The sequence below is a fragment of the Juglans microcarpa x Juglans regia genome, chromosome 1D (assembly GCF_004785595.1).
Source record: "Juglans microcarpa x Juglans regia isolate MS1-56 chromosome 1D, Jm3101_v1.0, whole genome shotgun sequence".
Classification (NCBI taxonomy): domain Eukaryota; kingdom Viridiplantae; phylum Streptophyta; class Magnoliopsida; order Fagales; family Juglandaceae; genus Juglans; species Juglans microcarpa x Juglans regia.
In genome coordinates, this window is record NC_054594.1 from 26,857,296 (window position 1) to 26,927,262 (window position 69,967).

The 69,967-nt window shown below is 37.6% G+C and overlaps 1 protein-coding gene across 1 annotated transcript; it reads right to left on the minus strand.

Annotated features, from left to right (window-relative positions):
- Positions 1-20,732: 20,732 nt before the first annotated feature.
- Positions 20,733-21,781, minus strand: LOC121245972. Its single transcript, XM_041143916.1, has 2 exons — positions 21,438-21,781; positions 20,733-20,909 (listed from the first exon to the last, which is right to left on the minus strand). Exons 1-2 carry the CDS (start codon positions 21,779-21,781, stop codon positions 20,852-20,854), a joined length of 402 nt encoding a protein of 133 aa, XP_040999850.1. The 3' UTR covers positions 20,733-20,851.
- Between the last annotated feature and the right edge of the window lie 48,186 nt (positions 21,782-69,967).

Consider the following 69,967-nt stretch of genomic DNA (forward strand, 5'->3'; position numbering starts at 1 on the left):
GATTTTTTCAAAGAACTTTAACAAAATGATTACCTTCGAGCGTACAACTTGCTCTTTGCGATCTACGACTTTGATTGGAGTTTCCTCATAGAACAAATCTCCTCAAAGTTGCAATGGTTCATAATCTAATATGTGAGAGGGCTCGGATATGTATATCCTAAGCATTGAAATATGAAAGACGTTATGTATCCTGGACAAGGCGAGTGGTAGTGCAAGTCGATATGCAAGTGGACCAACTCTTTCCAAAATCTCAAATGGTCCTACATAATGGGTACTCAATTTTTCCTTTTTACCGAATCTCATAACACCTTTTATTGGTGCAATTCGCAAAAATACTTTATCTCCAATCTCAAACTCCAAAATTTTTCTCCAGTTAACCGCATAGCTCTTTTGTCTGCTTTGAACTGTTTGTAATCTCATTCGAATTAATTCAATTTTTTTGCAGGTTCTTTCTACAATTTTAGGTCCCAAAATTTCTCTCTCTCCAACTTCATCCCAACATAGTGGAGATCTATACCTTCTCTCATATAAAGCCTCATAAGGTGTCATCTTAATGCTTGCCTGATAGCTATTATTATAAGTAAATTTCACTAAAGGTAACTGATCAATCCAACTACCTTTAAAATTCATGACACAAGCTCTCAACATATCTTCAAAGGTTTGGATGGTTATTTCAGATTGTCCGTCAATGGGGGATGGAATGTGTTGCTAAAATTCAATTTTGTACCTAAAACCCTTTGTAATTTACCCCAAAATTGGGAGGTAAATCAAGAATCTCTATTTGAAATGATAGTAACTAGTACACCATGTAACCTCACAATTTCTTGTATATAGAGATGGGCAAACTTATCTAAGGGAATAATTCATTTTAATTGGAAGAAAGTGTTCTGACTTTGTCAATCTATCAACCTTTACCTAAATTGCATCTTGACTGTTTATTGACCTTGGTAGCCCTGATACAAAATCCATAGATATATGATCCTACTTCCATTCTGGAATAGGAAGTGGTTGTAACAATCCTGAAAGACGTTGGTGTTCCGCCTTAACCTGTTAACAAGTCAAACATTGCTACACAAATTTGGCAATTTCTCATTTCATGTTGTTCCACCAATAGGTTTCTCGAATATCTCGGTACATTTTTATACTCCCAGGGTGTACCGTGTAATGAGAGTTATGGGCTTCTTCCAAAACTTGTTATTTCTACGTCATTTGGCACACAAAGTCGGCCTTTAAACCTCAAAACTCCATCTTTTGACATTCTAAAATCTAATTTATCCCCTTTACATACTTCTTCCAAAATTCTTAATAAGTTCACATCATTACCTTGATCCACTTTTATTCTTTCAATCAAAGAGGGTTGTTGTGACACCCCCAGATTCCGCTTGAGACTAGACAGACATCTGAAACGTCAAGATATGCAACATAAGGTTACTTGCCCCATTCATGACAGATAAAAATGTAATATTCCTAACATGCATTTAGCAATATACAATATTCGCAGCGGATAGTTTTTTTTAGTAATACTATGCACCAAACTAATAATATTTCAAATACTTAAAACATGCTCCGTACATACTGAAAGGATAAACATCCATAATTACAGTACGGATCTCAAAAGACCTTAATATCAAAAGCATGGGAGACCGAGCTCCATAATTACAAGCAGAAACCAAAGTATCTACTAAGCTAATCCATTGAGTAGTTTGGACAATTCAATCAAGGATGCCATATTACTATCTATAAATCGAAACATCGAAATGATGAGCTCCGCATCATGTTGTCACTATTTAATCGACTGTCTCCAGTCGATCATTTTCTAAAGCGCCTTCTAATCCTGGCATACAAACTACCATTTCGGGAGAAATAGTAGTTGAGACTACCATATTGAGATTTGTAGATTTGGTTACAAATCTCAGCAAGTTAACATATAGTTTACAAATGCAGACATGACAGTAAAGGTATGAATGCATAAGCATAATCATATATAAGCATGAGTTGTCTTGACATATAACAAGGCATGAATTGAGATTACTTAAACAGTGCATGAACTGAACTTGAAACGAGACATGACATGAGAAGAACTGAACTGACGTGAATTTAAACATGACATAAAGTTGAACGTGAAATGAAACATGAATTGAACTTTTATTGAACATGAATTGACTGAAATTGAACATAAACTGGATTGAAAGTTAAATAACATGAGTATGAACGTGAAATACATGAACTTGTAGTGTTGTTTAATAAATAAACGTGGCTAATAAAAGTGAAATGTGGGTGCTACACAAGTCTCATTGAGCTATGTGTCCCTACCGATTATTGCATCACAATACAGGTATTTGCACCAGCTGTGAGTGCGTTAAGATACGTACCAGTTCACAAGTATCTGCACTTGTTGTGGACACGTATTGTACGTGCCAGTTCACAGGTATGTTCACCCGCACAAGTATGTACAAAAATGAAATTTAAATGTATGGGGCACCATCAACGTTAGTGCTCTTTTTCGCTCTGGTGATCAGTTAATTAGACCCCATTCGAAACCCGTTGACCTTACTTTGTCAACCCAGGAAATCTCATACTAGTTTAGACAGTCCAGCATGAACAAGAAAGTTTCATGAGGATATTATCTCATTCTAGCATTTAGGATCGTGATAAACGTAAACAGACTTCATTGACTTGCAAATAATAGTTTTGAGATACACAAACTGTACTTGAGACACAATGTGACATAACATGAAAATGACAAATGACCTGACATAATGTAATGTGACATATACATGAGATGCATGACTTGTCATAACATGAAACATACAAATAGTACGTAACATAGCATAACATGTAATAGAAAAAAATTATGTGACATGACATAATATGTAACAGATAACATTACGTGACATGGAATAATGTGTAACAGAATAAATTACGTGACAATAAATAGTGTGACATATACATATGTCGTGAAAAAATATAACATGCATATTAGACATACAAGATGTAACATGGCATAACATGGCATATAGAATAACATAAGTACATAAACAACAATTTCCTTACCCATTACACATACATAGTATTCTGACAGTAAGCTAGAAGCTAACTTACAGTGATCGTCGAGTTTTACAAGGAAAAGTATGAAGCACGAGAAATTGTAAGTAGAAGTTCTAAATGTTAGAAAATTAATCACTAACAATTAGAAACATGAAGAAATACTAACTTAGAGTAAAATTACCATTTTACCCTCTACATGTAGAAAAATTATCATTATATCCATAAATTAAAGATTTCACATCGTAACTCTAAAAATTACCAAAATTTACATTCCTCATGTAAATTTTGTCCTAAATTCAAATATAAACTTAGGAAAACTTAAAATCAAACACAAGCATGAGAAACATGCTAGGACCGAAACTTTCAAAGGCCATTTCTCTTTGATTTTTGTTGCAAGTTTGTCTAATTCCAAAACTCATGATCAAACCGAAATGTTACAACAAATATCCTCATATCCTAAGTCTAAAAACATGATTAAAACATCGAATAAAATTATACTTCAAATAATCACAAAACTCTTTAGTAAAAAAATCGAAACTTTTTAACTAAAATACAACTCTTGAATCTCAAGGTTTGACCTATTTCAAAACATCTCCAAGAACTCCAAAAATCCAAAACTTTCTTCTAACATGTTCATAACACAAACTTAAGAACTAACATGCTTTGAATCTACCCATAAAAGTCGCCAAAAATCACAAAATAGCACATGAAGCACTCGGCTCCTACCCTTAGCCAAAAACATAATTTCTTTCCAAACTAGCCTTGTTCAAACACTCGATCGAAGGAATTCTATGGTGAGATCTTCAAACCAAAACGTCATATGATTTAGAAATATGTCCTAAAGTAGATCCAAGCATTAAACTTAAAATCACACGGCTAAAAATAACTCAAAACATGGATCTAACTAAGAGCATCAAACTTTTGACCCAACCGTATAATCTCTTGCATAAAAATTCACATCTTTGAAACCAACGTAAAAAATCTTCAAACTAACATCCTAACATGTATATAAAAGGCTTAAAATCATCAAATAAAATATATAGAAGCCATTGGAGTAATATTAAACCACAAAAGACTCAAACTTTCTTAAAACTGAAACTGTTTTGTCTCTTTCTATTTCTAAGTTTCTAGATCTGAGAAAATCTTTCACAAAACGTTTTAATCATGCAATTAATTTCCAAAAAAAATTCATATAAACATGTGGAAAATACTTCATAAAACTTTCGGACTAATATTTATCCATTAGCTTGGTCAAAATCTCTAAAATATAATACACTATCTAGTTTATTGCTCAGAATGACTTTTCCATGGTTATTGCTCAGAATGACTTTTCCATGGTTATAGACTAAAAGACCATCAAATCAAACAAATAAGATACCTATGGAAACTAGACTAAAAAAAGAACAACTTTATTGAAGGAAGTATTATGAGATGATGCTTCCAAATATTCCAAAATATGGCATGCAAAAAGCCACTGGAGTCTCCCTGTGAGCGCTTTTAAGGGTTTCTTTCCAAGAATATGAGTGAAAAATGATGAAGTGAAGGAAGTGGTGACCTGAACTCCTCAAGTACTTTTGAAAAGGGAGTTATGGTCTTGTATGATATCTTGAGGTATGGTGGTTATGTCACAAAAAGGCAAGAATAGTAGAGGGGAGTGGGCTGCTGCTGCTGTAGTGTAGAAATGGGGTGATGAGGTGGATTTCCTTCTCATATTATGAGACTATTTGGGGCTGTCATGGGCAGAGGTTGGTCTGCCATAGGTGGGGGAAAAATTCCTCAACAAGCTTTGCCAAGGTGGCCAGAATTCGTGGGCTTTAATGAGCATTAAACAAGTGGGTTTCATTTGGGGTTTAAAGAGGGTTTAGTTAGGGTTTGAGATGCTATCAAGTCTAAATTTAATTTTTCTTGGCCCAATCAAATTTTCAAGATTTAAAGAGTTGGATAATGATGTCATAACTTGAATTTGAGGAACTAATAGCATGTGAAAGTGATTTAATCAAGTGATTAAGCACAATACTAGAAATTGGATCAAATAGGATTTGGAGACCAACTTTAGGGTTTGGGGAAACTATCTAGGGTTTCGGTTTCAACCAATATTTTGGAGTTTCATTTGAATTGCAACCATTTAGGGTTTCACTAGGGTTGAAACCTTCTTTGGTTTGACACAATTTGTTTTGCTTAGGTGGCAGGATCTCACATCTTGATTCCCCTTACAATCCATCTTATGGTTCCTTTTGGTGCCAAGTATCCAATACTATTCACTAAATGTGGCTAAGATCATGCCAAATGTCAAAATAAAACTTTTCTAACCAAATTTGGACATTCCACGCTATGATTTTGAAAACATTGCACTAGGTGCTACTATTGAGGTTACTATTCACTTTGGGAAAGTGAAAAATAAACTTTATATTGAAAAATCCTAAACATACATATTAAACTAACTGTGCAATTTGTTTATCGAAATTCAATCTCGAAGTGTCTCGAAATAAATAAAACGCGTTTCCGAACAAACGTTTCGTCTGTAAATTGAAAATGAGATTATTGCGCTATAAAATCCTAAATAATCAATTGAGTCTAATGACACAGACTATATCATATTTTGACACTTCTAACTATCTCAAATAAATAAAATCGAGCTTCTAGCCCAACTGTGAGTGGCAACACTGACTATGCTAACAGATTAAAGTCTACACGATTGGTCAATTCGTGACAACTTACGAGATTTTTTTGAGGTTTGTAAAGCCTATAGAAATTCCACTATTGAATTTCTAGCGGGCTGTTATAGTTGTACGCTCAACCCATGTACATAAGATCTAGAACCTTCCACTACGACCTCAATATTGTATTTTTCCATGTCTAATATAATTTGTTTGTCACTAAAGCAGCCATTGGCCCAAAAGATTTTCTACTAAGTGCATGTGCCACTACGTTTACCTTACAAGGGTGATAGTTGATTATACAATCATAATTCTTAATTACCTCCAACTAGCTTCATTGCCTCATATTTACTTCTTTTTGTGTGAAGAAGTACTTAAGACTTTTGTGATTAGTATAAATTGCACATTTCTCACTATATAAATAGTGCCTCCAAATTTTTAGTGCAAAAATCAAGGTAACTAGTTCTAAATCATGAGTTGGATAATTTAGCTCATAGTTCTTCACTTGGTGGGAGGTACAAGTGATTGTCCTTCCATGTTGCATCAACACACAATCCAATCCTTTTTGTGAATCATCACTATAAATAATGAAGCCACCAAAATATGAAGGTATCGTTAGCATTAGAGCTGTAAAAATAAACTAGAAAACTGGAAAACTGGCCCAAACCGGTTGGTTTGGTCCAATTTTGGACCGATTCCTCCATTTTAAAAACAAGTCATAACCGGTCTGGTCTCGGTTATATGTTTTCTAGGACTGGACCGGACCAGTTCTCAATTTTATATATTTTTAATTAATTTTTAATATTATATATAATTTTTATAAATTATAATTATACATGAAATAATGTTAGATTATAATTTATAACATAAAATTTTAATCTTAAATATGAACATTTATTTGATATATGTTCTAAATATAAAATATATATTAATTACATTTTATGGCTTAATAAATTCTCAACATATTCTTTTTGATAAATATATTAGTAATTACTATACTATCACTAACATATAGTAACAGTACTATACCAATAGTACTACTATATACTAATAATATTAGTGTATTACTAATATTTATATATATTAATATATATATATATATATATATAAGTATATGAGATTAGATATCTAATATATATTAAAAATCGAAAAACTGGACCGAACTGAGAAAATTGAAAGTATCGGTTTAGGAGGGTAACAGGTGCTGCATCGGTTCTTGAAAATGTAAAACTGGTGTATACCGGTTTACTCTCAAAATTTATCCAAAACCGGACCAAACTAGATTGGTTACACCCCTAGTTAGCATTGGTGCGGTAACTAACCTTTGTTTAAGCTCTTGGAAACTGCTCACATTCATTAGTCTATTCGAATTTGGTATTTTTCTTAGTTAGCTGAGTCAAGGGTATTGCTGTACAAGAAAATCCCTCTACAAACCTCCTATAATACCCAACAAGGCCAAAGAAACTCCTAACCTCACTCACATTAGTAGGCCTAACCCAAGTAGTCACAACTTTAATTTTACTAGGGTCTACCATAATTCTATCTTTGGATACAACATTGTAACGCCCGTCCTCGTAGTGAGACTTTTTATAAAATGATTTTAGAAAGGACGACGAGAATTATCGTTCGATTTAAAACTTTTTACTTCCATACCCAGGGTGCAAGACTCTACATTTATAAAATAAAATGTGCTTTGATAATAAAAGAGGTTACAGCGGAAAACATAAATTTTAACAATAAAAAGGCTATCGTACAATTAACACTCATGCCTAGACTTCCGTGCTCTTCCCCATGGGTCGTATCCGTCCTGACCATTCAGTTCCTGTGGGGGGAGGGACATGCATAAAAACTAAAATGAGTCGATGACTCGTAAGTATTACTTCTTACAGTTAAAATATAACAACATAGGTTTTCATTCATGCATTCATCATTCATACATACTATACGTACATGCGTGCATGCATACGTGCGTTCATTTGAAAACATCACTGGACGGAGTTTTCTTTTAAAAGGGACTTTCTTTTCATAGAACGTGTCCCCCGTCAGTGCTTTCATTTCTTAAAAGTTCGTGCGTTCATACGTTCATGCCTTCATACATTCATTCTTATCACTTTCATAGGCCAGTACACACTGTTACGCACTGTGTGTTGGGATTAGCGGTCTTCCTTTGGACCTGGACTACGCCCGTGGCCACAGGTTGAGAATCCCTTTTCAGTCAGGGGCAGGACGGGTACACTTCCAGTACTACTTACTCGGCATTGCAATCTGCCCATTCATTGGTATCCTTTTCATTCATTCATGTGACCGTTACGTATCTTCATACATTAAACGTTCATTTCATTTCAGTCATTTCTTACAGTTCAGTCCTTTTCATTTAACAGTTCAGTTCATGGAAAAACATCGTTTAAAACATGGGCCTAAACTTTCAGTTCATTTCAGCTCCATCTTTCATTTAACAATTCATTCATGGAAAACGTCATTGATTTTCTTTGGAAAATACATACAATAGATACAGCATATAGTCATCCATTCACATGCGTACAATTAATACTTTTGTTGCGTAAAATGGGGATGCCAAGGAGGGCCGTATATACGTATACCTTTGAACACTTATCATTTTCTTTCATAAAACGTCTTTCGTGTCTTTTCGTAAAGCATCGTAAAGAAAAAGCGTTTCATTTTCGTTTCTTTATATTTTAAAAAACTCTAGAAGAGTATGAACGCAATACTTACCTGGACTCCATGCTACTTGCATATCATGCAGTCCATTCATGTGCATGTCAGATGGCAACCTACATGCTTACACATCCTTAACGTTATTTTCTATCTAATGCATAAGCAACTTAAACTAGAAATAGAGCTATACATCACTTGGAACACTCTCCTTCTATCCCGTGCTCTTATGTGTACTTTACTATGCTAACCTTCGAGGACCACTTACGGTCACCATATCTTCCAACTCAAGGTCTTGCCTTGAGTGCTCATCCACTAAAGTGAGCCCATGATTCACCTTAGGATTAAGATACTAAGACCTTCGTCTTACTCTTCTTACTAACCACATTCGATGCATGATTTCGACCGATGGAATCACGCATCCCAATCCTAGATAATACACCCATCACTACCTCCATGCACCTTGGCTCACACTAAATCCTCATTCCCATCCATACAAGCCACATGGCTCTAAGCCAACTCTGAGGCTTAAGTATCGTGTAACTGTGCTAAGGACAGATTACCCATTACATATGGTGAATCCATTCGGCACATGTGTCTAACCAGATTAAACATGTACCTTACCCCTTTATCACTTGAGACCAACATATAACATGTTGATCACCTGCTCGTAGGGACAAGGGCCATACTCCGATACCAACCTTCTCTTAACCTGGCTAGCATGACTTTTCATACTACCCGTCCCTTTTGATAGTTCATCCCATCACTTAACACGACAAGACTCCGTTCACAACCACGCCTTATGTCACGTTATATACTCCCAAGCTACACTGTGACTTTGTCACATCACGTGACATCCCACTATGCCATTCTTACGCCAACTTTTAACTCATCACGAGTACGGTTCCTCACGTACTCCTATCACATCGTGACATCTCGTCATGATCCCGCTGCGCCATTCTTACGCTAACTCCTCACCTGTCATAAGCATGACTGCTGGTAGCCATGTCACTTCGTGACATTCCCCAGTCATACTTCCGCTGCGTACTCTTACACTTGTTCTGCTACTTTACCCATACTTCTAGCCATAAGTCAATTACGGTGACACCCGTCACCTTAGACTACAGGCTAAGCCATAACTACTTCGGGACACTGTTCCACAGTTCTTGATACTATTTACCATACTCTATGCCCATCAACCACACAATCATCCTTATTTCTGTGACACGCCACACGGTGTGTTGCTGCACCTCTTGGAGTACACTCCACGTATACTCCATTTTCACACGCTACGACCCATCACCATTACGGCATACGTGCCACATGGTGCATTGCTCCACTACATGGAGTACACTCCTCGTGCACTCCCTTCATACACACTACGCCACATCACTATTATGGCATACCCGCCATATGATGCATTGCTCCACTACATAGAGTACACTCCTCGTGTACTCCCTTCACATAAAGTGGTGGTTTGGACCTAGGGTTTGGCTAAGGGAGGTCAAAGGAGGCTGCTGGTGGAGCCGTGGTGGTGCCACTGTGGCCTACGACGGCGAATTGAGCTTGGGAAGGAGGGAGAGTCTGTGAGAGAGTGAGAGAGAGTGGGCATGCATGATGGGTAGATTAGGGCCATGGGTGGTTAGGGTAGGTCGATGGTGGCCTGAGGAGGCTCATGACGGTGGTTGGGCACAGTGGTTGGCGGCGTACGGCGGTGGATGGGGAGAAACCCGTGCGTGAGGGAGGGAGAGAACCCGTGCGGTGGAGGGAGGCTGTGGGCCTCGGGTCAGGTGGAGGAGGAAGGAGGAGACCAGGAAGAGCTCTTGGTGGTGTTCGGTGGCAGAGGTGGCCCCGCACGGCGGCGCTAGGGACGTGCACAGTGAACCCGTGCATGGAGGGGGCCGAGCTCGCTGGAACGTGATGGCCGATGGGAGGAGGAGCTACTGTGGAATTGGTGGCACTGGAGGACGGTGCACGGCGGCGTAGCAATGTGAAGCCCATTTGGGCTGTGCATTGCCGAGGGAAAGGAAGAGAGAGCATGAGAAAGGGAGACTGGTGTGGGGGGACTCACTGAAGTGAGGTGGTGCCGGTGGAAGGGGTTGTGAGGCTCACTGGCGCACGGCGGCGCTGGGTTGGGCAGAGGAAGAATCGGCTTGGAGAGGGGCAGCGTACCGCGTACGAGTGAGCTGAGGGAGGAGAGAGAGAGAGGGGAGGAAAAAGTGAGGGAGAAGGAAGAGGGGTCTGGGTATTTAACCCACTTCCTTCGTCTTGGGATCTACGCAATGATCTAACGACGGATCTCAAACACTGATTTAAAATGCGTAAACATTAATTTAATTAAAAGCACTAAGAGGAATTAAGGTAAAATATTATTTAAACTAACTTTAGTTTATAAAATAATATTCCTTCATCATTAATAAAATGATGAAGTCTTATTTAATATCTTTAAAGAATAAAACATTTAATTTACTTAGAGTTTTAAACATAATTTAAATCCCATAATATTTTAAATAACTGGAATACTTTATATAAAATGATTCCCCACAATTATAATATTTTTAGAACTCTTCAAAGATATTATAATTGAGTTATTTAAAATATTACTTAGTTAAATAACGATGAGAATATTCCATTTAAATACTCAAAACTTTAAAACACAAAACTAGCTTTAGAAATCACATAGTATCTTTAAAACACACCATCGAGGTTCGGCCCGTATAACAAGGCTCACAGTCGCTAGGGGAAGGACAGACTGTTGCATAATCCCATCTTTGAAATTTGCTTACATCAGAAAGAAGGAATACGTCAGAAAGAAGAAGCGTACGTAAGAAAGAAGGAGCGGGGTGTTACAAACTTGTCTTAGAAAACCAATTTGATCAAGCCAAAATTCGCATTTCTTCAATTTGGCATATAATTGTTTTTCCTTCAAAATTTGTAATATAGATTTTAAATGTCCCTCATATTCCTCCTGACGTCTAGAGTAAACCAAAATGTCATAAATAAACACAATCACAAATTGATCTAGGTACTCCCGAAAAACCCTATTCATTAAATCCATGAAGGCGATCGGGGTACTGGTTAACCCAAAAGGCATAATCAAAAACTCATAATGCCCATATCTAGTTCTAAAAGCCGTTTTTGGTACATTTTCATTTCTCACCCTTAGCCGATGATATCATGAACATAGGTCAATCTTATAAAATACTTGTGCTCATTTTAATTGGTTAAACAAGTCATCAAGGTAGGGAAAAGGGGTACTTATTCCGTATAATAATCCTATTCAACTCACGATAATCAATGCATAGTCTCATACTCCCATCCTTTTTCCTTACAAATAACATAGGGGCTCTCCAAGGAGATACGTTTGGTCATATAAATCCTTTATCTAAAAATTATTGTAATTTCTCATTTAATTCCATTGGTGCCATTCTATAAGGCGCCCTAGAAATAAGATTAGTATTAGGGACAAGATCAATGAAAAACTCTATCTCTCGATTTGGGGGCAGTCCGAGCAACTCATCAAGAAACACTTATGGGAAATCTCTAACTATGGGTATATCCTCAAGTTTCAATTCTTTCTTTCGAACATCTACTATGCTAGCCAAGAACCCATAACCTCCCTTCCTAAGTAACCGATTGGCTTTTAAAGCTGACACTATGCGTAATGGGGACTTGATAGATGAACCTTTAAATTTAAAATCTGTCTCTCCTAGAGGCTTAAACACTACTTCCTTTTCAAAGCACTGAATGCAAGCATGATAAGTGGCTAACCAATTCATTCCTAAAATTATATCAAAGTCATGAATGTCCAACAATATCAAGTTTGCTAAAAGTTCCCTACTCTCAATGTTAAGCTCACATGACCTAAGTACAAGATTGGTCACCATAGTATCTCCCATAGGAGTTGAGATTGATAACTCATGGTCAAACTGTTCAGGCTTTCTATTACAATTTTTGGCAAATTTGCAAGAAATAAAAGAGTGTGTTGATCCTAAATAAAAAAGTACTCTAGCATACATTGAGAACAAAGGGAGCATACCTGTTACCACCTCATCTGTAGCCTAAGCATCCTCAGTTGTAATAGCATACGCTCATCCTTGCACTCTTTTTCCTAAATTATTCTCTCGAGATGGTTGGTTGTTCGTGCTCCTATAGTTTGAGTATTCACACGTGAAATGTTTGGGTTGCTTTCATGAGTAACATATAATGGCCTCAAAGCTGCAAGGTTGTCCCATGTGCCTTTTTCCACAACGTTGACATGGCCTCCCATTAGTAGGTTGAGAGGATTATACTTGTTGCTCACCCTTGTTAATAAATTTTTCTTGAAATGTTGTCCATGGTCCTTCCCAAGTTGGCCACTAGATTGCCATCGTCTTTTCTTGTTTTAATTAGAAGCATCACGATGCCTGAAGTCTTCCTCAAGTGCCATTGCCCTCTTCACTAACTGGCTAGACGTGTTAACTCCTGCAGTCAATATGAGATGGCGAATCTTGTCACTGAGGCCCCTCTGAAATTTGCAAGCTCTCTTTCCTTCATCTAGAATTAGGTGAGGTGCAAAATGAGAGAGCTCCACAAATTTCGTAGCATATTGTTCAATTGTCATTGACCCTTGGACTCACTACAAGAAATTAACCTATTTCCGGAGACGGAAGTCGCCGCAAATACTAACGTGTCTTGCCGCAAATATGTTATTCCTGCTAAATATGTTTGCCCCAATGTCACCACTTTTGAAGAGCCAAGTAAGACATTTTGTGCTGATTTTCGAAGATGGACATAAATGCTATACATTTTCGACAATTATACATCGCCGGAAATGTCATACATATCACCAATAAAGGCATTTCAGAATAGATTAATTACTAGTTGCTAAAGTCTATTTCCGGCGAAGTTAATTCACCGAAAAAGCTGCCATCATTGGAGATAATTGAGGTACAGTCAATTATTTGCGCGATTATATAGTCGCTGCAAATAATGTCTCCGTGACTCATCACACGGGTCATGTAATTCATTTTCGGTGATGGTTTTTTATAAAAACAAAAGTAAGTCATTTTTGGCGAGTTATGTTCGTCGAAAATGGTTTTTTTTTTTTTTCAAAACCTACTCGTTTTGCTTGTATTTTGTCATGGTGTTATTTTCCATGATATTTGTGATTTCATAACAGATAATTACTTGCTAATAAATTATACTAGATTTGGATAAATTTATATCTGATTGCATATATTCTATATTATATGTCAACATCATTCGAATAACCTCGACGTACATATTTAAAATTCACCTGGATTTAAGAGTACGTTTTACAGAATACCATCCAACATATCACAATGGAATATAAATTTACATGTATTTTTTGTTCAAACTATAAATGTCTAACAGCAAGTTGCCTTCATGAATGCACCAGCATATTCCAACGAGTATGGGAAGAACTGAATTTGGTTCACCGTTTTTCTTCAAGTGCTTCAACACAGCTGTAAAGAAATGCAATATATTTCTGCAAAAACATAATATTCAAGGCCTAAGTTACAAGGCATTCAATTCATAATCAGCTATATATAAACAATGGGCTCAAAACTCGGGCATTATTTTTCCTTCCATAGTGTTCAAAATGGAAGGATAAAACAGTATTCATGTTCAGAATGTACATAATGTAGATCTACATTATACAGAATAAGACAGTATTATCATCATGAGAGATTGATCACCTAGCTTCATGATCAAATCGATCCTAGCGCGCATACATGTATTTTCTCACTTCATTGCGCATTAATTATGTTCACATTCTTCGTGGTCTTCATGGATAGAAATGAAACCTACTGATCAAAGCCTGATATATAAGTACTCTATAATATTACAAGCATTAATTAAACAAAATATACTTTACTTTATAACTACGGCTCCCAATTAAAAAGGTCTAGACTAATGCTAACTTGCATAATTAGACTAATAACGCTAGCTTGCAAAGACCATATACATTATATAGTACTAGAACGTACACATACACGAAGATATCCTAGATCAATTAGAAAGAAACAGAAGCCCACATGAACTGATCATCAATTCATATTATAAGTATTCACGTCAGTACAACTAGTAGTACTACTTAAGCTCTTATTGCCTTGCTTACGTTAATACTAGTTATAACCTCTGTAGAGCGGAAAAACACTTAATTTTCAAGTTTTCTTTACGGCTTGGATCCACAATTCAAGTAGCATGCATGCAGTCTCCAATTTCTTCCATGCATTTCACGAACATATATATATATATATATGTACATACATATATATCGACTAATTAATAAGCTCGCTAGCTCATGATTGATATACTTCACTGAAGATAATTAGTAATAGTTACTAGATCGAGTGACCTTAACTGCATGGAGTACTTATAATAGAGCTCAATATATTCTAGAGTTTTAAACAGGAGATCAGGAGTACTACTTCATTCAAAGAAAACAGTACAGAATCAGACGTTGGACAAATTAAAATTTCATTGAAAACATACAGTACTACTATATATATATATAGCTAGATATATATATATATATATATAGAAACTTATAAAAGAGTATGCGTGGAAAAGCATATGAAAGCATGATTACTGTGTCATGAAATGGGAGTTTTTGCATGCAACTTGCCTTACCAACGTGTGCTAGCTAGCTAGCCTTGGCCAGCTAGCGCCACAAATTCTCGAATCACAGTCATCACCTAGCAAGCTAATTTCCCAGCTTCTCATTGCATATATACTTCATTCCTTTGAGAAATCATATTCACTTATTTATCAAAAGAATATCTAAACCTAGGTCGATCATGGGCTATATTGAGAGCTTTCTGCGTTCAAATGGAGTATGTATATAATAATGTATCATGTAGATATTCTGACGAAATGGCCGAAAACATGTATAGACAAGTACTAGCTACATTGATCATAGAAAAAATGAATGGTACATATCATGTGTGTACGCGCAACAGAGTGCCAGTTCTAATCTACTAATCACTTATAATCTGTTGTTACCACTACAAGAAATAGGATGGAATCCCAATTTTACTAATTGTCCTCATCTATGGCGGAGAAAATGCATTTAGCACTTATATTTCTTGTAACGATTATGATAAAAAAGATGATAAATAAAATTTCTCATAAATAAATCTCTGTTTGTAACGCCCCAAACCCAGGTGGTTTGAAGAATTACTACCTGTCACTTATAAAAATGTTTCCCAACACAACTAAAATAAACTTCCAAAACTTTATTAGCAAAACTCAATCTCATGTCTTCTAAATAAAGACCTTGAAAACTCCACAAAGTCATTACCACAATAAAAATAAACTAAGGAGTCCACAATCTCCCGGTAGTCATAACAAACCAAACTGATAGTTTCATAAGTCTTACTAAACTCAAGATAAAATTAAATCCAAGAGTCATTAAAACTAAAGGATATCAGAATTCTTTCATTTAACATCATCTCCTCAGCTTAATCAAAGCTCACCAATCTAATCCAGGTCCTCAGTTGGACTCTCCACTTCATCTGAAAACATTATGAAGATAGGGGGTGAGTTATCAACAACTCAGTAAGTAGAGGACATATGCTAGCGTGCAAACATGAGCATTTACAAAGAATAACATGCAGAATAAAAATATTTTCCAGAGTTATCATACAGAACAAAACATGTTTTTCAAAAGTAACAGAGCGATGATTTTAAGACAAGTAAAACCCAGAGTACTTTGGCATAACATAACCTGAGCATCATCATCACATCAAAATAGAGCATCTTACAGAGCAGAGACCATGTTTCACCCCTGTGGTAGGGTTGTGCTATCCCCGGTGGCCAAACCGGGCAGAGACAGAGGTGAAATCTTTCCCTTATTCTTCTCGGAGCCCTGAGTGTGCACACAGGAAAGACCACAACAAAACCACTTTGTTTCCAAAGTGGGTGCACTCAGAGACAGAGAAGTTGGTACCAACCCAAACAGAGTAGAGCATAACAGAGCATAACAGAGCAAAGCAGAGATAAAGTCAGATACAAAAACCAGTACACCATGCCAAAGGTTTTCAGATGTTATATCAAAATAATACAGGGTATCAAAACAAAATCAGACAGTTTACACACACTGAAAAACAAAAGCCAGAACATCTTTCTAAATAAATGCACAGTTTTTCAGATTCTCAATATCGCTAATTTTTCAGATTTCAGAAACTATATAACAAAAATTAGCTCATGTCTACACAATGCATGTCAGAAAGTATTTTTCCTTTTTCACATAGATTTCATGAATAATGCAATTAAGCGACCGAGGTTGATCTTTGTTTTCCCAAGCTCCCATTACATCACAAAAATATGCAAGTTTTCAGAAAGTCAACCCCAGTCTTATTAACTTGTATAAAACCTAGCATAGGAACCCCGCTTACCTGACTCCTGCAGCGTATAATCTATGCCTTGAAAACAATCTCTATCAATCTCCTCACCTATGCAAAAAAGTAATACATTTAAACTAAGTGTTAAAAAAAAACCAACAACACAACTTTGATCTAAAATTTAGGACCCAAATTCCAGACCATACTTCAGCAAATTTAATCCAACTCAAACAGTCAAATAACAATCTGGACAGCCTACACTTCAACCCAAAATACTCTATACCAATCTCAGTATTGTCCAATATAACCATAAAAACCAATGTCAACTCAAATCATCCATAAATCACACTTATTTCAGCAGCTCATAATCCCAAGCAATCACCAACAATTTAACCAAAACAACACTACATATTGCACGTTTCTCTCCGTTCAACCTCAACAACAGAAAAATCCCAACACTTCTAGATGTTAATCGGCACCTAACAAAAACTCCATTCTATTTATTTCTAAAACACCAAACCAACAAACCAAAATTATAAAGTACTCAACGAAGTGAAAAAATTACGGTGAAGGCTCAACGTTTATACGAAACCGGGTAGAATTTTGAACTCACTGCACTACAACACACAAGCGCACAGAACGAAAACCCCCAGTTCACGGGCTGCACTAGAATGAAAAAAATTTATTTTCAATAACCATTTCAAGTAAGAGTAAGAAATATGTGAACTCTTAAAGAGGAAGAGAGAAGAGAAACGAAATTACCCACTAGAGAAGCTCTCGGCAACCAAGGCTGGAAATAACGTTTCTTGATCAACACAGCAGTTACTGAGCAATAGAGGAGAACGCGAGAGAGAGAGACGCACCGAACCGCAGCAATAGAGGGACGCGAGAAAGAGAAGCACAGTGGTCTGCAGTAATGGGGGAATGCGATAGAGTGAGAAATCGATTTTGAGGGAAAAATCGAAAGTGAGGAAAAAGAAAATGGAGAAAATGCTAGGGTATTACATTCGGATTCACGAATAGACCCAACGAAAAGGAAGAGATGAAATCGGGAAGGAAAGTGGGTAACGTGTGAGAGAGAGATACGGGGAAAACCAGAAAACCGAAAGAGTAAGAGAGGGAGAAGGAATCGGGAGGCAGCTGAGGAAGGCAATACTTACCCAAAATGGCGTCGTTTCGCACTCCTCCAAGGAAAGGGGCCGGGCCCTCGTGCACGATCCGGGCCTCACCAAAACACTGGGCCTTACACTGTTGCTCTCCAACTGGTAGATAAAAAATGTTCTTCTCTCATTGCATATAAAATTTCTTTGCAAGCCTTTGGGTGATCATGGATAGATGTTTTAATTGGTGTAGATCGATTTATAGTATACTTAATTATGTTTTATATTGCAAATGAAATGGTTAAAAATATATCTTATATTTAAATTAAATGGATTTTGTCCATTTCATTTGAATCATGGAGAGGTGGATCATTATCCCTTTCGAAAATCTGAAATTGAATAGATAGCATGTTAGGGGAGCTTAATGATCATACTAATTTTTGTATTTTATGGCTTTTGAATCTAGTAATCCCTAATTAATATATTTTCATTGTTTGACATAAGACAATATCGAAAAGAAGATCGCGATCTTCCTTTAACTCGCCTCTTAAAGTAGAAAAATCGCCGCAAATAGATATTTCTGGCTCATTACTCATCGCCGGAACGACGTAGCAATTATTGAGTGAGAAAAGGAAATTCGCAGCGCAAAATCAAAGCTTCGAGAGGATACATTTTTTGCAGCAACACAAATATAAATTAAACACACCGCAAATGTATGTTATGCCAGAGCAATATTGCATATTGGGAAACATATTTGCGGCGACCGTTTGTCCCCGAAATTGCGATTTTGTAACTTCAACTTTTAGCGACGCCTTAAAAAAAGCTGAATTGGAGCTATTGCTGCGAGATAGTGTCGCCGGAAAAAAGTATTTCTCATTAAATATTATTGTCGATACTTAGTAATTTCTCGCCGAGAATGAATGTTTTCTACTATAATATTTTAGCTTTAACTCGCCGGAATGAAATGAAATTTTTTCTGTATACAATTTAGCCTGCTTTCACCATCAGTTTAATCCATTAACCATCTGATCAATTATATTTCCTAATAAGCATACAATATCATGAATTGATCATCATTGAAATATATATATATATATATATATATATAGATGGTTTAAACATCCCCAACATCATACATTAATGAAAATTGCTCAAATTGAAATTGATGATAGTTTAGTCTAAGTACTACTTAACACCCCACAATATATCAATATTGTTTTACAGGTGTCCTCCTCTCTTCAATATAGGGTAATTAGAGTTTCCTAAGAAAGCCTTGATCATCCCTTGGAAGCTGCTGGCCTTCGTCATGATCTCAAAATTGCTTTCATCTCAGAACTGCCTTCTTCAATTCTTCTTCTCAAAACTTGATGCATTCTTCATTGATGCCAACTGCTACAAACATATACATTTTTCTTTAGTTCTCAAAGTCAACCACAATGTACATTCATCATTTTCTTTATTTTCATGTACATTCATCATTTTCACAATGTACATTCACTTTATTAATGCTATAATGGCTGCATTAAATAAAGGCAGCTAGCAAGCTGATTACATTAAGTGAAACAACATTAAATATATGATTGCATTAAATATATATGATTCTTAAGCAAATAAAATTAATACAACATTTTTTTTTATGTAAAATGCATAAAGGAAAACATTAAGTGAAACAAATTTTGAACTAATGTTGTGAGATCTTGAGTTTTCAATTAACTTGTCTACTGGGTTTTTTTTCATTTCTTCTATCTATAATGTGTAAGCATAGGTGCATGTATACACGAATTTTTTTAATATAACCACCTATAATGCAGTTAATTGGGTAACTCATCTAATCACCAAAAGAATGGGTAACACATCCTGTCTCAGCCTCTAGGTGCAGGTATTAGATAGAAATAACCAGGTTAAAGCAATTAAGTTAAAACAATTCATGTCTAGCAATTGCATCAAAGTCATCACAAATATAGAACATATGCAAATTAGCAATATGGATTAGTTAAGTTTACCTTCAGCTTAGAGAGATTATATTGCACAATCCTTATGAGAATAATGACCATCAGGGAACCAAGAGATTTCTAATGAAGGAGGTGTTATTTCTACCATGGAACACCAGGCAATATATGTTCACATCATCTATGTTAATACAATCCCTTTGTAAAGCATAAATGGCAAATAAATATAATCCATTTATGCATTTTTCTGACCTTAACACCATACCAAGCATTTTGAGGCAGAAGAAAGAACACAATGGGAAGTGTTTGTTAAGGCATTCCAAATCAAAATCCTTGACACCACATAAACTTAACATGACAAAAGTGAAAGCAACAGGTGAAGGCTGTCTTGTGAGCAACTCCAAATCAATGCAAACTCTTCAAAACATATGTACTACCCTACAAAAAACGTGTTTCCCAATATATATATATATATATATATATATTTATAGATGTAGTGTACTACCTCTTTAGTTCTTTTCTACAAGGACAAGAAGATATAATTTGGAGCCATTGATCTATGCACTTGAGGTGGAAGACATGGGAACATGGCAACCTCCTCAATTCTTCCCTATCCTTGTAATTGGTTATGCAAATGCAGCATTCTTATCATTCACACTACAAACACAAAAAAAACACAACAATCTCATCAGCACTTCAACTTTCAACACGCCAATATATTCTTTTGACATATAATATACTAAATTTGTTCTGTCCTATGAAAGATATTAGCTTATCTGTAAGTGTAAGTTGAAATGAGACTTATTGGATCATCATTTGCAAGGTCGGATGCTGGGAAGCTGAAAAATTTGATTGTCGGATGCTCCTCTATCAGTTGACCCGGCATTCATGTTGTATCCGATGAGGCTGCTAATCATTGGCATGCAATAGCATAGCAACAAAAATAGCAGGAATGGAAATGAGTAGCAGATTGCATTCCAAGCCAGCAGGGAGATGCAGAGCACGTGCAGTTTTGGGGCTCGATGAAAGGACCCAAATCGAGAGTCGAATACCCAAACATTACCCATCACAAACTACATTGCAAAGAACAATTCTAGTGAAGTTTGGCATTTGTTCATTAGATGTGAGATCCTGTATCCATTGCAGCAATCAATTAAAAGGCTTCAAAAAGCTCTTGAGTTGTCAAAAACTCTTTGTACCACTTCCACTAAATTTATGGAAACTTGCTTGTGTATGAAAAAAATTAAAAGTAGGCAATTAATGAGTTTTTATCTTGTTTTTCATCATTTAAATATAGCTGCCAATACGATTAAAACTCTAAGGTGGCCTAGTACAAACTATAGTGACCACCAACCATTATCGAATTGATTTGAAGTTATTTGTTATAACTTGAGGCTTTTAATCATATCACTAAGGGTTCATCACTACTAAGTAGTTTACATAATTCCTCAATAATTCCACCTGAAGAACAAAATCAAAGACTTATCCTCAATAACAGTTGCATGATGTTTTATAACTAGCTCACAAATCTTTGTAATGATCCCAACAGATGAGTTGTCACTATTAGTACAGTGCATCGAAACCAATAATTTTGTTTAAGAGAAAAATATAAATGAATCATAGAAGTGAAGGGGCGAATTGTATGTAAAGCTAGCATACCTAGATTCTTCGTTGCTCCTCTGTTGTTCTACATCAGAAAGGCCGAAACCATCTCCATGATTGAGATGATGCCGGTAGCGGCCGTAGAGTAGTAGCAGACTAAGAACACAACCAATATTATAACCAACAATCCATATTCTCATTGGCCAAACAAGCTTCTCCTTGGAAATGGCTATAGTAAATGTTGTGATGCTTATTTGAATCACCAAAGCTTTAAACTCCATCAGCATCCAAGTGCTTGAATTGAAAGGATTGGAGCTAAGATCAGATCTTGATCCATTCTGGTATTGGAATACTCTTCTTAAGAAAGAGAACCACCTTGCTCTGGAGATTCTCATCGCCATCCTTACCAAAGACAAGAAAGGTAGAGCACGAGTAGGCCTATGTCGGGTATTCATTTTGGATGATTTTTGTTGGACTAAAAACCAACTTCCAAACAATAAACTACCGTTAACCCTCTGCCCACTATATCATCGCAAACAATCGAAATATATAGAATACTAGCGTTAGGAAACTTCAAAATCACAAAAATGATATTGTTGAATCACGAAAAAAGTGGCTTTTTGGATAATTCATAGTGTCATGCAATTCATGAGATTTCACAATAAAAAGGTTTAACTAGAAGCTTTTGGCAAAGATTCTAGTTTATTTCATTATGATAATCTTGATTAATGTGAAAAAAGGTTTATTCTGTACTTTTTCTTCAAAAATTAAAAGGAACCAAAAGGATTAACCCAACTAATGAAAGTCATGTACTTTTAATTGTCCATGAAGTTGGTAATTATTAACATATATAAAAGTTGTGGGACTTTTAGCTATCCATTATTAATGATCATGGTTGTAACTACTGATCAACTCATCTTTTTACTGGTGCAATTAGATCTAAGCTGCTCATGATGTATTGGAGAGGAATGGATCATTAACATTTAAATGACTAATTATTAAATATGTATGTATGTATGTATGTAGTAAAGTTGGTAACTCCAATCATATATATATATATATAAGTCATATATATATATATGATTTTGTTTCTAGCACTGCAGATATATATCCATTCTTCCATTGTAATGCTACTTATAAATCTTCTTCTTCTTCTTCCTCTTATCTTTTTAATTAACTTCAATGCCTTTTTAATTTCCCCCTATTATTCTTCCATGTGCAGTTGAATTAGAAACAGTTTTTTTGGCAAGATGTTTTGTTCTCAACCACATTATAATCTAGCTACTTCAATAGCATTTTCTTTGTATATATGCAGAAATTAAACTGGCAATTCATGCAGAACATCCTCAGCTACCTGGTGAAAGACAAGAAATGCATGCGTTGACTCAATTTTTTATTCTCATGCATGCATGTGTACCCACAATTCTAGATCACTGATATAATCAACATATATATGTTTCAACATCAACATCAAAGACATTAATTTCTGTAGCTAACTCCAGCAATTTAGATATATATGACTGAATAATCAATAATTAACAAATGGAAAGAAAAATAGGTCATTAATTCATGATGAGCCTCAAACCCACCCAAAAAAAATAGTTTTATCTAATTACTAGGTAGGTTATATAGCATATATATATATATATATGTTTTTTCAATTAATTTTCGTCCTTTAATGCTTATGAGAATTAAGGTACGTACGTAGGTCTGGTTTCAAAATTAAAATAACTAATAAATTAAGAAGACTGGTATGATATATATCATTTCCATGAAATTATAAATTAGCATAAAGCTGAAGTTCACTATAAAAACGAGTACGTATTGGAATATTATTGCAAAAACTAAAATGGTCAATTAGAGAAAAATTAATAGTGAAGTAAAGAACAAACCTTACTTAATATTAAGAAGAAGAAGAAGAAGAGAGGAAGTAAATGCATGGAGAGGGAAATTATCTAATAATTCATTTATTCATACTAATTGTTAATATAAATATTAATTTTACTGCATGCATGTCGATTCAGCTTTGAAATTATCTAATAATTCATTTATGCGTGTGTGCGCGCGTGTTTGAATTGTAACATGGAGGATTGATACGGGTATGAACTTTGAGTTGCAAGCTAGCCTTAGTCATGCTAATTAGTAGGATATATATATATATATATATATATATATATATATGAACAGAGTCTCACCTGCATATATATATATATATATATATATATATATATCTAGAGTACTAGTCCTTCCAGGTAAATATTATAGAAGATATTTTCATGGTGGGGGCAAGCATGCACTGCATTAAAAATGGCTGATCATGATCATCTTATATATATATATGTATATGCATATATATGTACATGTATATATATATAAATGGGTGGGATACATAGATCAGAGGTGTGTTTGATAATTTGGGCCAACTTCTACCATCACAGAAATAATGCAATTTGGTTGAGAAAGCATTAGGTACGCGGAAGATAATCTCCAACTGCAATATTAATAAACTTGCAGTAAACTTTTGTCAATGTGAACACCAAAACGTCTGGACTTTTTGGAGAAATTGTGATGAACTCTCTGATCTAAGTCTGGTAGTGGTTGAGCTTGCAGATGACAAATATCGTAGCAGTTTCAATGTCAAACAAAGGCTCATGTGCTGAAAATAAAAGCCACACAATGATAAAGATTTTAATGACTTTTCTTTTCTCTCTTTTTTGGGGCTCAAGTACAGAGATGAGAACTTCATATACATGGACTCCATATGAAATGCAATCATTCGGTTCTATGGAATCAAGGGTAAGTACTTCAAGATAAAATGCAGTCATTCGGTTCTATGAAAATGATATTATATGCAGGAAATCGAGAGACAGTTAGAAAGAGAAAGAGAGATCGGTGGAGCCTAAAATAGTGAAAGAGAAACTCACTGGCGTTGGCGAGGCGGCGAGACAGAAACCGGAAACAACCGTGCGAAGCCTCGAGCCAGAGAGAGAGAGAGAGAGAGGCAAAAACTCCTAGGGGGAAATAATAGGGAAATTAGGCGTAGATGGGTAAATTTAGGTTTTCGTTACTGTGTAGGACTTATTAAGGTGACATCTAGGTTGCCTTAATAAGCAAGATAGATAGGAATTTCAGTTTTTGCCACAATATTATTCTTGGCGATATAAAATTGCCGGAAATAATAATTTGTAGCGGCGATTTTTTTTAAAGAAAACGGCTGAATTGCTATAAACAAGTGTATTTGCGACAACCTTATTAGCGGCAACATTAAATCGTCGGAAATAATCATTTATTCTGGCAATTCTACTGGTCGATAAAGAATTTACCGTAACAGTAAAATAGGCTATTAGCGGCGATATATACATCACCGAAAATAAACATAGCCGAAAATGCCACTTTTTCTTGTAGTGACTAACTTTGTAAATTCTCTTTCCTTTCTATCTTTTTCTACTTCTGGGTTGTAGATCTTATTGAAGACTTCCTTAAATTTCTCCCATGAAATAGGAGTATTGTCCCCAAGTTACTCCTTAGTAGTATCTCTGTTCATCCACCACGTTTTCGCTGCATCTTCCAAGGTAAAGCTGGCAAATTTGACTTTCTGAGTGTCAGTGCAACCCAATACCTTTAATAACTTCTCCATCCTTGTGAACTATTTCTCCGCAGCAATCGGGTCAATTTCACCAGTAAAAGTAGGTGGATTATGGCTCTTGAATTCTCCAAATGTACAACCTTCTCGTTTCTCCTGTCTATTGGCAGCTTGAGTAATTCTGGAGTATCACTTATCTACTGCTTGGTCAATTTAATTGTTTCTAAAACTAATTTGATGATTCTTCCCTTGGGACAACCTTCTTATTTTGCTTTGGCGGCATCTTCAACCTATTTTAATTCAATAGAAGACAAGTAGGCCACCATTTACTCTCACCAATTAATAAATAATTATTATTTATATTTTGTAAACATGCCTTTGTCAAGCTTTAATATAACGAAAATTTCATTTATTAGAACTTAGTGACCAAATACAATTTAAGACCGTATCTTTAAAAAAAAATACTCATCTAAAAAAATAAGGTTTCAATTCGAGAGATTTTGATAAGGAGTTGGAAAAGAGGAAAAAAAAAAAAAAGATGAGAGAGAAGATCTGTGTGTGAAACATGCGTGAGGTGAAGAAGAGAAAAAAATGGGGAGAGAGGGAGAGAAATCAGAAAAGTGGGGAAAGTGGGAGTTACGGTTGCACCCTCTTTTTTTTTGTGTTACATTTCCAAAGAAGTCTCATTTTCACTGTTAAATCAAGATTAGTATAAATTACTACCGGACTAGTTTGAATACAAAAATTATCTCATTCTATCTCATTTCATCCATCTCATCATTACAATTTTTTCAAATTCTCACACAAAATATAATAAACAATTCAACTTTTTTAAGTCTTAAAATAATAATAATATTAAAAAATAATATTTTATTCAATTTATCTAAAATCATCTCATCTTACTATCCAAACGAGCTCCTTTTGATAGCAAGTCTTATATTAATTGTAAATTCCATTGACAAACATGTTTTGTGTATAATTAGAAATAAACCGATTATGCAATCCTTTTTGGTCTCCTCAACTGCTAAAGCCTTATCTGGTTTTGTTTGTTGCTCATACTTTTTGACGATGGTAATGCAAGGCTACTTGCAAAACACCACAGGCTCCGAATCGCATTAATAAGAAAATTACAAACACAAAACAACTTAAATACAAGCACGATTTTGGTTCTACAACAACATTAGTTATAGTTTGCTATGTGATCTTGGCTTCTACATATGTGTATTAGATATAGAAATCAAGCATATTTTTTTCCCTTGGGCCATAGTTTCTTCAGTTGGATGCCACATATGAGTTATAACTTGTTTTACTCTAATTTGTTTAAGGATGGACTTGCAAATTGTTGAAAATCCCTTCTTCACTCTCTCTAACAAGATGGTGAACAATGCACCTGCAATACATTTATAAGGACCTCTCCACATGAGAATATTGATTCGATCGTTGTTCTAGGCATTGCTTTGGCTTTTCCATCAACCATATTCACATTTCACGAAGAAGAACGAAAAAGGAGAAGCTATCAATTTGGTTCAAGAGGGATAAGAATCCATTAGTGAATGAACAAGTTAAAGAAAATTTGGAACTTCTTTTTGACCGACGATATCTACTTTTGAGGAAGAGGAACTTGTGAAAGGAGACTTTTCATCATATTAGAGTTGCACATAGATCTCAAATATCCATTTCCTTTAAGTTCTCTAATATTGAGTAGAACTTAAAGAAATAAGACTTGCTTGAACTTGACTAGATTACACTCTTAATTATGTAGACTTTCTTAAAGTTGAGAGTTTTCTATCAATCCTTACTGAGGAAAGTATAGGTGGAGCAACTAGTCCAACTTCTTGAGCAGGAGAGATATTGAACAACGAACATTTAATTGAATTCCTTGCCTTGCCCTGAGATGAGAGGGAAGCACCTCTTATTCCACGATAATCCAAGCAACAATTGCATGAGTTTGCTTGGAACCAGCATTTCCCATATGTAATTCTTTGTATAGACGTTGGGGCGGATGGACACTAAGACGGAATAGACCTGCTAATATGTCTAATATACCTACTGCAATATGATGAGAGGCTATTCCTCTCAGAACAAAATGATCAAAACCTTCCATACCCCACACTAGATTAACAGATTGTACCCTTCCAGTTAGTCCATAAGGATCAAACACCCATATTCCAAGACCATAAAACTCCGTTACATGAAATGCGTCAAACCTAAAACAAGCCAGTCCCGAAAGAAATAAATGAATTCCTAAAATCTTAGGTAAATTTAAAGAAGGTATTCCTATGCGTTCATCACAAAATATTTCTAGATCCCAATACTCCCAATGCCAAATAGCTGCCAAAAAGTACAAGCCAGAAAACACAATATGTGCACCAACCACACCTTTGTAACTACAAATAATCGGATTCGTTATAGTCCCTCTCGTGATACTCCAAATGCCTCATGAATTGGTTATTCCTAAATGAGTCATGGAGGGTATAATAAACATACTTTGTCTCCACATTAGATATAGAACAGGGTTAAAGGGATAAAAAAACTGCTAACTCGTTTAGAGTCATTGAACCAGCCCAACCAAGAACTAGAGTTGTATGCATCATATGGACAGAAAGCAAATGACCCGGATCATTCAATATGACGGTATGAATATGATACCAAGGCAAACCTAGGGAAATACCCCTTTTTCAACAAAAAAAGTTTGGAGTTGATGGATGAATTTTCGTTCTTGGGGAAAAAAGGGAGAATTAATTTATCTTAAGTTGTTGAGAAAAGCAACATAGTTGAACCTATGTTCCTATTAAAAAAAAATGGCTGGAAAGAAATCCAAGGAGTCAAGGTAAAGAAGTGTAGAAATCAAGAATGAGTGCTCTCGAACCTTGGAAGAATGATGTAGATTGAAATCAAAGATCAAATACTACATTGAAAATCCAAGATACCGTTGAAACTCATGTGAATATATAGGGAGTCTTCGTGATGCAGCTACATGAAATAGGCTGGGAGATGTAAATTGCTTACAAATTCCATAGCTCTATGCCTATATGGTTTTGAGGTAGGTTGATATCAATTGTGTATTAATTTGAGAAAAGGAAGTCTTTCAGTGGAGTTATGATATTATAGAAATAGTAGTTCATCATGAATAGAAGATCGATTACATCTGCATATAGAAGTTTATATATGTTGAGCTCTTGACATCGTTGAGTTGAGCCTATGGGATATTTGAAGTCCAAAAGGCAAAAAGTAATTTTGAATTGTGTAGCAATATTGTTCAATTGAATTAGAAGACTTTGAAAAATATTGATATATATACATGGGATAGCACTTGAAGATACAAGTTGACAAGAAAGAAAGCAGAAACTTCTAGCTTGGTTTAAAAGAATGTAAGTTATTATGAATCTTATGCTCTTATTCACGTCTGAGATTGCTAGAGAGGATGATATGAGCATTTATGATTTTTGTTTTTTAGGAGTCTTATTTACCTATATACGCTGGTTCTAGTTGAATAGGACTTCCATGTTTCATTATAACTATTGTTTTGAGTTTTGGTAGGATTTTCCTATAGATCAAATTGTTATTGATATTATTGTTATTTCTATGAAAATTATGAAAATGCTCTATGATTGGATCTTCATCTTAAAGGAAGAGTAGCACATTGTGAGGAATAGTATAATTTATGTAACACAAATCAACTGGAAATTTATTAGTTATTTCTCAAGTCCTGAGAGAGAAAAGAGAATATATAAATATTTAAGTTATAACCAAGGCTTCATTTTCTTATCGAAGATGCCAGATCCATAAGTTGAAATGAACATATCAACTAGGAGGCGGAACTGCATCAATACAAATAGGGCAACAGGAATACTAGCGAAACATATGACAGGAATAACCATGCTTGATTCTTCATCTAAAATAAGTAAAAGACCAGAACAGAAGGCTATCGTCATAGCTGCAATGGAGAAAAAAGAGTAGAAAGGCCGATAATCATCTTTGTGGGCAAGTATATGAGGAAATCTTCTTCTGCGTAGCGGGATGTGAGGATTCCCAAGAACATCAAAACTGAAGTTACAGAAGAAAAGAGTGATAACGAATCAGATATTATAAAGAGCATAAACAATCTTTTATTGAAGAATACTGGCAACCAGTGTCTTGGCTGTTGCCTCCTGGAACGGAAAATGCTGCAGCAAACATAACGGTAAGAATTAGAGCTGCTACTACTGTGCAAGAAGTTGCTGTATCCTTCATCCATTTCTCATCCTCTTTCAACAAGTCTTTGTGTTTCTCTATAAATAATTCTCGGGGAGTCTTATTATCTTTATTTAAAACATCCCTGTCCCTTGGAGGGATAATGCTCTGCACCTCCTGGAGTTACACAAATTATAAGACGGTTATAAAAATAAATATAGAATTACATATCAGTAATGAAAAGAAGCAAGTAATACATGAAAATGAATATAAACTTTATAGTTTTACTGCTAGAATTTTAGTAGTTAGCTCATATTAAAAATCAAGACTATGAAATAGATAATGTAACGCCCCAAATCCGGGTGACTTGGAGAATTCCTACTTGTCACTCATAAACATATCTCCCAACACATCCAAAGAATAAACTCAAAAAAAAACTTCATAAATGAAACAATCTCAACTCTTCTCAATAATCTCATTACACACTCCACACAATCTTTAATGCAATAATAATAAATCAAAGGGGTCCATAATCTCCCGATAGTCATAACAAACCAACTAAATCTTTCATAAATCTTACTAAACTCGAGACATAAAATAAAACTCAAAGATATTAAAACTAAGAACACCAGAAGTCCTTCTTCTACCAACATCTCCTCAGCTTAGACACAAACAGCATTCTAATCCAGGTCCTCATTCGGACTCACCACATCATCTGAAAAATATTATAATGATAGGGGGTGAGTTATCAATAACTCAGTAAGCAGAAATCATATGCTAGCGTGCAAACATGAGCATTTATCAAGGAAAGTATGCAGAACAAAATATTTTTTCCAGAGTTATCATGCAGAACAGAACATATTTTCAAAATAACAGAGCGATGGTTTTAAAACAAGTAAAATCCATGGTACTTTGGCATAACATAAACTGAGTATCATCATCAAATCAAAACAGAGCATCAAACAGAGCAGAGACCATGTTTCACCCCCGTGGTAGGGTTGTGCTAACCCCGGTGGCCAAACCAGGCAGAGACAGAGGTGAAATCTTTCCTTTATTCTTCTCGGAGCCCCGAGTGTGCACACAGGAAAGACCACAATAAAACCACTTTGTTTCCAAAGTGGGTGCACTCAGAGACAGAGAAGTTGGTACCAACCCAAACAGAGCAGAGCATAACAGAGCAGAGCAGAGCAAAGCAGAGACAGAATCAGATACGAAAACCAGTACACCATGCCAAAGGTTTTCAGATGTTATAACAAAATAATTCAGAGTACCAAAATAGAATCAGACGGTTACACACGCTGAACACAAAAGCCAGAACCTCTTTCTAAAAAAATGCACAACTTTTCATATCCTCAATATCGCTCTTTTCCAGATTTCAGAAACCACATGACAGAATTTAGCTCATGTCTACACAATGCATGCCAAGACATATTTTTTTTTTCCTTTTTCACACAGATTTCATGAATAATGCAGATGAGTGACCGAGGTTGATCTTTATTTTCACAAGTTCCCAACATAACACAAAATATGCAAGTTTTTCATAAAATCAGCCTCAGTCTTATTAACTTGTATAAAACCTAGCATAGGAACCCCACTTACCTGACTCCTGCAGTGTATTATCTATGACTTGGATACGGTCTCTACCCGTCTCGCCACCTATTCATAAGATAATATAAACTAAATATTAAAATCCAACAATACACAATTGGTCTTAAACAACTCAAGACTCAAACTCTAGACCATAATTCAACGAGTTTAATCAAACTTAACTAGCCAAATAACAATCCGGACAGCCCACCCTTCGACCCAAAATATTCTATACTAAACTCAGTATGTTGGTTATAAGTGGAGACTGATTTGGAACTAAAAAAAATGTTTGCTGAAAGTTGGCTTGACAGTTGGCTCGAGCCAAGTTCGCTCGACAGACCGCTCGAGCGAAGGCAAGTCAGAGAGGTTCGCTCGAGTCTCGCTCGACACTCCGCTCGAGCTAATGCAAGACAGAGAGGTTCGCTCGAGTCTCGCTCGACACTCCGCTCGAGTGAATGCAAGTCAGAGAGGTTCGCTCGAGTCTCGCTCGACACTCCGCTCAAGCCAATGCTCATTTGGGTATTCGCTCGAATCGCGCTCGACAGTCTGCTCGAGCGAAGTACGCAGATTTTGCCAACAAAACCAGTTTACACTACACAAAGCACTCTTCTTTCCATTCCCAACTCCATAACATAAAGTATAAACTAACACTTCCAAATATTTTCTCCACCACCAGTCCAACAATTCCACTACAATGAAACTTCAAATAATCCAAACCTAGGACAAAACACCAACCCGAAATACTCACCACGCAACAACCAGAAAAACTCACAAAAACTACTCAAACTCACAACCAAAACAGATATTGCATCAAAAAGAAGATAAACCAAACCCAAAACTAAGAAGCAGAAATCGCACGGTTACAGAAGGAGAAACCGATACTTGGATGAGAAAGAAACCCTTACCAATCGAAAATGGAGGGGATGCGAATTGATGCCCGTGAGTTGCAGACGGAAACCAAAATCCAAAAATGGAGGAAAAACAGAGTATAGCAGACGACAACACTCGGGAAACCAGAAGCAACGCAGCAACAGAAATCCACGTGAGGAGGTCTAGGGCATGGGATTCGGAAACTCAATCTAATGCCAACAACAAGAAATAAAGATGAAACCGAAAAGAAAAGAGAGACGTGCGCGAGAGAGATGCGGGAGAAACTGGAACTGAAACAGAGAAATGCGGAAAGAAACGGAAGTTGAAGGAGAAAACACTCACCTCAAAAACGACGTCGTTCAGGATTCTCACTAAACACGAAAATGGCTGGGCCATTTTCACGCACTGATCCGGGCCACTTTGATGAAGAGGCAGGGCCTTACATTCTCCTCCCCTTACAAGAATTCCGTCCTCGGAATTCGTTACAAGCTATAATAATTTATTTCGAACAAGTGAGGATACTTTACTCGCATCTCTTCCTCGAATTCCCAAGATGCTTCATTGATAGCATGATTATTCCACAATACTTTAACCAAAGAAATAGTTCGATTCTGCAACACTTGCTCTTTCCTGTCCAGAATCCGTAATGGTTCCTCGGTGTAGGTCATGTCCTCTTGAATCTGCAAGGGTTCATGATCTATGATGTGAGTGGGGTCATGGATATACTTTCTCAACATGGACACATGGAACACATTATGCACTCCCGAGAACGCCGGTGGTAGAGCCACCCTGTACGCCACCGGTCCAAACCGATCAAGAATCTCAAACTGCCCAATGTATCTAGGACTCAACTTACCTTTCTTTCCGAATCTCATAACTCCTTTCATTGGTGAAATTCTCAAGAAAACCTTATCTCCCATTGCAAATTCTAACTGACGGCGGCGTTTATCTGCATAGCTCTTCTGTCGACTTTGAGCTGCTTTCATTCTAGCCCGAATGATATCTATCTTTTCGGTGGTCTGCTGAATAATCTCTGGCCCTAGAAGTTTCCTTTCACCTACTTCATCCCAATACAATGGAGACCTACATCTCCTGCCATACAAAACCTCGTAAGGTGCCATCCCAATGCTAGCCTGGAAGCTATTAGTATATGCAAACTCAACCAATGGTAAATGTTGCATCCAAGATCCCTTGAAATCCATCAAGCATGCCCTCAACATGTCTTCTAAAATCTGAATAGTTCTTTCTGACTGTCCATCTGTCTGAGGATGAAAAGCGGTACTGAAACTTAGCTGAGTACCCATTGCCTCCTGTAAGCTTTGCCAGAACTTCGAGGTAAAACGAGGATCTCTATTCGACACAATGGATACCGGTACTCCATGCAACCTCACTATCTCCCGCACATAAGTTCAACTAGTTTCTCTAGTTTATAAGAAACTTTAATGGGCACAAAACGGGCGGTCTTCGATAAGCGATCCACGATCACCCATATAGCATCTTGCCCGCTTACGGTCCTTGGTAGACCTGTCACAAAATCCATGGAGATATGTTCCCATTTCCACTCTGGAATCTGAAGTGGCTGTAATAATCCTGCAGGTCTCTGATGTTCCGCCTTCACTTGTTGGCAAGTCAGGCATTGTTCTACGAATTTAGCAATTTCCCTTTTCATGCCATTCCACCAAAAGGACTCTCTCAAATCCCGATACATCTTGGTACTCCCTGGGTGAACAGTATACAAAGAACGGTGTGCCTCTTCAAGAATTAACCTTTTTAGTTCATCATCAGCAGGTATGCATACTCTACTCCTAAACCTCAAAACTCCATCCTTGGAAATACAAAAATCAGGTTTGTCTCCGTTTCCGATCTCTTCCCTTAGCTTCACCAACTCTGAGTCCACTTTCTGAGCATCTTTGATTCTATCTATCAAAGCAGGTTGAACTACTAAACTGGCCATGACAGCACTTGTATCACTAGAAAAGACTTCAATACCGACTCTTTCTAAATCCATCAGCAACCTATGCTGAGTGGTAATAGCTGCAATTGTCGGTCCCACTGACTTCCTACTTAAAGCGTCGGCTACAACATTAGCTTTGCCTGGGTGATAATTAATGGTGCAATCATAATCCTTGATCAACTCAAGCCACCTCCTTTGTCTCATGTTTAATTCTTTTTGGGTAAAGAAATACTTCAAACTCTTGTGATCCGTAAAAATTTCGCACTTTTCTCCATACAAGTAATGTCTCCAAAGCTTAAGTGCAAAAATGACTGCCGCGAGTTCCAGGTCATGGGTGGGATAATTTTGCTCATACACTTTCAGTTGGCGTGAGGCATAAGCTATAACCTTCCCATGTTGCATCAGTACACACCCCAAATCAAGCCTAGAAGCATCGCTATAGACAACAAATCCGCCTCTAGCTGTGGGAACTGTTAACACCGGGGCTGACACTAATCTCTGTTTCAACTCTTGGAAGCTTTCTTCACACTTTGCTGTCCATTCAAACCTATTATTTTTCCTGGTGAGTGCAGTGAGAGGAACTGCTATCTCGGAAACCCATCAATGAATCGACAGTAATACCCCGCCAATCCCAAAAAACTTCTAACCTCATGAACATTCCTCGGTGCCGACCAATTAACCACGGCTTCCACTTTTCCTGGGTCCACTGAAATACCATCCTTCGAAACTACATGCCCCAGAAACGTGATTGAATCAAGCCAAAATTCACACTTCTTCAACTTAGCAAATAGCTGCTTGTCTCTGAGTGTCCCAAGTACCAACTTCAAATGTTCTTCATGCTCGGTCTCGCTTTTGGAGTATATCAATATATCATCAATAAAGACAACCACAAACTTATCCAAAAACTCATGGAACACCCTGTTCATCAAGTCCATAAATATGGCTGGGGCGTTAGTCAGGCCAAAAGGCATGACCAAAAACTCATAATGGCCATAACGGGTTCTGAACGCCGTCTTAGCCACGTCTTCAGCTCTGATCTTCAACTGGTGGTAACCTGATCGAAGATCAATCTTCGAAAATACTTGAGCGCCCTGAAGCTGATCAAACAAATCCTCTATACGGGGTAGCGGGTACTTATTCTTTATGGTCACCTGATTAAGTTCCCTATAATCGATACACATTCTCATCGATCCATCCTTCTTCTTCACAAAAAGAATTGGAGCTCCCCAAGGTGAAACACTGGGCCTGATGAAACCCTTATCTAACAAATCTTGCAACTGCTCTTTGAGTTCCGCTAATTCAGATGGCTCCATGCGATAAGGTGCTTTCGAAAGGGGTGCCGTGCCTGGAACTAACTCAATAGCAAACTCTACCTCCCGCTCGGGTGGAAGTCCCGATAAATCTTCAGGGAAGACCTCTGGATAATCTCTCACAACAGGTATTTGTTCCAACATCACTTCCCCCTTTGGCGCTTCTACCACACAGGCTAGGAATCCCTGACAACCTTCATGCAACAGTTTTCCAACCTGAATGGCAGAAATGATGGGTGGAGTCAACCTCACTTTTGACCCTGTGAACCGAAATTCACCTTCATTAGGGGGTCTGAATACCACTTCCTTTTTAGCACAATCAATATTGGCGTGATAGGAAGCCAGCCAATCCATACCCAAAATTACATCAAACCCAACCATGTGGAAAACTATTAAATCTGCTGGCATCAGTCTTCCCTCTATAGAAAGAGGGCATCCAGGTAAAATCTCACTACAGACTATAGAATTTCCTGTTGGGGTCGCAACCACTAACTTGTTCCTCAACCTTTCAGTATCTAAAGTGCAAAATCTAGAGTACGCCGTGGAAACAAAAGAATGTGTCGCTCCCGAGTCAAATAACACAAAAGCATTATTAGAAAACAGAGAAAGAGTACCTGTGATCACATTCAAACTCATCCATGAACCAAGAATATTCAAAGTCTTAACCCGAATCAATCAAAGAAAAGAAAATAATAGAAACTATAAATCCTTGAAGTAAAACCAAAGAGTCATACCTGTGATCACGTCATTCCTACCCTCAACTTCTCCAGGTGTTAGTGCAAAGACTCGAGCAGGCGCAGTAGGACGTTGATTGCTGCCCCAGGCCGATACTTCATTCCTCTGAGGTGGCGGTATGAATGTCTGGTTGTTCCTATTTTGCATTGGCAATCCCTGATGTAGTGACCTGTTTTGCCACAACGAAAACACAATCCCGCCCCTTTTCTGCACTCTCCGGAGTGCACTTGATTGCATGTCCTACACTGGTAGGGCTGTTGATTACTCTGAACCAGCCTTTTCCCTGAACTACTACCCTCATTCCTCTTTTTCCATGGTCCCTGATCCATGCCAGACTGGTACCCAGTAGGAGTAGTCCTTTTTCTCTGTTCATGCATCGCAGCGCTTCTTTGAAGGGTTCTTTAAAAAACTGTTGCTTTATCCACCAATTCTGAGAAGTTCCGAATCTGGAAACCCACCACACGCACGTACAGTTTCTCATTCAGTCCTTGCCCAAATTTGTGTGCTTTCTTTTCCTCATCGGGAATCAAATAAGTAGCAAAACGGGATAACTCAGTAAACCTAGCAGCATACTGATGTACCGTCATGGTTCCCTGAACCAAGGTGGCAAATTCCATAGCCTTGTCCTCACGGAAAGAGCTAGGGAAGAAGCGCTCAAGAAAGATCTGCTTGAAGTGCAGCCAACTGACTATCTCGGTCCCCTCAGCTTCCCTGATAGATCTTTCAGAGATCCACCATCTCTTCGCTTCCCCAGTAAGCTTGAATGTGGCGTACGCCACTTTTTGCTCCTCAGTACAAGTTAGGACTCACAAAATCTCCTCAATGTCCTGACCCCAATCCTCCGCCAAAGTTGGATCGCCTCTCCCATCAAATAAAGGAGGGTGCATACGATTGAATTGCTCAACAGTACAACCCCCTTCATTGAAATTACGCTGGCGACCCGTGGGATTTTGCACAAGGTCATCAATTAACTGATGTGCAGCTGCTCGTAACACGTCGGAAGCACTCGGGTTTGCTTCCCTTTCGTTCTCGATCGCATTCAGATCTGACATGCTTCGTTCTCTACGACGAGGTGGCATCCTGACAAAATAACTAGAATTTTTTTAAAATCGCTTCGAAAATAGAATTTATAAGAACATAGAAAATTAGTGGTATTTGTAAAAACAAAACGTATATATATATTAGAATTCAAAAATATAAGAATATCTATAACAGAGACAAAAGAGGAACGCACAACGGTAGTAATAGTCAATCTCTCCCAAAAATTTAACATCTTACTCCATCTGAGTATTTAAGAAGGCTCCGCCACTAAACTAAACCTTAATCAACATGAATTTAGTTCATAGACCTATGAAATACCACACTTCATAGTTATTCGCAAAGTCTGCGAATTTTAAGACTTCCCACTTCAACAATATTCAATCCTATGCACCCACAGAAATCTAAACCTCCTAGGTTTATAGTATGCAGAATTCTAACCTGGCTCTGATACCAAATGTAACGCCCCAAATCCGGGTGACTTGGAGAATTCCTACTTGTCACTCATAAACATATCTCCCAACACATCCAAAGAATAAACTCAAAAAAAAAACTTCATAAATGGAACAATCTCAACTCTTCTCAATAATCTCATTACACACTCCACACAATCTTTAATGCAATAATAATAAATCAAAGGGGTCCATAATCTCCCGATAGTCATAACAAACCAACTAAATCTTTCATAAATCTTACTAAACTCAAGACATAAAATAAAACTCAAAGATATTAAAACTAAGAACACCAGAAGTCCTTCTTCTACCAACATCTCCTCGGCTTAGACACAAACAACATTCTAATCCAGGTCCTCATTCGGACTCACCACATCATCTGAAAAATATTATAATGATAGGGGGTGAGTTATCAATAACTCAGTAAGCAGAAATCATATGCTAGCGTGCAAACATGAGCATTTATCAAGGAGAGTATGCAGAACAAAATATTTTTTCCAGAGTTATCATGCAGAACAGAACATATTTTCAAAATAACAGAGCGATGGTTTTAAAACAAGTAAAACCCATGGTACTTTGGCATAACATAAACTGAGTATCGTCATCAAATCAAAACAGAGCATCAAACAGAGAAGAGACCATGTTTCACCCCCATGGTAGGGTTGTGCTAACCCCGGTGGCCAAACCAGGCAGAGACAGAGGTGAAATCTTTCCTTTATTCTTCTCGGAGCCCCGAGTGTGCACACAGGAAAGACCACAATAAAACCACTTTGTTTCCAAAGTGGGTGCACTCAGAGACAGAGAAGTTGGTACCAACCCAAACAGAGCAGAGCATAACAGAGCAGAGCAGAGCAAAGCAGAGACAGAATCAGATACGAAAACCAGTACACCATGCCAAAGGTTTTCAGATGTTATAACAAAATAATTCAGAGTATCAAAACAGAATCAGACGGTTACACACGCTGAACACAAAAGCCAGAACCTCTTTCTAAAAAAATGCACAACTTTTCATATTCTCAATATCGCTCTTTTCCAGATTTCAGAAACCACATGACAGAATTTAGCTCATGTCTACACAATGCATGCCAAGACATATTTTTTTTTTCCTTTTTCACACAGATTTCATGAATAATGCAGATGAGTGACCGAGGTTGATCTTTATTTTCACAAGTTCCCAACATAACACAAAATATGCAAGTTTTTCATAAAATCAGCCTCAGTCTTATTAACTTGTATAAAACCTAGCATAGGAACCCCACTTACCTGACTCCTGCAGTGTATTATCTATGACTTGGATACGGTCTCTACCCGTCTCGCCACCTATTCATAAGATAATATAAACTAAATATTAAAATCCAACAATACACAATTGGTCTTAAACAACTCAAGACTCAAACTCTAGACCATAATTCAACGAGTTTAATCAAACTTAACTAGCCAAATAACAATCCGGACAGCCCACCCTTCGACCCAAAATATTCTATACTAAACTCAGTATGTTGGTTATAAGTGGAGACTGATTTGGAACTAAAAAAAATGTTTGCTGAAAGTTGGCTTGACAGTTGGCTCGAGCCAAGTTCGCTCGACAGACCGCTCGAGCGAAGGCAAGTCAGAGAGGTTCGCTCGAGTCTCGCTCGACACTCCGCTTGAGCTAATGCAAGACAGAGAGGTTCGCTCGAGTCTCGCTCGACACTCCGCTCAAGCCAATGCTCATTTGGCTGTTCGCTCAAATCGCGCTCGACAGTCTGCTCGAGCGAAGTACGCAGATTTTGCCAACAAAACCAGTTTACACTACACAAAGCACTCTTCTTTCCATTCCCAACTCCATAACATAAAGTATAAACTAACACTTCCAAATATTTTCTCCACCACCAGTCCAACAATTCCACTACAATGAAACTTCAAATAATCCAAACCTAGGACAAAACACCAACCCGAAATACTCACCACGCAACAACCAGAAAAACTCACAAAAACTACTCAAACTCACAGCCAAAACAGATATTGCATCAAAAAGAAGATAAACCAAACCCAAAACTAAGAAGCAGAAATCGCACGGTTACAGAAGGAGAAACCGATACTTGGATGAGAAAGAAACCCTTACCAATCGAAAATGGAGGGGATGCGAATTTATGCCCGTGAGTTGCAGACGGAAACCAAAATGCAAAAATGGTGGAAAAACAGAGTATAGCAGACGGCAACACTCGGGAAACCAGAAGCAACGCAGCAACAGAAATCCACGTGAGGAGGTCTAGGGCATGGGATTCGGAAACTCAAACTAATGCCAACAACAGGAAATAAAGATGAAACCGAAAAGAAAAGAGAGACGTGCGCGAGAGAGATGCGGGAGAAACTGGAACTGAAACAGAGAAATGCGGAAAGAAACGGAAGTTGAAGGAGAAAACACTCACCTCAAAAACGACGTCGTTCAGGATTCTCACTAAACACGAAAATGGCTGGGCCATTTTCACGCACTGATCCGGGCCACTTTGATGAAGAGGCAGGGCCTTACAGATAATGCAAGAAATTACTAGTATATATGATTTTATAGCCTTTGTTTGTATGTGTTTGCACAATTATTTTGCTAAATTAACAATTCATTCTCCCCAGCTTGCAGTAATTGAGGAGAGTATAACCAATAAATTAATATAGAAATTAGTGGTCTGCAGAGAGATAACCTTAAACCATTGTACTTCTCTTTGCATTTGTAAAGCTGCACCTTGGATGCGATCAAGCCCGGCGGAAGATGGTGGCATCCCTGCCAAATGTAATATCTTATTTCTGAAGATTTTAGCTTGACGGCATTGAACAGCAAACATATATACGTTTCTTTTATTTTCATCGCGGAGAAGCATAAGATCTGGATTTGCTTTGAGTACGTCACGAACAAACTCAAAAATCCCTTCCTTGATAGCACAGTGAACGGCTCTATAAACTTCACCATTATGCATTTCATCCTGATATGAATTTGATACCTCTTTGCACATATATAAGACGTAGAAGTTCGTGGGATTGCTCATGGACCAACTTCATTTCATATAAATGCTCCATATCTTTGTCAACAATCATTCACATTAATTGACAATTTAACCAGGCCGGTGAAATAGCACATGATGGAAAAGGAAATTAACGATAAAAAGGTTCAAGAAATGAGATCAATAAGGTGCTAAAACACACACGTACCGATGAGGCTAATGAGTTTTGAAACTGGTCGGCACAATAGGTCTCGAACTGCAAAGAAAAAAGATGAAATCTGATAATTTTCACACCGAATTAAGAAGATATATTGTGTGAAAAAAGAAATCCTTTTAGAATCTGCTAAACCTACAACCATGTCAAGATTATATTAATCTACAATATGGTTATGTTCATGACGTAGGAAGCATATATAATTGAAATTCACATGGCTTTCTCTAGCTAGCTTTTGTCCATTAAAAAGTATGAATCTTTACTTCTTCGTAATATATATATATATATAAAATAGAAAAAAAGCTATATAATTGTCTTTACATGCAGTAAGAATTAGGAATGCTTTCTTTAAAGGATAACTAATTCTTAATTTTGATTTTCCCACTCCATTTGTTTTATTTATTTTATCAGTTCTCTAAAATTATTATGAACTGTATTTAGATTTTATGCTAAACTCATAGTTAATTAGGACTTGTAGTCTATATATATATATATATATATATAAAGGCATATATTTGTTACATTTAAATTTAGGAAAATTTAGTCATTAACCCCTTTTGCTCTACTCCGATCGATAAGCCTATGTTTTATGTGAGACCCAACCTGCTACCAGGCCCAGGCCCGTAGAAAACTCTTCCAGAATTCACGTCGCACGGGTTCACGCCATCTTTCCTCTTTCATGCACGACCATCCCTTCCTCTTCTTTAAGTTTTATCTGTTTTCCGTTTATAGCTCATATATATGTTAAGCTTTTCTCAACTCTAGATTTATTGTCTCTGTTTTTCTCTTCACGCCTCAGCCATCCAAGTTGTTTTGTCATCCACTCTCCATTGTGAATCTTTGGCCAAACCTCACCACCATGCTCAGCCACATGAAGCTGCCGCCCAGCGCCGCCGTAGCCTCTATTTTCAAGCCTCGAAATCCCCGATTTTTGTTATCCAACACAGAGCATCATTCAGCTGCTGCTATCACCCTCCACCGAAAGCTCATCTGCGTGGTGACCCCCACAGAAACTGCCGGCGAGGACTTCCCATCACCCCAGTCCACCGCACGCCGCCTCAAGTCCCCCAGTAAGCTCACGCCACTTTCGGTTGGTTGTTCTTCTCTCTCGGCCTCTCTCTCATTCTCTCACTGTGTGTCTCTCTGGCTCGTCGCTCCCTCTTTCTCTCTCAACCAGTGACCAGGCACCACCCCCCATCCACCGTAACCAACTGCCAGCTTCACGCCGTCGTGCTCCCACGGTGCCACTACCTCGATTTTTTTTTCTTTCTATGGGTATGTCCTTGCCGTCACTCACGTTTTCCTCTATTGGTTTTTATTTTTTTTGTTGATAATAGTTACTTAAAAAGGAAACTGTGTGTGTCTTGGGTAACTTGTAGATGAAGGGTGTTATTACCCTTTTGCCCTTTTTGTTTAGAACATCTACTGATTTTGTATTTTTGCAATTGTAATGTGGGCTACATGCGATTTTTATTTGTTTATTTTTTTGACTTAGGCACATGTAGGTTTATTTTGTTAAGTTGGTATTTTTAAGAGACTGATATTTTTATTTGAATGGTTATTAAGTAAATACTGATGAATTTTTAGAATAATCAGTAAGTGCAAAATCTTATTTTAAATCTTTTTAAAAGAATATTTTTTATTTATTTAAACAAAAGTATGATTTTCTACTTATAATGATTTCGATATAGTTATGTTATTTAGTACTATAAATTATAGTAAGATCTTAATCGTAAATAAGTTAGAATTTAATGTTTTAGTCGGAGTTACTAAGTTGAATATTGATGAGTTTAGACGGTGATGTTAGTATTTTAAGAATGGTGAAAATTTTAGGTTTCAAGGAATTAAAAATAAGTTATTTTAGAAGTTTAGGCTTGAATATCGAAATACGAGATTGATTGGACATTTATGAAAAATTTACGTGATTATCTTATAGGTGACGATTAATTTTTGTTTGGCATTGTTAAGGAAGTTTTCAGAAAGCTCAGAAGTCCAGGTAAGCGGGGTTCCTATACTAGATTTGCATAAAAAGAAATGAACTGAGGTTGGTTTGTAAAATTGTGCATGTTATTTAAAAAAAAAGGCGAAAAACAACCTCAGTATATGTCTTGCATTTACTCATGAAATATGTATGAAAGATTAAAAAAATGTTTTTGACATGAAAAGTGTAGACATGAGTAATATTTGACATGTTTATGAAATGTGCAAAAGAGCGAATATGAAAATTGAGATTTTTATACATGTGATATGAAATATTTTGGATCTATTATTGATCATCTGAAAATGATATGAATGTGTTCAGCACGTGGTTTGATATGATGTGGATATGAAAACGTTTGGCATACTTATCTATTTTGATTCTGATTTTGAATATGGTTCTGATATGTTGATATTGGTTCACGTGATATAGTTGGTACCAACATGATATGATATGATATGAGTGCACCCACTTTGGAAACAAAGTGGTCTTTTATGTGTTCTTTCATGTGTACATATTCGAGGCTTTGAGATTGAAAAATGGGAAGTTTCACAACATGATACTGCCTGGTTTGGCCATCGGGATAGCAAAACCCTACCATGAGGGTTAAAGATGATATATGACATGATACGATACGATATGACATAATAAGATGAAGATGTGCAGTAATGTTATGCCAAATCGATTTTTGAATATGAAAATGGTTTATGAATATGAAAAGATTGAAAAGTCACTCTAATTTTTCTAATAACACGTTTCGAGATGTACATATGAAAATGAAATTTTTTATCTTTGCATACCAAACTTTCTAAAAATGGCTCATGTTTACATACTAGTATATGTTCTCTGCTTACTGAGTTGTGGATAACTCACCCCTTATCTTCATATATTTTCAGATGACATTGATTACCAAGCTAGGGTCAAGAATAGAAATTGGAGCTTGGCTAGATATGGATGGAAGGTTGAATACCTAAGAGTACCATTGTTAGTAGAAGGACTTAACTTGAGTATTTGAAGTACTTTATGTTGTTTGGACCTATTAAGACCTAATGATGTATCGTTTTATTTTGTTGAGATTATTGGGAGATTGTGGACCCCCTTTTGGTTTATGTTATTTTGTAATGATGACTTATGGAGTTTGTATTATGGTCATTTGGAAAATATGAGATTGTGTACTATTTATGAAGTCCTTAGAGTTTTAGATGCTTGAAGAGACAGGTTTGTAAGTGACAGGTAGTAATTCTCCGACCTTTCCGGGTACGGGGTGTTACATTCTACGTAATACTTTGGATTGAGTACTCCATTTGTCACATTTTGTATCCAATAACTAACAGACTGTTGAGCTAGTGTGGCATATGTGGATCTTTACACGCCATGCTGCTAGTGAGACTTGGATAAAATAGGTAGAACTTCAATGAATATGCCGACCTTATTCAAACACTGATCACTTACATCGGCCATGAGCCCTTTAATATTTTGGAATTTTAAATCACCCCTTCTTCTCCCCACATCCATGCCCTTAGTTATTAGGACGTTCATTGCCACCCTATCATTGAACTCTCTTTGTTTTGTAGGATAGTGTAACATCGATGATAGAAAATGCACAAAAGTGTAAGAGTGCTTCTCAACATCGTATGAGAAAGAAGGAAGCATTGTAGGCTTCATTACAAATCGAAGGACATGAATTTTGGGGTTTAACCTCCTACTTAAGTTAGAAAAAAACATTATGTGGGCTAGTCTCTTCTAATTTGTTATCAAGTTCGTTCATCAATTCGTATAAATAGTTCATAGCAAGCATCTCATTCCCATCAATCTTGAGGCCCTCAATTTGAATGATCTCCCAATTTTGTGATGCAATGACATGCATGATTCTCAAAAGAATCATTAAACCGCTAGCAAGCAATGACCACTCTCTTCAATATTTGTCTATATTGGACAAAATCTAGGTTCGGGAAGCTTTATGTATGTAATGTAGAGCTTGGGAGGTCTATCGGGTCTTTAAGAGAGCTTTTGTGTTAGAATGTGCCGTTGGGAAATATTGGATGATATAGCAAAGAAAGAATGCTTTCTTTACTATATTATAAAACATTTGGGGAGAAGAATGGAGAATTTTCAAATTATCTAAGGGCTCACGAGATGTAGTTTAGTGTTTAACAAATAATGGGTTTGATATTTTACTTGTTTTGTCCAAGTGCCACTAGCCATGAGGCTTGTAAAGATCCACTTGTATCGTGCTAGCTTAGTAATTTACTAGTTATTTGACGGAGAAACCCAATCCAAAGTATTGTGAAGCACAAGTGGTTTTTACTAAATACAATGCATAGGGGCGAATCTGAATCTGAGTCGAAGAAAGTAAACCCTGGGATAAACAACCTGGCTTAGTTATAACATGCAAGGAGAAGATCACAACATACTAGTAGCAGAGTTATGCACTAGAGAGAGGAACTGGTCAAATTCCTTGGCAATTCAGCTGACCAGAGGATCAGAAGACCCACCCACATGCGAGGTAGATGGAGTGGGTAGAACTTGGGAGGAATCGAAAGCCTTTGAACAAAAACTAGCTCCCGAGGGGCTGCCTCAGGTGAAAGAGGGACCTTGGCTCAACAAAAGCCACCGATGAAGCCATTGAAAGGATGCGAAATGGGAGAAGACGTCCCATACATGGGAAAGGAACCACGAGTTGATTCTCTTGAGGGTCAGTGGAAGCAGATGTTAGAAGTGGAACAAGAACTTGAGATGAAATTTTAATATAGAGAAAAACTGATTCTCATATATTCTTCAGTTGAGTTTATACAAGGTTCTGCTACATATATATACACATTACAGAAGAAAACTGAACGGATCAAAAGGAAGAGTCCTAAAGTTAACCTTTTATTTTCTACTGCTATATAAGAAATCTACTGCAGTCTGTTTCTTTGACATTTCTTTTCATCACTTTTCTTTGATCTTTCTTCCCAAGCTTTCCTTTTGTTGCTTTGCTTTTTTGTGCCAGGGCTTTATACTTTTCAGCTGCTGCATTGTGCTTTTCATCAACTTGCTTGTTGCATGGTGTTTTCTGCATGCTGTGGTGTACTTGTGCAGTGCCTTCATGCTTCTTTTCCTTGTATTCATCCTCTGTTTCGTGAGACTGTCCCTCAATATGGGCATAGATACTGAGTATTCCCATCTTGGACAATAAGAACTGAAAAACAGAAACTGTTAAGGCCTTAGTGAAGATATCTGCTGGTTGGAATTTTGAGGCAATGTGGACAGATGTGATAATTCTAGCCAAAACATTTTCTCTAACAAAATGGCAATCCAGCTCTATATGTTTAGTTCTCTCATAGAAGATAGGGTTCTTCGTGATATGGATGGCTACTTGGTTTTCACAGAGCAAGAGAGCAGGTTGTGCTTCACCGCTAAGTTCCTTCAGCAGGCCAGGGAGGCAAACAATTTCACAGCTTGTAGAGGCTAATGCTCTATATTTTGCTTCTGCTGAGGGCCTAGAAACAGTCACTTGCTTCTTTGATTTCCAACTTACCAATGAGTCCCCAATAAATATACAAAAGCCTGTGACTGATCTTCTAGTTGCCGGACAAGCAGCCCAATCAAAATCATTGTAGGCCTTCAAGTGTAGAGATGACTTTGATGATAGGAAGATGCCTTGGCCTATAGAACCTTTTAGATACTTGAGGACTCTACAAGCTGATGTAAGTGAGCTTGTGATGGTCTGTCAGTAAACTGGCTCAGCACATTTACTGTATATGTAATGTCTGGCCTGTAATGGTCAGGTAAATGAGCCTTCCAATGAGTCTTCTATAGGTTGTAGGGTCTTGTAAGATCTCATTTGTGGTATGGTTCAATTTGTGATTTAACTCAATAGGTGTGGAGGCAAGTTTGGTGACAAGTAACCCTTAATCTTTCAAGATTTTGAGCGTGTACTTCCTTTGACAAACATTTATTCCAGCTGATGATCTTGCAACCTCTAGTCCTAGGAAGTATTTGAAGGGTCCAAGTTCCTTGATTTGAAATTTTCCATGGAGGTGAGCTTTGAGCAGATCAATTTCTCTTTGAGAATTGCCTCCTATTATGATATTATCCACATAAACTAAGAGTGTTGTGAAGACCCCTTTTTGATTCCCTTTGGTGAATAAGGAGTAATCAGATTTGGATTGATTAAAACCAATATCAGTGAGTGAATTAGAGAATTTTGAAAACCATTGCCTTGACGCTAGATTAAGTCCATAGATAGACTTATTCAGTTTGCATACCAGTTTCTCCCCCTCAAGCTGCTCTTTGTGAATGCGGTAACCAGGTGGTAAATCCATATAAATTTCCTTATCAAGATCCCCATGTAAAAAGATATTATGAACATCCATTTGAGATAAAAGCCAGTTTTGAATGGATGCCAAGGCGAGAAAGACTCGAACTGTAGTGAGCTTGGCCACTGGACTGAAGGTCTATTGGAAGTCAAAACCTTCTTTTTGGGTGTATCCCTTTGCTACAAGCCTTACTTTGTGTCTTTCAAGGGAGCCATCAGATTGAAGCTTGACTTTGAAGACATATTTGCAACCAATTGCAGTTTTGTTGGGGGGAAGAGAAGTAACAGTCCAAGTGTTATTCTCTTCTAAGGAACTAAGTTCAGTGTTCATGGCATTTTGCCAATGCTTGAATTGACAACTTCACTATAGGAGGATGGTGCAGAAAGTAATGACAGGGAAGCAGAAAAAAAATTGGTGGGATGGAGATAGGTGTTTGTAGGTCAAGTGATAGTAGAGTGGGTGGATAGTTGAAGAGGATGTGGATGAAGTATTGATGAAGGGATGTGAGGCTGCTGTTTGATAGTGGTATTGGTGGAGATATGCAGGTTGATGTTTTTGTCTGGTGGATCTTCGAAGGGTTGGGTTGGTAGGCAGCTCATGCTGTTGGGGTGAAGGAGGAGGTGAATCAAGGGATGTAGGAGGGAAAGATATAAGGGGCTAGGTTGTTTCAGATTGTGAAATGGATTGTGACATGTGATTGGGTGGAGGTGAGTCATTTGTTGAGACAGGTTGTGACATGGAAGTGGGTGAGAATATGTCATCTGGTAATGCAGGACCGAGTACCAAATTTTGAGGAAAGGAGGGAGGAGGAGAAGACAGATTTTGAGATTGGAATGGGAAGACAGATTCATGAAATATGACATTTTTTAGAAATGAATGTGGAATGAGTTTCCATGCCATAAAGTTTATAACCCTTGATATTTTCAGGGTATCCTAGAAAAATACAGGGTTTAGCACGTGGCTCAAACATAGTTCTGTGGTGCTTGGTAGTGCCAGCAGAACTCAAGCATCCAAAGACTCTAAGGTGGGAATAGGAAGGTGGTGAGGAAAATAGTACTTCCTAGGGAGATTTATTAGAAAGAAGAGGTGTGGGTATCCTGTTGATGATGTATGCATCTATTAGAACTGCATCTCCCCAAAATTGAGTGGGCAATGCAGCTTGAAAGAGAAGAGCTTGGGCCACATTTAAGAGATGTTGGTGTTTCCTCTCAACAACACAATTTTGTTGAGGGGTATACACACAAGATTTTTGGTGAATAATACCATGATCTTTATAAAAATTTGCCATATCGAATTCAAGACCATTGTCAGTCCTGATTTTCTTTACTTTCTTATTGAATTGAGTGTCTATGAATTGAAAGAATGATTGTAAAATGGATCTTGTATCTGATTTCAATTTCATAAGGAAAATCCAAGTTACTCTAGAAAAATCATCCACAATAGTTAGAAAGTAATGAAAACCTTGAAGTGAGGCTTGAGAATATGGTCCCCATATATCACAGTGTATTAAGTCCAAAGGGAGTGAACTAGAGGATACACTTGATGGAAAAGAAAGATACCTTTGCTTGGCCAAATGACAGATTTTACGATGAGAATGATCCTTAGACTTTACATCAGGAATATGAGAATTAATTAAACTCATCATTTGTGAAGACAAATGTCCTAATCTAAAGTGCCATAGATCAAAAACTTATTGTGTGGCAGCTTGATTGACTAGTGTTTGATTGGAGAGAGTTGAAGGAGGGTTGATGTTGTTGTTATGAGGACAAGATAGCAGGTAATATAGGCCAGCATGGACTTTAGAAAGTCCAATCGTCATCCATAAAGAGAGGGCCTGAATGACGCACAAATCATTTGAGAAAAATAGGCATATATTTGGTTTTTGAGTGAGCTTACTGACTAAGATCAAATTGAAAGTAAATGAGAGTATATATAGGACATCAGTCAAGATTAGTGAGTCTGAAAGTTTGATAGTGCCTATGTGTGTAACTTGAGCCTTTGTACCATTAGGGAGCTGCACAAAGGCTTATATGCAAGAAGAGGGCTTGTCAAAAAATGAGGTGGAGCACACCATGTGATCAGTGGCTCCTGTATCCATGATCCATGGTGTGTTATAAACATTAGATTGTTCATCTTGAGAAGGTGAGTTGTGTTTGCAGTGGTTTATAGAACCGAGATGGAATTGATTAGCAGGTAATGAGAGAGTGGTGAGGCAGTGATAATTACCTACTAAGTTTGAGTAAGGTGTGAATGAAGGAGCTGGTTTCAGGAGTGTCTGGTTTAACAGAAGCAGGTGTAGGTAGAATTGGCTTGGTTTGTCCCAAGTTCAGCTGAGGGAATTGCCCATTGACAAGAGCCATGAGTTGTTGTGCTTGTGCCTGAGAGAGATTCAATGGAGAAGCATTTGGAGCAGGTGCTTCATGAGGTGAAGAGACAACTTGTGCAACAACTTGATTTGTAGAATATGATGTAGCAGGATTACTTCCAAACTTAGTTTTGGTAAATTTAAAGTTCGATGGTGACAAATTAGGTCTGATTTTTCCCTTTTCTTTGGAAGATTTTGGTAGGCTAAAAGAGCAGAAGATTCTGAGATGAGTAGAGCTGTATTTCTTGCCTATCTTTGTCTTTCTTCTTGCAAAATCAGTGAAAAGGTCTTATCTAATGAAGGTAAGGGACTTAGTAAAATGATTTTCCACCTTACAGAATCATAGCTATCATTTAAGCCCATAAAAAACTTGAAAACATAATCTCCTTGTTGGACTTCACCAACAATTTTTAAGGCATCACAAGTGCACTTTCCACAAGAACAACAAGGGAGTGGTCTGTAACTATGTAGTTCTTCTCAAATAGCAATAAGTTGTGTGAAGTAATCACTTATAGAGAGATACCCTTGAACAATGCTACGGTGCTTGTGCTGGAGGTGATAAATTCGAGCTTCATCAGGTTGAGCAAATCTTTCTTTGAGTTTGTCCCAAACCTGCTTAGCTGAGGTCATGAAAAATACATTAGAAGCAATATCCTTTGAAACAGAATTCAGGATCTAAGCCAACAAAATGTTGTTGCATCTCAGCCACGACACATATGAGGGCTTGGACAACTCAGGAGTATTAATGGTGCCATCCAGGAAGCCTATCTTATTTTTTATTGAAATGGGGAGCAGAAATGATCTTCTCCAAGATATATAATTCGAACCAGTTAATGGGGGTGATACAATGACAGTGTTGGCATTGTCACTATCATGTTGGAAGAATGGACTATTTGGGTTCTCATCAATGGAAATAGGAGAAGAGGAAGAGGAGGATGTCATGGCTTAACAGATGAAATTTGTTTGCAGATTTAAGCAAACATAGCAGGACAAATAGCCTGCTCGGATACCATGTTAAAAGCGGAACAAGAACTTGAGATGAAATTTTAATATAGAGAAAAATTGATTCTCATATATTCTTCAGTTGAGTTGATACAAGGTTATGCTACATATATATATATATATATATATATATATACATTACAGAAGAAAACTGAAAGGATCAAAAGGAAGAGTCCTAAAGTTAACTTTTTATTTTCTACTGATATACAAGAAATCTAATGTAGTTTGTTTCTTTGACATTTCTTTTCATCACTTTATTTGCTTTTGTGTGTAGTCAATGCAGCCTTTAAGGTTGATCTTTCTTCCCATCCTTTCCTTTTGTTGCTTTGCTTTTCTGTGCCAGTGCTTTATACTTTTTAGCTGCTGCATTGTGCTTTTCATCAACTTGCTTGTTACATGGTGTTTTCTGCATGCTGTGGTGTACTTGTGCAGTGTCTTCATGCTTCTTTTCGTTGTATTCATCCTCTGTTTCGTGAGAGCATGTCACCCCTACTAACCTTCGGGGCATTGGCCAAGCTAGAAACAATAACAACGATAGGGACTTCCTCCACAAAGATAGCGATGGGTGAGGGTTCACCGTTTGGTGAGGATGTCGCCCCTGTGGTAATATGGCCAATGGCAGAAGGAACTTCCTCAGCTTGAACAATGACTTGTCAACAAATACAAGCGGATCAACAACAACTTCGGCACTCCTCATCGTGGTCTCAAGAATGCTTAAAGTAACGTCTTCACTGCCAATCTCCAATACCTCATCGGATTTTCTTGAAGCCGAAGAAGATGACTACGAGTCAAATTTCTTGAAGAGTTCATAGTAAAGATAGCTCGGGAGGACGTCGAGAGTGCAATGGTGGAGGTGAGGAGGTTGAGGATGCTACATGGTCTCCTTTTGACAAGCGGAGAAGTGACGAGCACGTGACCCACCTTGGATTTCACCACGCTCAATACATGGCCTCTTTCCTTTGGCGTCAAACGAGGTAGGGGTAGATCTATTGCATCCACGAGTGTGCCTTGGACCCAATAAGTTAGGAACTTGAAGACCCACACTACGTGATTGGTCTAGCAGAACCAAGAAACGATCGACGTTCTCCCAAGTAAGGACAACCTATGAAGTGATAGAGTTTAGATTCACCTTAACCCATGCATAGATTAGATCCAGACGCTCCATCTCCCCTTGGTGGGAGCTTCGTCAAAGGCATGGTCATCAGGGATGGAGTGCCAAGAGGCCCTGACAGTAAACTTGTAACGCCCCAATGGAAGGTCCAAACTACATGATCCATACTCTGAAAGGACTACTCAACGATACAAGTGGAGACTATAACAACCCGCTCATTTCTCTCTCGATTGCATGGTCACGAGTCTCGTCTACACATTTCAAATATTGAAGTTGTATTTTTAAATATTGCGGTTGATTTTTAAAGTAAGCCTAGTATTTTAAGGCCCTCGAATATTTTAAATGTCATGGATATATTTATATGGGCTATTTCCAGTGTTGACTAAGCCTGATTTTAAGTAAGACAATTATAATATTTTTGAAGAGCTCCAAAAGTATTATAATTGTATAAAAATCCTTTTATCTAAATGATGTTAGTTATTTGAAATATTATGAGATTTAAATTTATGTTGAAAACTCTAATTAATTAGATGGTTTTATTCTCTTAAAAATAATTAGCAAAACTTCATCATTTTATTAATGATGAAAGAATATTATTTTATAAACTAAAGTTTAGTTTAAATTATATCCTATCTTAATTTCTCTCAGTGTTTTCAGTTAAGTTAATGTTTACGCATTTTCAAATAGTATTTAAAGTCCACCGTTAGATTGTTTTGAAGACCCCAAGATAAAGGGTTGAGATTAAAACCCAATCCCCTCTCTTTTTCCCCTCACTTTTCCCTTTCCCTCTCTCTCCTCCCTTAGCTCATGCACCCGATGGCCTTTGCCTACCCACATGACTTCTCTTCCAAGAAACCCCACCCAGCACCGCCGTGCGTCACCAGCGACGTCACCAACCACCATGACAGCTCCCCCTCATGCCAGCGACCACCATCCCACTGAACACAGCCCCAACATGTAGCTCACTCTCTCATTCCCTAAATGGGTCTCTCCACGAGTTATTAACCCATTTGGCCACCATGTGCCGCCGCAGCTCAGCTCAGCCTAGCCACCACCACCAAGCCCCACAACCTCCCAGCAACCCCCACCGTCAAACCCAACTGTGGTAGCTCTTCCCTAGACTAAGCACGCAACCCCTCCTAGTGCACAGGTTCACCATACCCATGGTCGAGCTCTACCACACATGGCCACTGACCACCACCATCAACTTCCTCTCTCATCGGTGACCTCCCCTTAGCCTCCCCATGCCCAGCAAGCCACCTAGCCTCCACACGCTCTCTCACTCTCTCACGGGTATTCCTTCATCTCACAGCTATATCTGCTGCCCTCCAACCATCGTACCACCACCTCGATACCACCACTAGCTCCACTGACCTCCCTAAGCTCCTCCATGGCCAACCCAACACCCAATCGAGTGTCCCTCTCCATTTCCTTATTTGAGACCTACGACCCAAGCTCCTCCACAAGCCACTGTACCTCTGCCGTGTGCCACCTCGACACCACCATGAGGCCACCACCCTAGGATCCCAACCCAAAGCCTAATAGCCTAGCCCAATGCCCAAACATCCCCCAAACAGCCCCAATAACCACTGTACATGGCTAGCCGCCACCATGAACTCCCCGCCATGTCGGCCACCCTAGCACAACCTAGATCTAGTAGTTGAAACCCTAGATTCAGTCCCTGAGAGTCATGTTCCAAGGTCACGACAGTGACTACTACTGCCCAAGCTAGTGGTTTCCGATGCCACTGGTCATGCTGGGCAACGAGCAATGCACTAATTATCCTAATGATGGTATAACTCTCTTTCCCTTATCCTCATTATTATGTTAGTTGGTTGGTTAGGTTGTAGACTGTTCTGTTAGTATTTGTGGAGTTCGCTATATAGTGTGGTGATGTGAAGTGTGTTCGTGTACGTGAAGTGTTGGGCGTAATCATGTAATGTACTGTGTAGTTGTGTCGTGGACTGTATTGGGAAGTGTGGTTTTGAGGTATGTGGTGTAGTGGTAATGTAGCATGGTGTCATGTGAAAATGTGTACTCTCGTGGCATAGTGTGGGATGGGAAGAGTACACGTGGAGTGTACTCTATGTGATGTAGCATAGTGTGAAGGGAGTACACATGGGGTGTATTCCATGTGGCGAGGTGATGCACCATATGGCGTATATGCCATAATGGTGATGTGGCATAGCATGTGTGAAGGGAGTACATGTGGTGTACTCCATGTGGTGTACCGTAGCGGTGATGTGGCGTAGTGTAGTGTGAAGGGAGTACACTTGGAATGTACTCCATGGGGTGAAGCGATATATCGTGTGGCGTGTCAGAAAGATAAGGATGGTTGCATAGTTGAAGAGCATAGAGAGTGATGAATAGTGTCGAGAACTGTGGAATAGTGTCCTGGAGTAGTTGTGATATGACCGGTAGTCCCAGTAACTAGTGTTATTGTGTAGTCATGTTATGTCTGGGAGTATGTGTGAAGCATTAGGAACTGTGGAACAGTGTTCCAGAATAGTTGTGATGCGACTAGTAGTCCCAGTGACTGGTGTCATCGTGTAGCCATGTTATGGCTGTTGTACGTGTGAAGTGACGTAGTAGGAACATGACAGGATGCCATGATGTGGCAAGAGTACGTGAGGAACCGTACTTGTGATGAGTGAAGAGTTGGCATAGAAGTGACGTTTTGGGATGTCAAGTGACGTGACAAGGTCACGGTGTAGCTTGGAAGTAGTCTTGAGCTATGTGATGCGTAAGGTGTAGTTGTGAATGGAGTCTTGTTGTGTTAAGTGTTGGGATGAATTGTCAAGAGGGATGGGTAGTATGAAGAGTCATGCTAGTGGAGTTTAAGGAAGGTTGGTATCGGAGTATGGAGCCTGCTTGTGTAAGGGCGTTAGTGGACTATATGCTACTTTTAGGTGATAAAAGGGAGTAGGGTACATGTGTTGTCTAGTTAGACACATGTGCCGAACGGATTTACCATATGTAATGGATAATTTGTCCTAAGCATAGGTATACGATGTTTGAGCCTCAGAGTTGGCTTAGAGTCGTGTGATATGCATGGATGAGGATGATGATAATGATGAGGAAGCGTAAGCTCGAATGTAGGAAGTGACGTATGTATCATCTAGGATTGGGATGCGTGACTTAGTTAGTTTGAGTTATGCATCGGGATGAGGTTAATAAGAAGAATAAGATGAATCATGGAGGTTCACTTTAAAGGATAAGACTTCGAAGTAGAACGTTGAGTTTGGAAAAGCTAACCTCAAGAAGATCCCAAAAAAGAGAAACGTAATAAAGGAAATCATAGAAGACAGGAATAGAAGGAGAGTGTGTCTCAGTGAGGAAAGTCCAAGTGAAGTGTAGTTCTACTTCTAGTTTAATTGCTTATGTATTAGATAAAGAATGACACTAAAGTTATATGTATGCATGTAGGTTGTCATCTGACACGCACATGAATGGACTGCATGATATGAAATTAGCATGGAGTTCAGGTAAGTATTATGTTCAAACTCTTCTAGAGTTTTCTAAAAGATATGAAAAATGAAAAAAGAAATGTTTCTCTTTATCATGCATTATGAAATGAACTGAAATGAAGTTTTATGAAAAGTATGCTCCGCATAAGTGTTCAAAAGTATATATATGTAACGGCCTTCCTTGGCAACCCCTTTTAATGCAACCCAAGTATTTAGTGTAAGCATGTGAATGGATGACTATACATAGTTTCTATTGTCTTTATTTTCTATGAAACAAAACGTTGAGGTTTATGCCTTATGCTTTTAAATGATGTTTTAAAAAGGACGCCATGAACTGATGTTTTAAATGATGCCTTGAAAGATGATATTTGAGCTCATACTTTTAAATGACCTTTTTCCTTGAATGGACTGATAAATGAAAAGGATTGAAAATGAAAGGATTGAATGAAAGGAAAGGACTGAAAGGAAATGAATGTTTTAATGTATGAAAATACGTAACGGCCATGACTGAATGAATGATGGTACCAAAGGACTAGGCAGATTGCAATGCTTGGTAAGTAGTACTGGTAGTGCACCTAGTGTTGCCCCTAACTGAAAGGAATTCCCAACCTGTGGCCACGGGCAGAATCCAGGTCCAAAGGAAGACTGCTAACCCTCACACACGGAGCGTAACAATGTATATCAACCAAAGGAAAGTGATAAGAAAATATATGTATGCATGATTGAATTCTTTAAGAAATGAAGGCATTAGCAGGAGAAATGTTTTATGAAAATAAAACACTTTTAAGAAAAATCCCGCCTAGTGATGTTTTCAAAATGAATGTATGTCTTATGTACGTAAGGTACGTATGGAGTGATGAATGCATGACTGAAATCCTATGTTAGTATATTTTTACGATATAAAGTAATGCTTACTGAGTATTCAACTCATTTTTGTTTCTACGTATGCCCCTCCCCCCACATGAATTAAATGAGCAGAATGAGTCAGGACAGACACGACCCAATAGGAAGAGCACGGAAGTCTAGGCTTGAGAATTTTAAATGTATGAGAGGTCTTTTTATTTTACGTTTGATGTTTTCTGTTGTAAACCTCTTTTATTATCATAACACATTTTATTTTATAATGTAGAGTCTTGCACCCTGGGTATGGAAGTAAAAAGTTTTAAAAGAATCAGTAACTCCTGTCTCCTTTTCTAAAATCATTTTCTTAAAAAGTTCCACCACAAAGACGAAATGTTACAGAGACCCATTAGAACATCATAAAGAGCAAGAACTTCTCCTCCCTAAGCAATGTGAAATCCTATACATCACTTACCTTATCCTCTTATCATATGGGTTATTACAATCTCTTCCCCTTAGATTTCCGATGTCCTTGTTGGGCTCATTCTTCATAGGTGGCATGGCTTAAGTCCCACATTTTTTGTTGGGATAGGCTCTGATACCATTTGCAATGCCCCATTGGAAGACCCAAACCACATGGCTTATAGTCCAAAAGTACTAGTCAATGATACAAGTGGAGACCCCCTTGAAATATTATAAAGAGCAAGAACTTCTCATTCCCAAATTATTTGGGATCTCGTACACTACCTACCTTATTCTCTTATCATATGGGATATCACAAAACTTGTGGTGTACTACCTCATCAATACGGATTCCAAATATTAGAAAGAACTTTAAATTCTAGTACTTAATTTAGGAGTAGCGATATTCTGAGCGCATGACCTGGTAGCTGGTCTGCAAACGAAAACAACGTTGTTGTCATCATGTCTCCTTACGCCATGGACATAGAAGAACTTATGGGCAGAAAGGTCATGGTTTTCTTTCCCAACTGCCTCCAAGGTCTGCCTTCAAATGATACAATAGGACAACAAGATCCTCCAAGAGTTACGCAAGAGCTGAGCTGGAGCCATGCCCAAGTAGTCCAAAATGTTACAAATGGGGTGATGGAAAGGGAGATTCAACCCCATCAAGAACATGCCAATGTAATTCCCAACATGTTCGGCGGCCCCCTCGAAGTTGACAATGTCACTACGAGAGTCGGGAAGGATGAGTCTCACCTACTCAGGGATGTCGTACCATTCCCTCCAGAGTCTAATTCTACCTGGGTAGTGGTAACGGTCCAACGACTTGAAAGCAATAGGTTGTGAGGAGTAAACTCGTGGGATCCATCTAATGACCAATGCGGACAAGAAGACCGAGAAGCATTAAAGGAAGGGGGTAGGAGAAGTTGAAGTACTTGAAGACGGAAGAGCTTGAAGGCAGAGGAAAACTAAGAAATGAGTAAATGTGAATTGCAAATGAGTAAACAAAGAATAAGAAGAATGGTGGTTATAGGAAGATGGGAGCGATGGTACAAGAATTTAGGCGACAAGCCAAAAGGACACCATGTGGAGAAGTGAAGGAGATCATGCTGAATAAATCCCACATTTCATGCTAAATAAATCCCACATTTCATGCTACACGAAGAGACAAGAGTGATATTCGTCAGACAAGTCGTTGAATTTCGCGTTGCACGATGAGGGGAATGCATGGGTATTAGATGAATCGTCAAGCAGAATGAAAGCCTAAAGAAATAGGTTGTGCCCAACACTGGAAGGACATGTGTTTAGGGGAATGCAACTGACTCAAAATTGGTTATGCTGGTAGAAAGAAAATTCCTACCAACACATGTGACAAGAATTTGCGAAGTAACTATCGGGTACTTATATATGTGGCTAGTGAGAAAAGACTAGCTTGTGAGCAAAGGCAGAATTACATGGGATTCAAATGACTGTTGGCGGCTAAAAGATTAAACTACACAAAATGCATCATATGGGCTCAGAGCTAAAATCAAGATAGACGTCACGCTCAGCATGGAAACTCAACTAACCGTACCATCCCATTAGATCATAATCCACATAGATAACATACCATACTAAGCACCATGAATTGTGCCTCTGAAAAGGTCTTGCCATAGTCTACTAGATATGTTCTAGGAGGTATTCATTCACTATTAACTAAGGAGAAGTCAATTTCTCTCTAACTTAACCATCGGAGGCATCTCCATGACTGTGTTTCCAAAGGTGTTTATTTTGGTTGCAAATCGTTTAAGCACGTTGCAGTTGGTATTGCTGTAGATTGCATCAACAGTTATGACATGTTTAATATAAGCCCAATAGAGAATAAACTTATGCAAAATATAAGCCTGATCAATTATTGCAAGCCAAAAGCCTTAGGAAAAGAAAGTTTATAAGCGAGACAACTACGTTGCTACGTAAGTACGTACCTGATGATCTGTTAGTTTTTTCTGAATCGCTTTGGCGTTCCTGATCTACTTTTTGAACGATCAAATGAACTTCATTGGTACTGGTATTAGCCGATTGAATGTGTATACCTTTCAGATAATAAAAAAAATCATGTTAATGATCAATCTCAATCAAAATAGTTATAAATAAAAAGGTTAATGCCTAATTAATTATTAATGGATGCATATGTACTTCTTCACGTACAAGCTAGCAGTACTAGTATTACTTTTCTATCTTGGAGCTAGCTAGCATTTAAAAGTTAACAGAAAATAGATAAAAGAGTGTGGGCGTATATATACTAACAAGAGGAGATCCATCGTTTCTAAAACACGAGCCGATTTCCACTCGGGAATGCACTTGGCATAGAAGCCAATGCATGTAAAGGGGACTTAGGGGTGGTGCCGTCTGTAGCAAGAGCCAAACGTGGACAACGCCTGATCAAATCCAAAGCAATATCTGTTGTATCGTACGCAGGTACGTTTACACAAAACAGTAATGTTAGATATAAGTTTGGGATATGCAAACTTTTCACAATCCTTAAAAAAATGGATTCCATTATGGAAATGCTATGAACAAGTTATGATGGTCCACATTTTTTTAAATAGACTGAGTGAGACTTTGCAAGCCCTAAATTATGTAACGCTCTAATGGAAGACCAAATTAAATGTAGCTTATACTCTAAAAGGACTAGTCAATGATATAATTGGAACTCTATTAGACCTTATAAAGAGTAAAAACTCTTATTTTCAAGTGATGTGGGATCTCATACACCACGTACTCTTATCTTTATCAAATGGAGTATCACACTAAACCAACACAAATAACACATTTTTTTACATATTTATATATAATTTGATCGAGGAAAAGCAATATTCTTACCCAAAGCTTTCCTAAATATAGCGTTCTTACAAAGTATTATACTGCTAGTGCTGTTTTCTGGCATAAGATCTTCCAAAGGAGAAAGAGAATATAGATAGCGAGCCAATTTTATATGGGCATTTCTCATAGCCTTGACAATTGGAAGAAAACTGTCCCCATTAGATCTGATACTGATCGACTTCTTGTTTTTTCTAAGCATGCACTCCACCATCTTGTACTGTCCACGAAAGCTGTGTTACTGTTATTATCTTGTACTTCCAGCTCATCTTCCGACAATAGCTCCATCAACTCTTCCACTATACGAAGATGTCCCGCTGCAACAGAGACGTGAAGAGTGGTCTTGCCCAAAGCGGTAATTTTTGCAGTCTTTGAATTGGGATGGCGCTTAAGAAAGTCCTTTGCAGTTTTCCAATCACCACTTTGCAAGTTTAGTGCCGAATACCCTACATATAATTATTTTAGACATACAAGATCATGAATTGTTGAATGTAATTATAAAACCTTATGCTAGCTAGTTGTTACTGATCATGATGACAATGACATGTTAGTTGTGACGCCCTAACTCTCATGTACGGGAACACGGAAATCGTGATGTCGGGATAATGATAATACAAGTCACGCATCTCAACGATAAGTGCTCAAGTGTGTGCAACATGCAAAAAGTGCACAACAAAGTTGCAACGGTTAAATTAAAAGCTAGCCAACTGAGTACCAGAATTTTAAATACAAATTTACCAAAATAAAAGTAATACAGAAAAGAGTTATACAGTTATATCAAAATATAATATAAAGGCAAAATACATAACAAATGGGAAAATAAATCTCGATACACGAGAGCAACCCCAAATCACTCCTCCAGCAGAGCCAAAGCCTAAGGCTCGTCGTTCTCATCTGCATCAAAATCTGCAATACCATAAAACGGTACTGCAGGTAAGCAATAATCCAAACAACCCACGAGATAAAAATGCATTAATGCAATAAACAATTATGCATGCATATGATGAAATATGCATTAGACCCAAAAACATAATTTTTCCTGAAAATGATTATTTTTCAACGCACGCCAAAAATCTCATTTGACCCAAAACACACAATGAATAAAATCTGCAATTTTCCTAGAAAATGACCCAACATAATCATTTATCAGACACTGTAGGAGGGAATCACAGGCGGGACTCTACCACCATCCCAGCTTACCACCATCCATATTGCATGCACCGTAGGAGGGAATTACAGTTGGGACTATACCACCATCCCTACAGTTCCTTTTCACACAAGAGGTACCTATCAGAGCACTGTAAGCGGGAATCATAGGCGGGACTCTACCACCATCCCTGTTTACCACCATCCCTTCCGCGTGCATCGTAGGCGGGAATCACAAGCGGGACTATATCAACATCCATGCTTACCACCATCCCTACTGCACGAATCGTAAGAGGGAATCACAGGCGGGACTATACCACCATCCCTATCGCGTGCATCGTAGGCGGGAATCACAAGCAGGATTATACCACCATCCCTTCTTTCCACCATCCCTACAGTTCATTTTCACACAAGAGGTACCTATCATAGCACTATAGGCGGGAATCACAGGCGGGACTATACCACCATCCCTACCGCTTGCATCGTAGGTGGGAATCACAGGGGGGCTATACATCATCCCTGCTTACCACCATTCCTACCGCGTGCATCGTAGGCTGGAATCACAGGCAAGACTATACCACCATCCCTATAGTTCCTTTTCACACAAGAGGTACCTATCAGAGCACTGTAGGCGGGAATCACAGGCGGGACTATACCACCATCCCAGCTTACCACCATCCCTACAGTTCCTTTTCATACAAGAGGTACCTATCAGAGCACTGTAAGAGGGAATCACAGGTGGGACTCTACCACCATTCCTACCGCATGCACCGTAGGCGAGACTATACCACCATCCCCACAGTTCATTTTTTCCTTTCTCTCAAGCCGAACAATCCAATCATTTCAAACCTATTCAAAATCATTTCTCACATGAAAATTCAGTTTTTCAAATATACACATGAATATATATGCAATTATGCAAAAACTCAATTTTCATTAACAAACATGAGCATGCGTGTAAATGTATTGTATATGACACAACACAAATATTCAATAGCCAACAAAATCTAACATAATCCAATCACATAACAACTCCATCCTCCAATCCAACAGACCCTCTTAATCCTCGGACTCAGTTCGGCATAACCAACCAGTTCACAGTAAAAATTGAGTTAGTTAAAAAATACATTTAAATCTCAAAAAGTTCTTTGGGAAAATACTTACAGCGCTATAATCTACTTTTCAAAGGATCATGGAGATGCTAGAAGTGGCAGCACAACAACAAAATAGTGTATTTTGGACTATAGTCGTGGGTCTCAAAAACCTAACTTTTGAATGAGGACAAACGGAGACTTGAGATTACTAGGGAAAAGCTTAAGGGTGTTGGTGAAGTTAATGGTGGTGGTGGTTGGCCGTGAGTGGCAGCGTGGGCGGCGGTTGGAGGCCAAAATATCCAAATCAGAAAAATGAGTTAGAGGGGTTTCAAGGGTGGCGGATCAGGGTTGAGGATGGGTGGGTTAGGTAGCTAGGAGGCCACCAGTACTGTGGTGAAAAGGTGGTGGCTAATGGCGGCACGACGGCGGCGCTGGAACGAAAGAGGGCAGCAGCTTGAAGCCGTGCGTGGGGGAGATTGGCGGCGGGGGAAGAGTAGAAAATGGATGGGTGAGGTCGCTGGCCGAAGGGGAAGAGAATGAGAGGGGCGGTGATGGCAACAGGTGGTGACGGCAACGGGGAGTGCACGTCGGTGCTAGGGGTGGATGAAGAAAACGGAAGGGAGAGGGAGGAGAAGGTCGCGTGCAGGAGGAAGAAGCAGAGGAAATTAAGGAGAAAAAGAAAGAGAAGAAGGAAAAGAAAAGGAGGGAAAAAGAAAAAAGTGAGAGAAATAAATGAGGTACAGTCCTTACAACTTGGGTCACAAAAATGATCAAAGGAAAATAATTTCAAAATAGCGAGTTAAATAAAATAATTTAAACGTAGTGACTAAATAAAAATAAAATAATTAAATCCAACAGTAAAATAATTGAAAATAAAGAGCAATTTAAATGTATAAAAATAATTAATATTAAGAAAGCATATCAAAATAAGTTTCACAACTTAAAAATCATAATATAAACCAACGAGAAATTCGACAAACTTAAAACAAGAGAACCAATATTTAAATTAGTTAAAATACTCATTCAATTAAAATACACTAAAATACGAGGTATCACAAGGTATCACATTAGTTCAACCATCAATGCAAGAACTTAAAAGAACTGTTTTCTCAATTCCACCTGGCAGAGGATTATCTAGCTAAAGTAGGAATTGTGAGAAAGATCAAAGAGATAGAGAGTACCTGGATTGTTTGACGAGCTTTTTGGTTCAACCTTTGGATTAGGTGGTTGGCACATTAATTTAGCTAATGTATCCCAAACAGTTTTGGCAGAACTAAAATCTTTGATCTTAGACTCATGTATTTCCACTCCACATGAAATTTGAATTGCGTGCAAAGCCGCAGCATTCTTCTTCCTCCAACCTTTGAATTCAACTACTTCTTATGGTTTTGGAGGTTCTGTAGTTGTTTCGAAAATGTCCCAAAGATCTTGTGCCAAGAAATAGTTTTTAATGCAGGCACTCCAATTCTCGTAATTGTCATTTCTAAGAGCCTCAAGAACAATCATGCTTGAGAGAATATTTGTCACCATGCTCAATCTCCTAAAATCAAGAATTATGTATTTAGATGAAGCTCGGAACATATAGAGACATCGTGCAGTATGCTCATTCCGTATATTGTGTAACTTCTCCTAACTCCGATCTAATAGGATAGAAAATTCCAAAGAACATTTGCCTCCGATGTAATGTCTCAATTAATTTACATTGTTTGGGAATGAGAAGTTATTGTCATTTATATATACATATTAATCACTTCAAAGGAATTCCAATTGTAATATTGAGTAATCTTTTTAAGGTATGAAACCAGATACACTAAAATTCTTCCTCATGTCATTGCAGTATATTCAAACCCTAGATCTTTTTAATAGACTAAGGCCACGTTTGGAACTTGGATTGCACTAAGATCAACTCAGTTCAGTATAATTTTAAGCTGAATCTAATATTCAGACACCTAACTCTCAAATCACTAAACTCATATCAACTCAAAGCCTCTTTACACGTGGGACTCATAACTTTTTTTAACTCAATGTACACCTTTTTATACACGAGACCCACAACTTTTTTCAACTTCTCATAAATACATTTAAACTCATCTTAGATGGGCTCTACAAAACTTATTTCACCATCTCAACTCACTACTATTCATAAAGAACTCAACTCATCTCAACTTAGCTCAACATCTAAATAGGGACTAAATCTATGTCAATCACCCAACATGGTCTCAAATTGTGTGTAAGTGAACATGAAATAACAAATATTTCCACAAGAAGAGATAATCATGAAAAAATAATGGCTAAATGGACTGCCAATGATATCCAAATTTCTAATTCTAGTCTAGAATGAATTTCAATGGTTTTAATATAAACAAATATCTAGTACAATAGCAGCTACAAAATTCTAATAGGATCTAACATTCTTTTAGCCAACTATATATTAATTAGTTCCCTTAAAGTACTTCAACTAATTCCAGTTCACCATGATATATATCCATGATCTGGAACAAGCTATATTTTGATCCCGGGCGTTCTCAAAACTTATAGTGAGAAAAACTAAAAACGATATAGTTTGACATTATAACAAACGATCACTTTTTTTTTTTCCTTTTTAATGCAGAAGGAAGTGATTTTTTTGGTTAATTTTCATCTAGTAATGCAGAAGCGAAGTGAAGATTATAGATATACTTACAGGGCTGGATTAATGGCTGTACGTCTTCCAATTCCAAAAGAGCAACTTGTTAGTTTCTTTCTTTGCATGATCCCCAATTAATATATATAAGTTCAAACAAAAAGGCTTATAAAATTTCCTCAATTCCAGCGTACATCTGTTCATGTCGTCGATGATTTACAGCCACACAAGTTTCAACACTGACCAAGACCAAAGCGGGGGCGGCTCAAGGACTTGAATAATAAAATGTGTTTCTATTGATGAGTCGGCCATTTTAGTCAGGAGGCACTTTACATAGAAATAGCCCCGCAGGTGCACTGCTAGGCGCTGCTGGCCCAAACAGTCCCTCAAATGTGACTTCTTTGGTGCTCAAATTATTAAAGAGCAGCCTGACTTATTTATTTATTTTTCTAATTTTAATATTTTTGTTCTTCGAATAAACGTTTGTGAGAGAAGTAAAAAGGAAAAAAAAAAAAAAAAAAACAAACAAACGAGAAACTCCATTACCAAAAATTGCGGCGGGTGTGCTGAGAATAAGAATAGATTGCTGACTGTAAAATGATATGCCATATAGGATTCATATGGTATGATTTTATTGATAACATTCAAATTTTAAAATTTATTTTTTAAATTAAATTATATTACGTAAAATGTGTGTGATTTAAAAACCTTCTAATAGAATTATTTTAAAATGTATGAGCTTGGTAAGCCCATCCAAAAGTCCCGGGTGTAATAAAAGCCCACCATGCATGGTAAGAAGAAAAGATACAAAAGAGAGACACCTACCACCATACAAGAAAAGTAAAAGAGGGAATCAGACTTTGTCTGGTTTAGACATTTAGAATATTTGATAATATTTATAAATAATAGTAAAATAGTTTATAAATATTAATAAAATAATTTAAGTTAAGATATCTTACATAATTTTGAATAAAATAGATAAATTAAATAAAAATATTGAAAAATTAAAATATTGTTTAAATATTATTTTAGTTATAAAATTTGAAAAAGTTGTATTTTTTTTAGGTTTTGTTTGAAAGTTTAAAAAAGTTGTACTGGATTTTGTGTTTGGATAATGATTAGATGAAGAAGTTAAATACTTGAAATTAAAAAGTATTTTGTGTTTGAATAAAGTTTGGGATGAAAATATCATAAAAGAGTAATTCTATATATAGTCGTGGAGTGCGGAAATACCGTACAGTCACTTTGAAAAAGAGTGGATCTACTATTAAAAAATTATTATTTTTTTATGTTGGTTCATATTTATTTATTTTTTTCAAAGTGATTGCACGGCACTTGCATACTGCAACTATCATTTCTTATCTTAGAATATCTTATTACATAAACAAGACAGTTACAGTCCTGCAAAAGTCAACATTCCAGGCATGGCAAGACATCCCTTCTTCATCCACCCTCTTCCTCTTCGTGAAGGCGGTACGAGTGAGCTACGAATTATGACTATAAGAACCTGTATTTATATCTCATTTATAGTAAATTGCACACCCTAAGACCCATAAACGTATGTCTTCAGTACTGCTGAACGACATAAGTCTTTGTATCATTTATTTTTTGCCATCTATTTATACTTGCAAGCCATGGATGGTCAAGCATAACCACCACCAAGCACAACTGTATAGAGAGAAGTGGTTCGTTCGACCAAGGTATGAACCTCCATGACCAGAAAATGCTTCAACAATTATGTGTAGTCTATGGGAAAAACATAATATATTCGACCTGGTTGGTCGATAGAAATCCAAGTTGGTGGTGACCTCTACCCAGGCTCGTCCACATGAGGCTAGACTGTCATTGGTTAGTCAATGCGTGTTATATTAATAGACCATGTGATAGTTAAAATGCCAGTTTCTCACCACACTGCATGCTTCAAGTTTGCCCACGGTGCAAAGAGACATGGGCAACCATGTACTCGCTCATGTCGTTCGGTGAATGCATAGAAGCAACATGCATGCAAATGAGCATCTCCGTTCACAACACTCACCACACCAAGGAAGAAGTAACGGTGGCTAGGGTCCAAGCACCCTTGCACCCTGCTGCCATGCAGAAGGTGCACTCTCTTTGCTCCTTGAAAATTGAAGTTTGCCAACGCGTGGTGCATGGGTGTGTAGCTTGCCAATGCTATGTCCCGTCATATATGAGCTTTAAAAGTCACGTTGCTATTGATGAAGAAGAGCTGGCCGTACGTTGTGGTGAGCTCGATTGAGATAGTGGAGCTTGCCATGACAATCTACAAGCTCTGGAGAGAGCTCACTGTGATGACAAGCTCAGTCCTAAACAAGGAGACCTCGTCTTCCAAGCAAGCTCAATTGACAAAGAGAAAGCAGATGCTTACTAGCTTTCTCTTTCGTGAGTCTCTAGATCATGTGCCCTGCTCATGTGCACTGTTTGGTATATATGGAACTTTTGGAAGGAGGTTCTCAAAGAGCTTGAGGGCCTTAATTTTATGGTTTTACACCAATTTCGTGAGGGAAATCAAGCTGCACATTTGCTAGCTCAGCAGGGTGAGCATGGGCATAATTTTTGTTACGAGGGTAGTCACGATTTGCCATGGCTTTTGAAGGGTATTATTCGGCTTGACAAACTGGGGTTACAACATCTACGTTCTTAGTTATTTTGTTTGTCGGGTTTTGGTTTTTTATATTGTTGTGATTGTTTGGTAAAAAAAAAAAAAAAAAAACTCATTATTGGCCACAGTTCCGGCTGGTAGTCATGTCATCACCAATGGAACTTTCATCGTTCCATCGACGATCAATTAACAAATTTAAATGCTAGCTACATTCAAATTTCAAATTTAAGATTTTAAAGTTCTCTACCTTGAATTTGAAGGGATATTAGAGATAATATCAAATCACTTTTATAATTATCTTATTACCTTGATTTCATTTTTGTAATTATCAAATCACTTTGATTTTCATAATATTAAGAAATTTATCTAATTTGTCTCAATGTTATTTTCATATAAATAGAGATTTATACTTCGTATTAATCCTACACAATTGAGCATAACAAAGATATAGCCCCATAGTCTCTCTCCTCTCTCCTCTTATCTTTTATTCTATTATATTATATTTTCTATCACCCAATCCAATGGTGCGAACCTTGACACGTGGAATGATCATTGGATCTTTGGACTCCAGAATTTTACACCTACACCAACAGATCACGAAGACCAGACTTAAAATAGGCTTTCAGAAGTCGTACTCACTAATCCCAGCCATTGGAATGAAAGCTTTTTTTTAATTTTTAATTTTATTTTTTTAATAGAAGTGCCAAGGTCACATGTCCATTGGAATGAAAGCTTGATTAGGAATATCTTCTCAGAATTAGCAGATCAAGTCCTCAAGATCCACATACAAAATAGCACAAAAGATATGTTAATTTGGGTTGCAAGCAAGAAATGAAGTTCCAGTACTATCATATCGGCCTACAACATTAAGTTATTAACCAAGAAAGAAAAGTGCCTTGCACCACCTCGCTAAAGAAAGAAGATAAAAAAAAACCACCTTTGGGCCACAAAACCATAGTAGGCTCAGACTCTTATGGAATATTGCATGGGAACTTCTTGCTGTTAGGACAAAGACAACCTGCTTCCTTCAAAACATTGACGAGGAAAGCTTGTTATGCCCTCTTTGTAACAATGACAAGGAAACCATGAACATCTATTCACAAGTTGTCATTACACAAGATCCCTCTGTAGAGAATCAAATCGGCCACTCAACATACAAACTTTTGCTAGAGTCCTTATCTCTCAATCGATGAGGATAATTCTTAACGCTACTTCTAATTTAAATATCCAACTTGATGAGGCTCACTCTTTTGTTTGTAATGTATGACATAGTTAATTAAAAATCAAGTCCAACATGGCCAACCACCTCCAAATCCCCTGGTGTGGGTCTATAAAGTCAAGAAGGTACAAAAGGAGCACCTAACGACATGGAAAGAATTTGAGACTCAACTAATCGCACAATGAATTTGAAGCACCCCTAAAGGATGCACTATGTAAGAGTTTTATTAAAATTCTATTTCTCACACATCCATATCCTAATGGGTTTAGATTAGTTCAAATATTATCACTTAATTAATGAGTTACAGTGGCCATGGGACAAGAATACCTCTAGATTTAGTCAGATTTTATGGTGACAATGGCCGTGGGACATAAATGTCTCTAGATTTTATGATAGCCAGAAGTCTATAAATATTATTAAGGGGTTAAAGGTCACCTACGACATAATTGTGCCTCTAGCCATTGAGAGACACTTGGAGGTAAAGTTGCTAGGATAATCCTTCTCTCATAATCTGGTCAAATTCTTCATCAAGCTAAGATGCAAATAGGTACATTTTTTAACTATTATTATTTTATTATCATGGATCATAGAAAATCGAAGATCCGATTATTAATATTCATGTTAAAATATTTGGCACATTGAAAATCAATTTGAAGTCCTAGTACTGCACCAAGACTTTCTCATTGTAGCTGCTATACACCACAATGAAAAGAGCAACATCTCTCATGCTTTGGATTGAGAAGCATCCTCTCGATTAACCCATCATAGGCGAAGCTTGAGTAGCCGACCTACTAGCAGCCACCAAAGGAAGATCTCTCGGTAGTAAACACCTCATCATTGAAGGAGACTCATGATTGAAAGTTATCACAGCGATCCAAAATCCTCACCTAATTGTCAATTGAAAGATCAATTCATATTGTTGAAAATATCCAAGCTGATCTCAAACAAGTTCCCCAATGGAAGGCTAATGAAGTCCACAATAGTGCGAGTTATTTGGCCCACAATCTTGTAAAAAGCTACCCCCAGCTTAACCATTGGAAGCATTCCTGTTTTGTTCACGCCATGCATACATCCCATGCACCTCACAATACACTGCTTGCAGCAGAATGCAAGCACTATGTGCAACATCATTATGAGCAGCAGAATGCAACAACACCTCATGACATGCAACGTACACAGCAGCACTTACCACTACATTCTAAAATCACTGCAACCAATCATCCACTATAAAAAATTGCATTACTAGCTGTACAGTGTACTAGGCTACATGAATATTCTTTCATCTTGCGTGTAAATTGAGAGGCACTGCCTCATTGTAAAGTGTGAATGCTTTTATCAATATACAACAAATTTAGCATGGTATCAGAGCATACCTAAGGACTCATCGTCCACCTTCTTCCCATCGCTCCCCATGACTGACTCATCTGGCACTTTCCCTCCTCCCTCTCCAACTCCTCCATCTCTATCTTTATCCAACTTTTCTCATATATTATCTGTCAAACTTAATCCTGAGAACTATCTCTTATGGAAAGTTCAACATGTTCCTTACTTAAAAGGCCAACATCTCTTTAAGTTTGTGGATGGTTCCCATCCAACTCCACCAAGCCAGCTTCTTGATAACTCACCCAATCCGGAGTATGACACTTGGGTTCAACAAAACCAGCTTGTTATGTCAGCCTTGATTACTTCCTTGTCTGAATCAGTTATAGCTCAAGTTGTAGGCTGTACTTCAGCTCGTCAAGTTTGGCTATCCCTTGAATCCACTTATGCATCTTCCTCTTAAGCTTGTTTGATTCAAACTCAACTTCAGCTAGCATCTCTCAAAAAAGGCTTAGACTTTATTTCAGTTTATTTTCAAAAAGCAAAAGGCTTAGTTGACATAATGGCTGCTGCAGGAATGCCCCTTCCCTCCAATGAATTTGTTCCCTATCTTTCAGCTGGTCTTGGCCTTGACTATGATGCCTTAGTATCATCAATAACCACTCAGATTGATCCTGTTCCAATTGAATCCCTTCTTAGACATCTCCTTGTTCATGAGGCCTGATGACTTGCATAATTTCTTATATTTTATCACTTCTTAACTTTAAAATTTAGTCTAAATACCCTATTATTGGACTAAAATGCTAAAATGTTAATAGAAATCATTAGAATTAATGTGTATTCTTGAATTAAGTTTCTATTTACTTTGGGATATTCCTGAGCAGATTTTTAAGTTTAATTTCAGAGTTTATAAAAGAGCAAATCCAAACTCATTCAAATTCAAAGTACTTTCAAGTAAGAAAGACGTTGGAATAACTTAAGAACTTTCAATGAGTGTAGGACTCTTCAAATAAGGATAATGATGGAGTTTGAGAATAATTCGGATCAGAGTCCAAAATGCGCTAGCGGACAGCATAGACACACTTTAGTATTTTAATCATAACTTTCCGTTCCAATATCGGATTGATGTAATTCTTGATGTGTTGGAAATGTATCTTAAAGAGCTACAAAGTTGTCTCTAATAAGGTTTTCCAAATTCGAACTCCTACAGCAGATATGTAGCTGCCAGGTTGAGTCCTAAAATTTAGAAAAGTTTGTGTGCGGGAATATGAAGACATTAGGGTTTATTTC

What these genes read in the sequence shown, in the direction of transcription:
- LOC121245972 (XM_041143916.1), bottom strand. Translation starts at nt 21,781, where the DNA reads ATGGCGATGAGAATCTCCAGAGCAAGGTGGTTCTCTTTCTTAAGAAGA. An exon ending in AGGAGCAACGAAGAATCTAG is followed by an intron (nt 20,910 to 21,437) that starts GTATGCTAGCTT and finishes CAATGGATACAG; the next exon opens with GATCTCACATCTAATGAACA.